General features: G+C 30.4%; 2 protein-coding genes across 2 annotated transcripts; one reads left to right on the forward strand and one right to left on the reverse strand.

The window, feature by feature from the left end:
* Nucleotides 1-42,520: 42,520 nt before the first annotated feature.
* LOC134690206 (uncharacterized) lies at nt 42,521-44,025 on the forward strand. Its single transcript, XM_063550181.1, has 2 exons — nt 42,521-42,709; nt 43,140-44,025. The coding sequence occupies exons 1-2, from the start codon at nt 42,570-42,572 to the stop codon at nt 44,023-44,025; spliced, it is 1,026 nt and encodes a 341-aa protein (XP_063406251.1). The 5' UTR covers nt 42,521-42,569.
* A 4,748-nt stretch (nt 44,026-48,773) lies between these two features.
* LOC134691366 (two pore potassium channel protein sup-9-like) lies at nt 48,774-52,566 on the reverse strand. Its single transcript, XM_063551872.1, has 3 exons — nt 52,201-52,566; nt 50,584-50,894; nt 48,774-49,956 (listed from the first exon to the last, which is right to left on the reverse strand). Exons 2-3 carry the CDS (start codon nt 50,870-50,872, stop codon nt 49,172-49,174), a joined length of 1,074 nt encoding a protein of 357 aa, XP_063407942.1. The 5' UTR covers nt 50,873-50,894; nt 52,201-52,566; the 3' UTR covers nt 48,774-49,171.
* Nucleotides 52,567-65,010: the final 12,444 nt, after the last annotated feature.

Here is a 65,010-nt window from a genome sequence, read left to right on the forward strand (position 1 = left end):
TATCATCATGATAATTTTGGTTTAACTAGTGCTGCAATACATAATTTAGTAATGATAAATATATAAATATACATATATGCCGAATTCAATTTAAAAGCGATTCAAAAAGTTTGTTACTACGAGATTAATAAGGGCAATGAGCCTGTTCCCTTGATTTTGTTTTAAATTATCAAAATTTAAAATCACAATTATATATTAACTCCGTTCAACAATTCGTGTCAGCACGGTTCTTTTTTCTCGATATTATAAAACATTGGACAAATTATTTCAATCAATATAGATAAACGTTTCCATTATATACTATGATTTTTACTTTTAATGGATAAACTAGCTATGATAATTAGGTATATTCATGTCGATTTATTTCTAATTGACAAAATCGAGTGCACAAAATGCAAATGAAATCGTAAAGTGTGTCCCATATATTTGTTTTAATTTTTTTTTAATTTTTTATAACAATATCACAATAAAATAGGAACTTTCTTCATTTATCGATTTGTGAATTGGCAAATTTAATATGACAAGTTAATAAACCTTTTATTTATATAATTGAAGAATGTATTTCTTGTCTCTGCTGTCATGAATTTGTTTGTATATAATTTTTTAATATAAATGTCATACCGACAAAACCCACTTTATGCTTTTAATAAACCATAATATTATAAAATACGGGATAGGAATATAACTTCCCAACAGCATGATTTTATAATCCTACGAAATCAGTGCATTATTTAAGTGAGATTTTTTTTTATTATATATAACAATCTATTTTTATTACCGTAATAACGCTGTACATTTATTTCATAACTCTTTACTATTGCATGTATTTACATTCTATCAAAATCAATATCGATATATATTTAAAGGAGCATATATTAGAAGTTTAACAAATTTACTTAATTTTAATTGAGTACCCCTACCTTATATACAATGATTGTCAATCTAATTTGATATTCATTTGAACTTAAAATTTGTCTTGTAAGCTTCTAGATGTGTTGTACGTTATAATAGTGTATAAAATATGTCTTTGGGATTTATCAACATATGTTGAACTTATTCATATTACGATGTTATATAGTAATGCAATAATGCAAACATAATATCACTTATATCATGTATATTGAATGTTAAATGTCTTGGATTTTTTTTCCCCAATTGGAACTGTGTAACTGCTTCACACATAAGAGTGACAAATGAAACAACTTTCTTATTAGAGCAACTCAATAATATACCAGATTTATAGTCTGCTATGCACGTTTCGTTTTAATACAACCAGTAGTATTCGAACCTGAAAGCTTGAAAGGTCATATTGTACTAAGTAAAGATCCTGCGCAAAAGTATGGCTTTCATTTATATGTTACAAGAAATACAGAAAGTGCGAATAATGATTTTTGTCGTCACTTTGATTACTATACACGATTGCCACTATCGACAATTTGATGACTGGAAGCTTTTTTAAGATATATTTTTTTTTATTTAAAGATAAACAAACACCGATTTGGAGTCTTCAAAACAATGTGATAGGTTGATCGATAGCATACAGAGAGTTCTTGGACTTGTGAAATAAGAATATTAGCTCAATGTTGAAGGTTATTACTTAGAGATTAATAAGGCCAATTACAGCGCTGTTCTTTTGATTTTGTTGTCGCACTTTGAGCGTTTTAATTTTCGGCAGTGAATTGATACATCATGTAACTATTGTCCATTATGTAAACTTTTTTTTAAATACAATATTATATTATTAATGAATTTTTAATACTGTTTTTCGGTAATGGCCTTGGTTTGTTTTGTATTGGCCCTGTTTTTCTGTAATGGTCCTGTAATAATGCCCAGTTTGCCAGTATTAGACCAAGTTACAGTTTTTAAAAAACATAAACAGTAATTTTTGGCAATAATGTACTAAGTTGGTTAATGAAATTGTACACTACCACTTATATTGAAACATGTTAAAGGCAGATAATTCCATTTCACATTTTTTCCCAGGTGAAATAATTTCCAAATATACTATGATCTCATGTCTAATTTTGATAAACTTTTTTACCTGGAATGTTTCTTTAAAGCTTTCAAACGTTTCCTACGGTATCATAGTGTTTGAAATATCTATTGAATTTTGAACTTATCAATACACTACTTTTATAAAAATTCAGAAATAATATCACTTATATTAAAAGGTTAGCGTACGCGTAGTACAACAGATGTGTTTAATCTTTTCCAATATTATGTTTTGGACTGTGTAGCTGCTTTACACATAAAAGTGACAAATCAAGGAACTTTCCTTTTAAGCAACTCTTTAAATATACCATATTTGTTATTCAGTATGCAGTACTTTTTCGCTTTAATACACAATACCACATTCGAATACAAATTTAAGAATACTTCAGATTCGTTGCGCAAAAGTATTACCAATTGAAAGCTTTAAATGCTGTGGACACAAACAACAAAACTATTGCGCAAAGAAATTTTTGTCGTATTTTTTTTTATACAATATTGCCATAGTCTTCTATAGTGTTTGTCTATTGAACAATGATATTGTTGTCAAACTGATATTAGTAGCTTTGTTTAGATATAACTTGTTATTTCAGGATATAAACACGATTTTGTTATCTTTAAAACAATGTAATATCCTGATGGACTTTTGAAATGAGAATTTACTTATTTGTGTCATCTTTTTCTTTTTCTGATACTATAAGAATTTCGACAGATTATGTTTAATCATTTCAAATAATCATTTTCTTTATAAACTTGGTTTTTAATTTTGATGAAAGCAAATGTTGTGTTAATTTTTTTTTAATAAAATTCAATGCACAGACTAGCTATGATAGTATCATAATTATGTCGGTATGATTGAAATTTACAAATTCTAGTTAACAAAATATGAATTAATTCGTCAAATATGTCTTATATATTTAAATGGTTTTTTTAAATTGTTAAATATTAAAATTACAATAACATAGGACCTCCATTTATTGAATCGTATTTTCCTTGAAAACTCAAATTTCATATGACAACTTAATTAAATCATATATTTATCTCCCCAATAAAAATATTCAACACAATAATAACTAAAATAACTTTTTTTTTTTTTTTTAAATTATATAATTGTGCCTTACACGCACTCAATGCTCACATTCTGTTCTGAATGACGCCTTTAAAATTCTGATTTGATAAAACTGTTATGCCTTGATTTGATAACTCTTTGCACTTGCATGCATTATATTAAAATCATTATCGATAGATCTTTAAAGGAGTGTGGATTTTTTCAAGGTCAATGTTTTCCAAATATACTATAACCTCAAATCTAATTGTGATAAACATTTAAACTACAAATTTTCTTAAAAGCTTTTGAATGTTTTTTTACGTTATCGTAGTGTTTGAAATAGTTCTTATATATGTGGTGAACCTGTTCATAACACGAAGTTTTATGATGATAGATAACTAATATCACATATTTTAAAAGGTAAGTTGATAAAAGTGTTGGATTTTGTATGTATTTCTATTCAGTACTGTGTAGCTGCCTTACGAATAAAATTTAAAAAAACCAAACAACTTTATAATCTTAGCAACTCATTAAATAAACTAGAATTATAATTCAGTATGCGGTACTTGTGTTGTGTTTTAAGATACCAACCAGCGGTATTCAAATCTTAAAAATTGAAAGTTTTGTGATTGACTTATTAAAGACATTTCCTATTCGTTGTGCAAAATTATTATTAAAGCTTTATATACTGTGGGTAAACACCTTACAATAAAAAATGCGCAAAGTAATTTTTGTCGTAATTTCTTTCTTTCAATTTTGCCATAGTAATCTGTTTTGTTTGTTTATTAAACAATTATATTGTTGACCAATTGATATTAGGTAGCTTTTCTTAGATATAACTTTATTTCAAAATATAAACACAATTATGTAATCCTTAAAACACTCTAATAGTTTGATCGACAGCGAACACAGAAGTTCGTTCAGAGCAGTCTTGAACTTGTCAAATGAGAATAAAAGCTCAATGTGAAAATTTACTTCTACTAGGGCAATTAAAAAGCTGTCTTTTTGCATTTGTTTTTTCATAATCAAAATTTAAAATCAAAATAATAATTCGTGTAATGTTTTGAATATAAAACCATGGTCAAATTACTTTCGATCAATATAGATAAACGTTTTCAAAATATACATTGATTTTTATTTATGATGAAGGAACCATTGTGTTATTTAGATTTTTAATAATGATACAATGCAGACGCAAGCTTTGATAATTACACACCACATCTTCCTATATCTATTATGTCGATTTGATTTAAATTAACAAAGTCTTATTAACAAAATGTGAATGAATTCGTAAAGTATGTTCTATATATTCTAATCTTATTTCAATTTTAAATATCAAATCAAAATAAACATAGGAACTTTTTCCATTTACTGATCTGTATTTTGGCAAATTTAATATGACAACTTAATTAAAGCATTCATGTCAATTTATGTATACAATTGTAGGATTGTATTTCTTGTCCATGCTGTCAATGATTGTTTCGTTTAAAAAATAAATTGAGGTGCTTTTTTCAAAAATGATTTGTTTGTATAATGTTTTTTTTTAATATATATGACAAACACACAAAACTCACTTTAAGCTCATAATAAATTATCTTTAATATTATAAAAGTTGGGATTGGATTATAAATACCCAACAGCATGATTTTGTTATTTTAAGAAATCAGTGCAGCTATTTTATATTTGATATTTGTTTGAACTAAACATTTGTGTTTTAAGCTTCTAGATGTGTTGAACGGTATACTTTAGTATACAATAGTGTATCCTTTGTATTTTTCAAAAGGAATATGTTAAACCTGTTTACGATGCAACGTTTTATAGTAATGCAGCAATAATATATCTTAAGTAAACAGGTTAGTGTAATAAAATTTTTTTCAAATTTCAACTCGGGACTGTGTAGCTGCTTTACCAAAAAAAAAAAATCAAGCAACTTTCTTACATGAGGAAGTAATCAAATATACCTGATTTGTAATCTAGTGAGCAGTTTTCAATTTAAAAAATAAACTCATCATAAATACCAGGATTACAATTTTATATATACGCCTGACGCGCGTTTCGTCTGCAAAAGACTCATTAGTGACGCTCAAATAAAAAATAAATAAAAGGGCCAAATAAAGTACGTAGTTGAAGAGCATTGAAGACCGAAAATTCCTTAGAGTTTTGTCAAATACAGCAAAGGTAATCTATTCCGAGGTAGAACAGTCTTAGTATTTCAAAAATTCAAAGTTTTGTTAACAGTTAATTTAAAATTATGAACATGTCAATGATACCTTAAGTAAACACAGAAGTGCAGAAGTGCTTATTTAGTTAAACCACCAGTAGTTTTCGAGTCTGAAAGTTTAAAAGGTTCATATTGGACTAGGTAAAGAATCCTGCGCAAAATTATAACTTTCGTTTGATATGTTGTCAGTACAAAAATCTTACAAGAAATATGTGAGGTGCGATTAATGATATTTGTCGTAACTTTAATTATTAAACATTATGTATTATTAAACAATTATATTGTCGACTAACTGGTGACTGGAAGCTTTTTTAAGATATATATATTTTTAATTTAATGATACAAACCCGATTCTTCTGTTGTCTTCAAAACAATGTGATAAGGTAATCGACAGCAAAAAAATTGTTTCTTGGACTTGTGAAATAAAAATATTAACCCAATGTTGAAAGTTATTACTCAGAGACTGATAGGGGCAATTAGAACGCTGTTTTTTATTTTGTTGTCACCATTTGACCATTTTGATTTTCGGTAGTGAATTGATATATCATCATAATGTCACTATTTTCCATTATATAAACTGTTTTTCAAATAAAAAATCTCTTATATTAAAACATGTAAAAAGGCTAGATATGATTATTAACAAATTTTTTTTTTTTTCAGATGAAATAATTTCCAAATATACTATGACTTCATATCTAATTTTGAAAAAAACATTTGTACTTGTAATTTTCCTTTAAAGCTTTAAGATGTTGTGTAAGGTATCATGATAGTGTTTGAAATATTTCTCTTGGATTTTTAACTTATCATGAAACGACGTCTTTTATAAAAATGCAGAAACAATATCAATTATATTAAAAGGTCAGCGTAGTATAACAAATGTGTTTGATCTTTTATGATTTTAAGTTTGGGACTGTGAAGCTGCTTTACAAATAAAATTGACAAATCAAAGAAGTTTCGTTTTTAAGCTTATTAAATATACCAGATTTGTAATTCAGTATGCAGTCCTTGCGTTTCGTTTTAAGAAACCCAACAGTGGTATTCGAATCTAAAAAAAAAAAGTTTTCTAATTGAAAAAATAGTTTTAAGAATGCCTCCGGTTGCGGGAATTTCTCGCTACATTGAAGACCTATTGGTGACCTTCTGCTGCTGTTTTTTTATTTGTTCGGGTTGTTGTCTCTTTGACACATTCCCCATTTCCATTCTCAATTTCATTCAGATTCTTTGTGCAAAATTATTACCAATTAAAAGCTTTAAATGCTGTGGGTACGAACACAAAGAAATATTGCGCAAAGAAATTTTTGTCGTAACTTTGTTATACAATATTGCCATAGTTTTCTAGTGTTTGCTTTGTTTTTTTGAACAATTATAGTGTCGTCAAACTGGTATTCAGTAGCTGTGTTTATATATCACTTATTATTTAAGATATAGACACGATTAAATTATCTTTAAAACAAAGTAAGTTCGTTTAGCAACGTCATGGACTTTTAAAATGAGAATAACAATACGTTCAATGTTAAAGGCTGATAAGGGCAATGACAACGCTGTTATTTTGCTTTTTTGTCAGCGTCCTTTATTTAAACTATTAAATATCAAAATCACAATAATATATTAAACCTGTTCACTAACTCTTGTCATCGTGTTTTTTCTCTCGATTTTTAAACCTTTGACAGATTATTTTTAATCAATACAAATAAACGTTCTTTAAATATATACTATATAACCAGCTCAATCCAACATTTTTTACATTTAAGAATGCCGGTACCAGGTCAAGAAAATGAAAGTTGTTGTCCATTCATTTGATGTGTTTAATCATTATTTTGCTATTTGATAAGAGACTCTCCTTTTTTAAATTATCTTCGTAGTTCAGTATTTAATTTATTTTTACTTTTACTTTAATGAAGGAAATATTATGTTTATTCGTTTTAATAAAAATGCAATACATCAACTATTGATAAGATTTAAATTGTCAAAATCCTAATAACATTATGTGAATGTATTCGTAAAGTATTTCTGATATATTTAATTCCTTCGTCAATTTTTTGAATATTGAAATCCCATTACTGATTCATTTCTTGTTTGAAGTTTCAAATCTAATTTGACGACTTAAATAAACCATAATTCAATTTTCTAATAGCCTTTGTGGTGCTTTATTAAAATAATGTTTGAAGCACTAATTAAACACTTACATGATATAACGTTTTTTTTCTTCAAATATTTAATATAATTGTACAATATCACTTATATTAAAACATGTGCAACTAACAAATGTGTTTGATCCTTTCTAATTTTTGGGATTGTGAAGCAGCTTTACAACATTTACAAATAAAAGTGAAAAATCAAACATCTTCTTGCATTTCAAAATTATATTTTTAATAATATAAAGCAGAAGATGTGGTATGATTGCTAATGAGATAACTATCCACAAAAGACCAAAATGACACAAACATTAACAACTATAGATCACCGCACGACCTTCAACAATGAGCAAAGCCCATACCGTATAGTTAGCTATAAAAGGCCCCTATAAGACAATGTAAAACAATTCAAACGAGAATACTAACGGCCTTATTTATGTAAAAAAATGAACGAAAAACAAATATGTAACACATAAAAAAACGACAACCACTGATATACAAGCCCCTGACTTGGGACAGGCACATACATAAACAATGTTGCGGGGTTAAACATGTTAGTATACTTCGACATTTTTTTTTGAAAAATGAAAGATTTTTTTTCATCTGTTTTTTAATAATGCTACTATTTAATTATTATCTATATGGCCGATTTGAATTGCATACTAAGGCTATTTACCTCAGAAATAGATAACTTTAACTGAGTCGGCAATACTTTTAGGATTTTTTGGTCATCAATGGTCTTAGACTTCGTACTTTATTTGACTTCCATAACTTTGTTTTTAGAGCGTCATTAGTGGGTCTTTTGTAGACGAAATGCGCGTCTGGGGCAAATGTAAAATATTATTTATATCTTTTTTTAAATTATTAAATATGAAAAACACAATAATATAATAACACCATTCACTGATTCCTGTGGTCTCTGGTTCAAATCTAATAAAAAAAACTTAATTAAACACTTGATGTCAATAACCTCAATGTTTAATAAAATAAATGTTTTCAATGTATAATCAAAACCTTATGTTTCTTGTCACGATTCGTGGCTTTATCTTTTTACCATGATATAGCATTTAAAAAGATTTGTTTCCGGATTTGATAATCTTTGATGTTGGCTTAATGATGCTTAGCATTAATTTGATACAGCTTTACTGTTACATGCATGTACACACTGTCAAAATCAATATTGATAATTAAAAACGAACGTTGATTTGACGTTTTACACATATGTAATTTATGTTATTTTTAAAATTTAAATTTAAATACAATTTATGGTAATGCAGAAACAATATCACTTAAAAAACAGGTTTGTGTAATGTAAGAAATTTGTTCAATTAAAAAACAGTCTCACTTTTAGGCTGTGTAGCTCTTTTCTCACCAACAGGGCGAAATCAAGTCAATATGTTTGTAACTCTTTAAATATACAAGAATTATAATCTAGTACGCAGGTATTGAGTTTCACTCAAATGAATCCAGTCGTTATATTCAAATTTGTTTTGATCTGTATTGAATGATGGAAGTTTAAGAAAATTTATTAAAGCATTATTAATAATTTGGAATGTTAAGCTCTAATTTTGAGATAATTATCAATAATGCATGTACAATTTATAATCTAAGCTTTCATTTTTTTCATGACCCTTTAAAGGGGCCAGCGGACAACAATGGACAAGTTGTCTAAGCATTTCAAAAGCTGAGAACACCAGTCAACATCGATGTTGTGATTTCGAACTTCGCTCGTATGGGTGCATTCGACACATGTATTAATTTACTAGCATGTCAGTTTTACTATGAAAGATCTTAGGTTTCCTCTGGACACAACCCGTTTTTGATAAAAAAAAATATATATATATATATATATATTTTCAGTTTTATTTGACTTCCATTTTTTTTTTAATTAATATTGGTATTTTTTGTTAGACTTTTTTTAACAAACGCTCTTTATTTGTTGATATTAATGTGTGTAATACCTATTAGTATATTCCATATACAAGGTATACCCTACTAGCGATATTCCAAAGTAAGGATAATTAGATTATGAAATACCACCCGATCAATATTAAAGTGTTTTAATTTGAATAACGTCAAACGGTTGACAACCTCAATATATATAATTATATTTAATGAAATATAGGGTGATTTATTCAAAGTATTAATCAAACAATTTTTCAAAGTACACGAGTCATTACCTTTACTTCACATCACACGCAATTTAATCAATTTACCAATCTTTATTTCAATTCACTGTTTTATAGTTTCTCGTTTATTTTTTTAGATGTGTATTTGTAATATCAGACAAAATATATTGACTCATTTGGAGATGTTAAATGTTCAGTGAGTTTGAAAAAAAATAATCTTCTATTGAAAATAAATAGATAATTCCGAGTTTAAATGCGCATAACATTTCGCATTTAAGAAATTGTACTAGTAAACATGTGTCTTGTTGATATTGGTTATACATCTATAAAATACTAGACTGTATGTATTCTCAACTTTAATTCGATTCTAAAACATTTTTAAATGTTTTATTAAAATCCAATATTTTTTTTTCTGGAATTAATGGAATTAATACTTAGGTTAATTCTGCTCAGACAAAAGTAAGGACATATTGTCGATAAATTGATTTTTTTATATAAAAAAAAAATATTTCGCTTAATGAAAAGAAATGTAACACCGAATTGTTTCGTGGTTGTGTTTCTTTACTCGAATACAGTGATAATAATTAATGAAATAATAATTATAATCGTCTAAAATTTAATCTATAAATTATATATACTTATAGTTGACGCATTTATGCTAAATATATAAATGAAGGTAAATCCAGGAAAGCGCTTCAGAGGCATAGAATTATTAAACGTGTTGATTTCATTTTTTTACTTTACTCGGTCGATACCTCTGCTGGTGGACAATCAGTCCCCGAGGGTATCATCAGCTCAGTAGTCAGTATTTTGGTACTGACATGATTTAACAAACTTTATTAAAATTGTCTGAAATTTTGAAATTATAAAGAAACTAAGGTTTCAATTCCCTCAGACAAAGTTCACTTAAGATGAATTTGGCCATTTCTTTTCGGTATTTTTGTCATTTAGCTTTTCACCATTTCGATACTTTTACATTTACATATTCGGATTTGAAATTTATGGCTTTGAGCGTTCCTGATGAAGGTAAATCTAGAAAAGAGCCTCGGACGCAAAGAATTATTTTACGTGTTATTTTCAATTTATTCATTTCTTTTATTGTACCTCGGCTTTTTGACACAGATAATTCAGTATTTTGTTGAGTGAGATGATTTCAGCAATTAATTATACATTTACATTTACATTAATGTATCTACCATTAACACATCCTGTCTTATCCGGATCTATAAGTTTTAATGGGACAAGTTCCATTCTTTCATATTTATTTACAAAAACTAAATTTGTTCGACAAACAATTGTTCAGTCTTTGATTTGTGAAAAAATCAGTGTAACATATACATCTATGAGAGGAGCAAAATATACTAGAGGGACAATAAAACTCATATGGCGAAAATAAACTGACAACGCCATGGCTGAAAAAGAAAAAGACAAAAGACAAATAATGATATACAAGACATAACATAGAAAACTAAAGACTGAGCAACATGAACCCCACCAAAAACTGGGGTTTTAATTTATTTGTTAACGAACTAAGCAAATATGGTATCTATCTTGCTTTTTTATTGAAATATATAGATTTGACAATTCAAGACCAAAAAAAACAGTTACCGATATGTTTATAAAAAAAAGTCGTACTTCAGGGTACTTTTGACTTCTTAACTAATAAAATCGTATACCAAGGTATCTATGCATTATTTTTGAATTTTTAAAAAACTAAATCCTAAAACGATTACAAATGTTACTGCATCGATCTGATTATGTCCGAAGTAAATTTTCGTTTAAAAATTTGCTGCATTTATTGCAGATCTAACAATGACCAGCATCGATATCATTGAATTTGATTCTGAGGCATTTACTTCCGTATTTCTAATACAAAATGCACTTCAAGGTTGCAGTGGATACCCATTCCTAAGCAAACTGATACCCGAATTGAAGAACACATTAGCGAATCCCAGTGTTTTAGTCATGAGGAACAGAAGCCAAATGTCTTTGGTCGATATTATTGGGATTCTAAGTCATAGTACTGATCTGGTAGTGAAAACAATTTCGACAACATTTGGCACAAGGAAGGAACAGCAATGTCCAATAGCAACAGTTGTTATATTGCGTGCTTCTGGGAGACATGGCAACTGTCGACTGAGTGTATCTGTGAGTATTGTAGAACTATACATGCTGATCAAGTGTGTCCTCTTACTCCTGACCATCATATACATAGTACTTATTATCAGCTGCAAACTATTTTTTTACAATTATTAGTCTCAAATTTTCTGTCAGACTCACACTTTTAAAAGGTCACTAGCTGTCAAATGCATGTTCACCAATTTGACTCAAATTCTCATTCGTGTTATTAATAACAACGTAAAACATTTATGGAAACAAACAAAAGTCTAAAATAAATAATTTAAAGGGCATAATCTGAATTATATGTAGCTTCGATTCGTGTGTATTTTAGTATAGTTGGCATCTAATTAACAATCGAGTTGACCTCTGATGACCATATAAGCGATGTAAACATACATATCGATATAAGTAGATTACGCAACTCGCGTGTAATTGAATTTGTATAGGTACGTTTAATCCTATATTATAGATTAAAATATATGTATATCTTTGTTTTACCTTATAAAAATGATTTGTTTGTGGATCTAAGCAGTCTTTCAAATGATTTACCTTTGTTTTACTTTCAATGTTCACATTCTTTGCCTTAAAATTTTGTACACGGTCAATGCATGCGTTATTATATATCTTGCTAAGATCTTAAATTGAAGTTCACATTAATATGGTTTTAATGAGGTCGAATCATACACTTGCAAGTGAATAATTCATTATCAATGTGTCTTAGCTTAATTTGACAAAATTGAACCATTCTAGCCGCTAAAGGCGAATTAATATTTCACTATTTCATGTTCATTAATGATTTAACCAACAAAATCATACTTTAGATTTTTAAAATATCTCCTAGCTAGTGCCCGTTTAAGGGTCCGTTCAATACTAAATAAAACTTTCTCTGTGGATAAAGGGTGGTTTTAGCTTGTACCTGTTAAAGGGTTCCATTCAATACTAAAAAAAACTTTCTCTGTGGATAAAGGGTAATTTTATAGATATAGAAAGATGTGGTGTGAGTTCCAAGGAGACAACTCTCACTCCAAATAACAATTAAAAAAGTAAACCATCATAGGTCAATATAGGGCCTTCAACACGGAGCATTAGCTCACACCGAACAACAAGCTTTAAAAGGCCCCAATAGTACTAGTGTACAACCATTCAAATGGGAAAACCAAAGGTTTAATCTATATAACAGCATAGTCTATAATAATTATTGTAAATTTACCTGATACAAAGTTACTAAATATTTGTTTAAAAAAAATATATTTGAATATTACATATTTATTTTGTAGAATTATGGTCTGTTGGACGATATAAAGAAAAATATGAAATATTTAGAAGATATAATTTATGTAATAGAATCCTCTCGACATTCCCTTAAATATGATGAGGATGATTTAAGCAGTCTGAGTGAACAGATTCAATCAAGAGTATGCGGCTTTAAAAAGCCAAATTACTTGTTTGCTAGAATTTTTATTTTCCCCGACAAACAGATATCTATTCGAGTAGGACTTTGTCTCTTGAGAAGTATTCAAAGACAATTATGTGATGCAAGAAAAATATCACAACATATCATTGATGAAGCAAATATTGAATGCAAAGTTAAAAAAAATTATCAAAATTATCTAACAAAAGTCCTTGCTGAAAAAATTTTGAAAACAGATTTAAAATATTGCTCTCATGTCTCAACAAAAAAAAGGTTTGCACAAAAAAGAGCTCTAACCAATAGAATTTTCAAACTTATTAGAATGACTCTTCACCAAAGAACACTTAATCCTATTCTTGCTATGCCATTCCCCCAATCAAAATTGAAAAAAATTATAAGAACGTTTCTACAAGAAACGAAAGAAGAAATAGCTTGTGGATTTAACAGGGAACAAATCAAGACAAGAAATAAAAAAATAAAATCCTCAACAATATCCCATCCATTGTCGAACCATTCCTGCACAATGGAATGTAGAACGAGGGTGTCTAAGCTGGAAGCTCTGAAACTATCGGAGTTATCATACCAGGAGCAGTCTAAAATATTATTAAGCAATTTTAAGACACATACAGACAATATTGCAACTTTCTGCAGTTGTGTAGATGACGAATGCACAAACGAGCGACTACTATATGTGCACGAAATGAAAACTATAGCCTACAGGTACGTCTTTCATTTATACGATAAATTCGACTATACTCTAAATTTAAATTTTGGAAAAGAATATTAAAGTAACATGTAGCCATTAATTCATAATTAAGATAAAAAAAATGCAGGATGAATTGAAATTTGATTTCCTCTCATACTAAGCAATTACCAATTTGTTTGGTTCCGTTCTTACGATCACAAGAAAAAAAATGAAGTTTGAAACGGTTATGATCTGATAATTCTGATCTGAATTTTTTTTTATCAATTACATTCATCTTCTAAGACATATTTCAGATTTTCCAGTGCGATAAATTCAGTTCTGTTCATGACGTTGTCGTGCAGTTAATTCATACCTGTTATTTAACATTTCAGATAATTTAGTAAGATATTGATGTATACATGTTAATAGAAACTATTGAACGGTCTGAACATTTACTTTACAAATTTTCACTGCAGACGAAAGTTTTAACAGTACTGAATTTTCCTTAGCAGATCAATCTTAAAACATATCTAATGGACTGAAAAAACGAATTTGACGTAATTAGTCATTCTTTTAATAGTTTTCAGGCCAAAATTATCATTTTAGATAAAAATTGAATAATCAGAAATGAATGCAATTTCTTTTTACAGAGCTACGCATAACGAAGCTTTGTTCAAATTATTTTAAACTTTAAAAGTATAACCATTTTCTGATTCCAGACATGAAAAAGTTGTTGGATTCGGCTATATAGATCAAAACATTTGTATTTATATAAACGGTGACCAAGAAGAAGATAAAAAGCGAGTGTTCGACTTCATAAAACATTATGCAGATACTTCGAAGCATAATTTTCGAATTGAATTCCGTAAAAAACGTGAAATTACGTATTTTGCTCAACTGGAAACAGGAAGTCGTGTCAATAAATTTCAAACAACAGGCAAAGATTAAAAAAATATGGAACACTTGGCATGTTCCTTGAAGACAGCAACGGAACTTACTTTTTCACAACATGTGCACATGTTATTGACAAAGATGCAGATGCTTATTTTCCGGATGATAACAGCAAAATCGGTAAAAATGTTTTCGTTCGACATCCATCTACTAAGAACAGTAATAAACGAGCACAAAGAATTGATCTCTCGCTGATTCGGGTATGCTCTGACAATAATGTCGAATGTAAATTAGGTTTAAAAGGCATATCTGGTAACTTTATAAAAAAAGCAGTCATCTTTCATGGCGATATATCCGAAATATTGGGAAGACAACTGTATAAATGGGGTGCCACTGAGCCACTTTTCCAAACGGGGAAATGCATTGGTATCGAAGAAGAAGAATTTGTTTACTTACAAATTGACAAAGAAAACTTCGCTAAACCTGGCGATAGTGGTGCTATCATTTGTGTTGGAGATAACAGAGATACCGGATTAGCAGCATTTGTTTTAGTTGGAGAATGGAACAACCGTGAGGATGAAAGGAAGGCATATGTCGTCTATAAAGTTGTGGATGCGCTTGAAACAGTAGCAGAAATGGAAAAGGAAATGAGTCCTTGCTTGTGCACAAAAACTATAACAATTATGTCGGCTTCAAAATAAACTGATCTACATTGTTAAGGACTTTCAAAACTGTAAACTGTTTTCAATAATTTTTTTAGACTTCTGATATGATTAATAATTTTTCTTCGATTTTTTACTTCTACTTTCATTGTGCATAATAACAGCATATGTGACTAGTCAACATAAAAGTAGTTCTAAATAAGTGTTGTTGTTTTTATATCGTAGTCATTACTTCAAGTTGGAGAGTTAATGTGATCGCTGATCATTATTTTTCACGGGTTTAAATACCTAACCCCTATTTTGGTTTTATAATGATGTAATTGAATTCATATCGACCTTTATGTCTTACTTCAACAAGTTAAATCTAAATGAATATCTTTTTTGAAAATCACATTAATGCGTTCCACTTGATTTAAATGAGTTTCAGGATTAATGCTCGTCATCATTAATGTAACTAAACCACACCCACAACATTGCGTGTTAGTGACTTAATTAAGTAATGAATACTTATAGTGAGGCTGGATATTTCATTTTGTATTAATAACTAAAAATAAATTATGCTTATTAGAAGATGTACATTTTTCTTTGCTTTCAAATCCTCCTGTTTGAACTCGTCGTAAGGCATTTTACAGCCAGGCTGGGAAACCTGGGTAGACAAATGTTCACCAAACAGTGTTTAAAATGTCCTCCTTGACAACAAAACCCAAGTTGGTGCTCCTATAAAAGAAGGAAGCTACAGAAGACAATAACATAATTTTACTACAACAGGAAACTATATGTGACATATGCTTTATATATCGGTACCGGAGTCGACCCGGAATTGGTTATTGTTTTCTTTATGAATAATGTGCAAAATCTGGAATGGTGCATGTACACTATTTATCAAATGTTAACTTGAATCTTTGTACACGTCATAAAGGCTACAAAATTGGACCTCGTAATTTTAGAAGAACAGTAACTTTCGCACGTCTGGTCGTCATAAATAATAAACAGGTAATAAATTATTTGCTTTCCGTTTACACTTGGCTGTAATGTTAATCATGTGTTTGTTGTTTCGTTTCGCAATGTCTTTTTTTGTTTTTTTCTTTCGGTTTTTTTCCTCACCATTGATAGTCCTATTTTTGTCACAAGTCATTAATTTCTGGGTTCCACTGACATATATCTTAAATAATGAAGTTAAAAGATACAAAGGTATACTGATTTTATCTGGCCAATATAAGTTAACACCGATGTACATTTAGATCTTTGAGTTGATTGAACAGAAAATGTGTAAAATAATGAATTATAATTATGTCATTCTGCACATGATCAAACCTTTAATAGATTATGTAACTAGCTGATGACGTTTCAAACAAGAGATAATGTTATTAAACGTTTGCCATGATGAAGTTTAATTTCTTTTCCAGTTTTTAACGTTTTGATTTCGTCATTGCTTAAGAAAATTTACACAAAAACATTTAATTGTCATGAGTACAAGCCCATCCTTTAGTTAATTGAAGAAGATTGGCATACTGGCAAATGAGATTAGTAATCAAAAGTACCAGAATTATAATTGTATACGCCAGACGCGCGTTTCGTCTACATAAGACTCATCAGTGACGCTCAGATCAAAATAGTTTAAAAGCCAAATAAATACAAAGTTGAAGAGCATTGAGGATCAAATAGACCAAATCTCACATAAAAAAGTAGATCAATGTACGGCATGTTATGAAAAATGTAAAACAAGAAAGCAAGAATAATAATTAATGGAAGATATAAGCAAGTACACTCGACGGAAATGTGCAAATGATGATACGAACAAGAAAATAAGCACGAAGTATTATTATCATATATCTGTAAAGAAAAAATGCTGGCCATTAAAAAAAAGTCTAACAGGATGGTCACGGCCTCTTCCTAAAATTTTTTTTTTAGTATGAACACTCGGACATGGATATCACAGAAGCATTCGTTTGCATCATATATGATGTGAACGAGGCACTCCTTGAGTTGTTTGACGGGAATCAGCAGCCTTATTATGCTATTCTGCCTAATAAAGATTCCACTCCGGAGCACTTTAAAAGAAAGGCATTAGAGGTTGACATGTTTGGGCTCAACAGACTTTATGCATTTAACAGGTACATGTACCAACACTGGGGTTTGATAAAAGTAAAATTTCGAAATGCAGATGCAAGAATTCCAGCTGTGTTGGAAACTATAAATAATTTAGTTTTGGCCTTCCTAGTACGGGTTTGTGTATTGGCAACTGTCAGTTATAAAATAAACAGCCTGTCTTTCTTGCCAATGCAAACTAGGCATTTGAAATTTACAAAGTAAGTTCTATCTTTTGTTTAGTTGATGGAAATAATACAAACGGAAGTTTTACACTTTTTTCTTTATTTGTGGAATGGTTCATCTTATTAAGGAAATGAAAATTACATTTCATCAAAACTTACATTTGGTTTTACCTATAACTTTCAAAGGATTTACGAAATGAAGATTATTAGATATGCCATCCTATCCTATCCTTTATTACGCCATTTGCAAAAATGAGCGGCGGCAATCTTGAAAAAAAATAATTTTGTATGGCCAGCAGCTGATTTTTTTTATTGTCATTTAGTCAATCTTCGTACTGAATTACATGTTTTTATCGCGAATTGCACATTTATGTCCATTCTATGTCCCAATAAATGGCCGAAAAACTTTATATACCACAGTAACAAACGACGATCACTAAATGCAGATTCCTGCCTTAGGGCAGCCACATAAATAATCTGGCGGTATAAAACTAGTACTAGTATCAAAGCGCAAACACTCGTCTAACCTGGGATAGAAGTACAACAGTCCAACATGAAAACAAACCAAAAAAGAGGGGCGAAAAATGTCAGAGGAACATTTAAACGCATTAATCGAAAAACAAAATGAAAACGCAATAGCTGAAACGAAAAAGACAAACAGACAAACTAAAATAACAAAAACACAACGTAGAAAATTAAACACTAAGCAACAAAAACAAAACTTGAACTAATAGCAGGTGCACAAGAAGGGTAAGCACATTTTGCTCTACATGAGGCAACAGTCGTGTCGCTCATGTTAGATCAACGCCGGTATTAAGTATTTATTCGGTAGGTCACATTCCTGAAAAGGGGGCGGAATCATATTTGCTACACAAATAATATATCCACTATCATATGTGAATTAAAATTCCATAAAGGGTGATTTCCTCGTGATGGCGTCCGTAAAAGTACGACGTGATGATTTAAAGGCCACCGTTTGTAACTAGAGTTTAATAGCAACGATCTTTAAAGAAAATCGAAAATAGGAAATACAACCCCGAGAACATCGTATTGATTGAGTGAAATAAACAAATCATTTAACTCATCAGATGTTTACAAATAGCTTCAATCAACTCATCAAACCTCAAGGTATTATACCACCATTGATTTTTCCCTATTAGTCTATCTTAAATAAGCATTTTGTTTAAATATTGTTCAGTATTTACCTTTGTTTCAACTAAAGAAATACTTTGCATGAATAAAGTTTAGTCCTTTCCAGTGCTCCAGTGAAAATTTCACACTGCATTCCATTGCATATAAGAAAGTTACAATCCCCGTTAGTAAACAACCCAAAATTTCAAACTATTATTTATTGAGCTTTGGTAACTATGCAACCTTAACTTTCCAAAATATTTTATAAGACCATCAAATAAAAAAGGATGATGCTTTCAGACTCCCAACATACATGTTGATGACTCAGAAAAATTTAAGTGTATTGAAATGCAGGTTTAAAAGAGGGACGAAAGATGCCAAAGGAACAGTCAAACTCATAAATCTTAAACAAACTGACAACGTCATGGCTAAAAATGAAAAAGACAAACACACGAACAATAGAACACATGACACAACATAGAAAACAAAAGAATAAACAATACCAACCCCACCAAAAATTAGGGGTGATCTCAGGTGTTGCGGAAGGGTAAGCAGATCCTGCTCCACATGTGGCATCCGTCGTGTTGCTTATGTGATATCAAATCCGGTGAATAGTTTAATTCGGTAGGTCACATTCATAAAAGGGAAGGGGATTGTAGTTACGACGTGAGGAACATATCCGATATCATTTGTGAAACAGTTATTCCATAACGGTCAACCAACTCGTAATGGCGTCCGTAAAATTACGAAGGGATGATTTCAACTTCACCATTTGAAACACTTGGTTTAATAGCTTCCTTGTGAGCAGCAACCCTCTATCAAGAAAATCATGATAGGAAGTGCAAGCACGGGAATATCGTATCAATTGGGAGATATATACCCCGTATGCTGCTGGAATGTTGCTACTTAGAAATGCAAAGTTCACAATTGGAACTCTGAAATCATCTCTTTTGTCGTAAAGTTTTCTTTTCAACCGACCCTCATGGTTAAATCTAGATGTAAGTCAAGATATCAAGCCGACTTAAGTGTATCTGAAGTATCCTTAATCTCTAGTTCAATGGGATAAATGCGTTCCACATAGTCACCAAATTTTGAATTATTTAGTGAAAGAACGTCATCTATATAGCGGAAAGTAGAGTTAATGGATATTTCTAACTTCTTATCTTTCTTCCTAAGAAGTTCCTGCATGGAGTCAGCCTTATAATAATAAAGAAATAAGTCGACAAGTAGAGAGGCACAGTTTGTTCCCATTGGAATGCCTACAGTTTGTTGAAAAACACGTCCTCCAAAAATAACAAATATGTTGTCAATTTTCTACAACTGTCAAATTCATTCAATGAAAATTTGTATTTAGACCTATTTTCGTATACAACCGGATGTGACGTACCAATATTTGGTAATATTTCACATTAATCAAACATCTAGCATATATATCTTTCTAAAACGAGAAGAAGGCTTTGAATGAATTGCAGCAACTTTTTTTGCCTTCACATTTTTTAAACGACTATTCAATAAGATAGAAAAACTTTTGTATGATAAATATAACTTAATTTGATATTCTTTTTGAACATGTTTAGTTTTTTGAAAGAAGCAAGTTTAAGCTAACATTTATTCTCGTTATTTTACTACCTATGATTATAATAATTCAATGTGATATTGGTTTATAAATCCTACTTTGAAATTGTAGCTATAAAAATGCCGTTTTATAGAACCCACTCGTTTGCTTTTGATGTTTAAATATCAACTTGTTTGTTGGCGTCATGATTTAGTCACTTATGATGTTTATTTACATATTTATATTCTAATTCGCCAGCACAAACGAATATGAATTATTTATTTAATAAAACAACACACAAATCGGATAAGTGTGCCTTCAGGCGTAGCAGCCCTCAATATTAATTACATTAAATTTGATTCTCAAACTAAAGTCCTTCACTATAAATTCAGGCACACTACCAATCCATCATACAACAGCACAGTTGTATACAGTAACACAGTCAAAAACTACCTACAAAAATAGGAAAATTCGTATTAATATACATTTGTTGTAATGTAATATGTGTATGTACCCACATTAACGATAACCATCTCATAAAAGGGTGGATGGTTTGGTAAACATAATAACGAACTGCTGCTACGTTTAACTATAGGCAAACTTTGAATAACTTTATTTTCTCAAACTAACCCCTTAAGTAAGGGTAAATCAAACTAACCCCTTAAGTAGAGGTAAATCCAGAAAAGCGCTTCGGACGCAAGAAATTAATAACGTGTTGTTTTCAATATTTTACATCACTGGGTCGATACCTCTGCTGGTGGACTATCAGTCCCTGAGGGTATCATCAGCTCGGTAGTCAGTATTTCGGTACTGACATGATTTAACAAACTTTACTAAAATTGTCCGTTTATAAATTTATAAATTATTAAGAAACTAAGGTTTCAACTTCCTCAGGCAAAGTTGGCTTTAGATGAATTTGGCTATAATTTAATTATTTTTTGACATACAGCTCTTCAACGGTTTCGGTACTTATACATCTTCGGATTTCAAATGTTTGGCTTTGAGCGTTCCTGATGAAGGTAAATCCAGAAAAGCGCTTCGGACGCAAGAAATTAATAACGTTTTGTTTTCAATATTATATATATATAATACTTAATCATGCTTTTCACCAAAATCATGAGCGCATATACCCGTAAAACCGACATAGCGGGCATATGCCATCCAATCAAATTGAACATAACTCCACACCTTATGCTTGATATAAACACACACACACACGTGTGTATTGAAACAATCACTTAATCGTTACTACGTAATGTCAACTATATCTTTAATACATTTATTTATTTTAAATCCTGGGGTCTCATGGAAGGAATGTATATTTTGTGTATTACATTTGAAAATAATAATATCGATCTATTTTAAATAAAATCGTGACAAATACTAGATCTGAAATTGTTTTTCCAGAACGCGGTTTTTTTTTTTTTTCTTCACAAGAAAAGGACACAAAGTTAATATGCAAAGTAGAGAACACAATACAATAGTATTGAGAACATAATATTTATAAAACGAATACATCTGCATTACAGAACACATAAAATGAATGGTATGTCTCCTACTCGTGTTTCGAAAAGTGCTTAAGGAGGCTCGCGGGTACAACAATTTAAGCTCAAAATCAAACCTTTTTTTTCATCATAATTTTATTGATTACACTATTAGCATTAGTTATAACTTTATGCTATGGTACAAAAATCAACCAAAAAATCGCTTCGGTTTGGCTCCAAATGACTTTTAAAATGTTTATATCATTGAAAAAGCTATAAATTATCACCCATTGGTTCAAAAATGTCGTTTTTTGGCTTTCAATTTTAAATATCTTTTTGAACTCATCGATGACCTACATTTTTTATTATTGTTATCAAATAAGATGTACATAAAATACAAAATAATTGGAAATTTCAGCGATTTCTGTAATTAGGTAATTTTTTATTTCGATATTATTGTATTATGTATTATGTGTCGTCATTCTCTTATATTTAATGCGTTTCCCTCGGTTTTGGTTTGTGACACGGACTTGGGTTTTTTTCTATCGATTTATGAGTTCTGAACATCGGAATACTACTGTTGCCTTTATTTATCTCTATTTCTCCTATTAGTTCAACAGAAGAAAAAAATATTAACAAAAATGTATGCTTCTTCCGGAGGCAGATTGTGGGTTTAAATGAACGGTGACCCAATTTTATTATTTCATATTTCTATTTAGTATAGGATAAAGTTATTTTGTAAAATAATATAGCAAAATCCAATATCAGAAAAAAAGATTTATACCCTGGAGCCCCCTCAAAAGTATAACTTTATATATTTTTTAAAGGAGACAGCTTATTCATTCGGTACGTCGGAATAACTTTTCTTCAATTTGAAACAATTATCTAATATACAGTACATGTACATTTAATAAAAGTGTTTTGTGATTCCGTGAACAGTGTTTGTGTTTATTCTGTTACATAGGTGTGTTTTCCAATATAGTAGTTGATATACACCTATAACATGTATAAGTTGTCATTTAACGCAGTCAAAAAGTTAATTTGTTATTTTTCTGTATTTCTTTTTCTTTTTTAAGTTACCATTAAAAAGTGTAAAAAAACGTTTTATTTTGTATACGATTTATATATTTCAAGTGGTATTTGTATAAGTTGTTGTTGTGTGATCTCGTTTGTCTTACGTCATAAGGCATTGGTGTCTTTCAGCTCTTTTTTCAGCAAAAAGAGCTTCTTCTTTGTCTTTATACATATTAAACAAAGTAAACTTTTATACTTTGAATACGAGAAAACAATTCATCACAAACATCTCTGTTTCTGCACTACTTTTTGCCTGTTAGGTTCTTCATATCTTATCAGTTTTTGCTCACAACATAAAAATAACCTCCTTAATTAATAGTTAAGGACCATAATTACAATAAGGAGTGACAGTCCACTTACAATATTGTTACTGTATAAATTGTCAAGCTAGAATAGAGAACCTTGAAAAGAGAACGAGCATACACAACCGTTTTGTTCCAATTCTTCGTATCATTGAGTAATGAATTGCATTTAAATATCACATTTTATCAATGAACAAATACAAATGCATTTCCATTAGCTTAAAACAAATGTTAACGATTTTATTTAACGGTTTTTACGTTTTCACAATTTCTTAAAATTGAAAAAAAATCCCTTTTAACAAAGAAATATTTTTATCACCAAACCTCTACTTAACATACAAATAAATGTACGTGAAATATTTTGTGCACACAGAGCTGCAAGCACAGACGAAGAAATCAATAAGGATATTTGATATATTCCGAGTTACCAGTACGTCAGTGTTTTTATTGTTGTCTCGTTTTCACTACATATTTCCTCTTCCTGTGTTCATTAATTGTAGAATTAAGGCTTTTCAAACACGGTAAATATTATTAATTAATATATGATCATTTTCTTGCATATTTACAATATGATCAACTTACAAGTAATTGCTGAAACGGTCCAGTTATTACTAGTAATCACTAAATTTAAAATGATGTTTTTTACACCTATTTACTAATTGTTAAACCAATATTTTAATATGGTCAGCTGATCGAAAGTTACGGCAATTCTAGCTATAGAAGATCAGTAAGTACACTTGTGATCAGCCTAAAATGTACCTTTTTGTTATAAAAACATTAGCTACCAGATATGAAATAAATTAAATATGATTTTTATGTTTGTTAAATTATTAAGGAAATTATATTGTGAAAATATAATTAACTTTAAGCAGTAAATCTGGTTCCATTTCAATCAAAAGTAAAATCACAAAAATACTGAACGCAGAGTGAAATCTAATCGGAAAGTCCATAATCACATGGCAAAAACAAATAAGAAAACACATCAAAATCGAATGAACAAGAACTGTCATATTCCTGACTTGGTATAGGCATTTTCAAATGTGGAAAATTTTGGATTAAACCTGGTTTTATAGCGCTAACCCTCTCACTAAAATGACAGTCTCATCAAATTCCGTTATATTTACAATGATGCGTGAACTAAACAGAAATAAAAAATAAAATAGTCAAAATATGGGTACAGCAGTCATCATCGTGTAACAATTTTAAAAGGAACAATTTAACAGTACACAAAAACATCTATCTACAAACACATTCATTGATTGCATTTTTGACGTCAGAAAATTTCAGACGTCACAAATATTTGTCGTTCAATGTATAAACAAACAATTTTAGAAATTCACATGGGAAATAATAGCATCCAGGATTTAAAATCAAAAAGTATGTAAGAATTAACTTCAGAAATAGACCGAGATTTAAAATAGTTCAAAATTTATATAGAATTTATAAGTATCCACAAATAGTTTATTCCACTACGCGATTGAATTATAAATAATTGATACAATAAGCTGAGCAACTTGGTTGATTAGTTGTGTACTTGCCAGTGAATTATTGGACCTCATTGAATACGTATTCATGTGACCTTCAATTCAACCCCTAGCTGGAGATTTGATACCGATGTTTTCAGATTTAAAATTGTGAGCGTTTTGCGGAACCCAGTTTCTGGCATAATTAGCTGTTAATTGCGGGCTCCAGATAAATGTGAAAATAACGATTTATTGTTATTGAAGTCTCTCATATTAGAGTAAAGAGTAAAAATTCTTGATCAATATAAAAACATGGTATATCAACTTTTATTTATCAATATTTGATAAACATGGACTTGATGAGAAAAAAGCAAATTCCCTGACAAAAGGAAACATTGTATCATGTGAAAATGAAGGAGGGCGGTAATACAAACTTTTAAAACTTAAACAATGAACTATGTTATTATTTTTCATCATTATAACGGAAATATATAACCATCCTCAAGCGTTATTTATATTTTAATCCAAATTATGTATTTTAATCAATCTATAAAAACAACATCACTGTAATTTGGCTTGATCATTGGAGCTGGTATTTAGCTATTTCTACATGTGTAGGTAAATCTAATTGCGTGGTCAAATCTATTGTTATAGTGCACTAGTAATTGTACAAGTATAGGACTGATTATATATAATCCAGTCAAAGTTAGAATCACTATCTGAAGCAACTTAGTTAAAAAAAGCTTTGCAGAACTTAAATTGTCAACGCCATGGCTATAAATTAAAAGGACAAACAGACAGACAATAGTACACATGAAACAATATAGAAAACTAAAGAATAAACAACAAGAACCCCATTTAGTCTATGCTGATTTGAAAAAAAAATGGCGGCTTACGATAGGTTTTATATAACAAATAACCTCTGAGTTTTTTTCTTTAAAACAATATAATCAAGAAGTCCAATGAAACCAAATAATCTGAAAAAAGTTTTAACTTGTAAGGATTTTTATTATTAAAATATAGCAAAATTGGTTTGGGGAATTCGCTTTGCAGTTGAACTACATAAAATAGATACGGTATTCATCGACATAAAAAAAAACGCGTACATATGTGTGAAGCATTACATTTTAAATTTTTATTTTGAAATGATGTAAATTTCGCTGGAAATATATTTATTGTGTTCTTATACATGCTATATAATTAATTGTACTACTTTCACTCTTTACACTGTTTGATACTATAATGAACAAAAGGGCAATAAGGTTAAAGCAGCCGTACTTTTCTAACACAAATAAGCAAGCAAACAACGCAAGAAAAAATATATGTACAACCCCGATACATGTTTAAAAAAAACATTATCGATATTAAAACAGTACTTCTTCATTTCAAGTGTATAAATACTTTCCATCAAAAAGAAATTGATGAATTTAAAAAAAATCAGATATGAACCTTTTCGAATTTTCAAAATTAACTAGTGTATAGCTAGTTTACATACACGTTAAAATGTAGTGTTTTGTACTTCCTTAATTTGTCTTTGAAACAATCTTCATTCCACCGAAAACGCATTTTTTTAAGAAATTAACCCAATTCTGAAACCGTTATCGACCCGTTTCTTATACACATTTATAATCTTCTTAAGATTTAATTTCAGAAATAGACCGAGATTTAAAATAGTCCAAAAGTTATATAGAATTTATAAGAATCCACAAATAGTTCATTCCACTACGCGATTGAATAATAAATAATTGATACAAAAAGCTGAGCAACATGGTTGATGAGTTGTGTACTTGCAAGTGAATTATTGGACCTCATTGCATACGTATTCATGTGACCTTCAATTCAACCCTAGCTGGAGATTTGATACCGATGTATATAGATTAAAAATTGTATGCGTTTTACGGAACCCAGTTTCTGGTATAATTTAGCTGTTAGTTGCAGGCTCCAGATGAATGGAAAAATAACGAATTATTGTTAGTGAACTCTCTCATATTATGGTGAAAATTATTAACCATATAAAAAAATGGTATATTAACTTTTATTTATCAATATTTCATAAACATGGACTTTATGAGAAAAAAAAAGCAAATTCCCTGAAAAGCGGAATCATTGTACCATGTGAAAATGAAGGAGGGTGGAAATAGACACTTTTAAAACTTAAAATGTGAACTATGTCATTATGTTTCATCATTGCACCTGAAATATATGACCATACTAAAGCCTTATTTATAGTTTAATTCAAATTATATATTTTAATCAATCCATAAAAACAACATCACTGTAATTTGGCTTGATCATTGAAGCTGGTATTTAGTTATTCCTTCATTTGTAGGTAAATCTAATTGCATGGTAAAATCTATATTTATAGTGCACTAGTACTTGTACAAATATAGGACTGATTATACATGATCCAATCATAGTTAGAATCACTATCTGAAGCAACTTAATTAAAAAAGAGCTTTGCAGAACTTAAATTGTCAACGCCATGGCTAAAAATTAAAAGGTCAAACAGACAAACAATAGTACACATGACACAACATAGAAAACCAAAGAAAAAACAACAAGAACCCCATTTAGTCTATGATGATTTGAAAAAAAAATGGCGGCTTACGATAGGTTTTATATAACAAATTACCTCTGAGGTTTTTTTTTAAAACAATATAATCAAGAAGTCCAATGAAACTAAATAATCTGAAACAAACTTTTAACTTGTAAGGATTTTTATTATTAAAATATAGCAAAATAGCTTTGGGGAATTCGCGTTGCAGTTAAACTTCATACAGAAGATAAGGTATTCATCGACATAAAAAAAAACGTACATATGTGTGAAGCGTTAAATTCTAAATATTAATTTTGAAATGATGTAAATTTCGCTGGAAATATATTTATTGTGTTCTTATACATGCTATAAAATTAATTGTACTACTTTCACTCTTTACACTGTTTGATACTATAACGAATAAAAGGGCAATAAGGTTAAAGCAGCCGTACTTTTCTAACATAAATAAGCAAGCAAACAACGCAAGAAAAAATATATGTACAACCCCGATACATGTTTAAAAAAAACCATTATCGATATTAAAACAGTACTTCTTCATTTCAAGTGTATAAATACTTTCCATCAAAAATAAATTGATGAATTTAAAAAACCCCAGATATGAACCTTTTCGAATTTTCAAAATTAACTAGTGTATAGCTAGTTTACATACACGTTAAAATGTAGTGTTTTGTACTTCCTTAATTTGTCTTTGAAACAATCTTCATTCCACCGAAAACGCAATTTTTTAAGAAATTAACCCAATTCTGAAACCGTTATCGACCCGTTTCTTATACACATTTATAATCTTCTTAAGATTTAATTTCAGAAATAGACCGAGATTTAGAATAGTCCAAAAGTTATATAGAATTTATAAGAATCCACAAATAGTGTATTCCACTACGCGATTGAATAATAAATAATTGATACAAAAAGCTGAGCAACATGGTTGATGAGTTGTGTACTTGCAAGTGAATTATTGGACCTCATTGCATACGTATTCATATGACCTTCAATTCAACCCTAGCTGGAGATTTGATACCGATGTATATAGATTTAAAATTGTATGCGTTTTACGGAACCCAGTTTCTGGTATAATTTAGCTGTTAGTTGCAGGCTCCAGATGAATGGAAAAATAACGAATTATTGTTAGTGAACTCTCTCATATTATGGTGAAAATTATTAACCATATAAAAAAATGGTATATTAACTTTTATTTATCAATATTTCATAAACATGGACTTGATGAGAAAAAAAAAAGCAAATTCCCTGAAAAGCGGAAACATTGTACCATGTGAAAATGAAGGAGGATGGAAATAGACACTTTTAAAACTTAAAATGTGAACTATGTCATTATGTTTCATCATTGCACCTGAAATATATGACCATACTAAAGCCTTATTTATAGTTTAATTCAAACTATATATTTTAATCAATCCATAAAAACAACATCACTGTAATTTGGCTTGATCATTGAAGCTGGTATTTAGTTATTCCTTCATTTGTAGGTAAATCTAATTGCATGGTAAAATCTATATTTATAGTGCACTGGTACTTGTACAAATATAGGACTGATTATACATGATCCAATCATAGTTAGAATCACTATCTGAAGCAACTTAATTAAAAAAGAGCGTTGCAGAACTTAAATTGTCAACGCCATGGCTAAAAATTAAAAGGTCAAACAGACAAACAATAGTACACATGACACAACATAGAAAACCAAAGAAAAAACAACAAGAACCCCATTTAGTCTATGATGATTTGAAAAAAAATGGCGACTTACGATAGGTATTATATAACAAATTACCTCTGAGTTTGATTTTTTTAAACAATATAATCAAGAAGTCCAATGAAACTAAATAATCTGAAACAAACTTTTAACTTGTAAGGATTTTTATAATTAAAATATAGCAAAATAGGTTTGGGGAATTCGCGTTGCAGTTAAACTTCATAAAGAAGATAAGGTTTTCATCGACATAAAAAAAAACGTACATATGTGTGAAGCGTTAAATTCTAAATATTAATTTTGAAATGATGTAATTTTCGCTGGAAATATATTTATTGTGTTTTTATACATGCTATATAATTAATTGTACTACTTTCACTCTTTACACTGTTTGATACTATAATGAACAAAAGGGCAATAAGGTTAAAGCAGCCGTACTTTTCTAACATAAATAAGCAAGCAAACAACGCAAGAAAAAATATATGTACAACCCCGATACATGTTTAAAAAAAACCATTATCGATATTAAAACAGTACTTCTTCATTTTAAGTGTATAAATACTTTCCATCAAAAAGAAATTGATGAATTTAAAAAAACCCAGATATGAACCTTTTCGAATTTTCAAAATTAACTAGTGTATAGCTAGTTTACATACACGTTAAAATGTAGTGTTTTGTACTTCCTTAATTTGTCTTTGAAACAATCTTCATTCCACCGAAAACGCATTTTTTTAAGAAATTAACAAAATTCTGAAACCGTTATCGACCCGTTTCTTATACACATTTATAATCTTCTTAAGATTTAATTTCAGAAATAGACCGAGATTTAAAATAGTCCAAAAGTTATATAGAATTTATAAGAATCCACAAATAGTTCATTCCACTACGCGATTGAATAATAAATAATTGATACAAAAAGCTGAGCAACATGGTTGATGAGTTGTGTACTTGCAAGTGAATTATTGGACCTCATTGCATACGTATTCATGTGACCTTCAATTCAACCCTAGCTGGAGATTTGATACCGATGTATATAGATTTAAAATTGTATGCGTTTTACGGAACCCAGTTTCTGGTATAATTTAGCTGTTAGTTGCAGGCTCCAGATGAATGGAAAAATAACGAATTATTGTTAGTGAACTCTCTCATATTATGGTGAAAATTATTAACCATATAAAAAAATGGTATATTAACTTTTATTTATCAATATTTCATAAACATGGACTTGATGAGAAAAAAAAAGCAAATTCCCTGAAAAGCGGAATCATTGTACCATGTGAAAATGAAGGAGGGTGGAAATAGACACTTTTAAAACTTAAAATGTGAACTATGTCATTATGTTTCATCATTGCACCTGAAATATATGACCATACTAAAGCCTTATTTATAGTTTAATTCAAATTATATATTTTAATCAATCCATAAAAACAACATCACTGTAATTTGGCTTGATCATTGAAGCTGGTATTTAGTTATTCCTTCATTTGTAGGTAAATCTAATTGCATGGTAAAATCTATATTTATAGTGCACTAGTACTTGTACAAATATAGGACTGATTATACATGATCCAATCATAGTTAGAATCACTATCTGAAGCAACTTAATTAAAAAAGAGCTTTGCAGAACTTAAATTGTCAACGCCATGGCTAAAAATTAAAAGGTCAAACAGACAAACAATAGTACACATGACACAACATAGAAAACCAAAGAAAAAACAACAAGAACCCCATTTAGTCTATGATGATTTGAAAAAAAAATGGCGGCTTACGATAGGTTTTATATAACAAATTACCTCTGAGGTTTTTTTTTAAAACAATATAATCAAGAAGTCCAATGAAACTAAATAATCTGAAACAAACTTTTAACTTGTAAGGATTTTTATTATTTAAATATAGCAAAATAGCTTTGGGGAATTCGCGTTGCAGTTAAACTTCATACAGAAGATAAGGTATTCATCGACATAAAAAAAAACGTACATATGTGTGAAGCGTTAAATTCTAAATATTAATTTTGAAATGATGTAAATTTCGCTGGAAATATATTTATTGTGTTCTTATACATGCTATATAATTAATTGTACTACTTTCACTCTTTACACTGTTTGATACTATAACGAATAAAAGGGCAATAAGGTTAAAGCAGCCGTACTTTTCTAACATAAATAAGCAAGCAAACAACGCAAGAAAAAATATATGTACAACCCCGATACATGTTTAAAAAAAACCATTATCGATATTAAAACAGTACTTCTTCATTTCAAGTGTATAAATACTTTCCATCAAAAATAAATTGATGAATTTAAAAAAACCCAGATATGAACCTTTTCGAATTTTCAAAATTAACTAGTGTATAGCTAGTTTACATACACGTTAAAATGTAGTGTTTTGTACTTCCTTAATTTGTCTTTGAAACAATCTTCATTCCACCGAAAACGCAATTTTTTAAGAAATTAACCCAATTCTGAAACCGTTATCGACCCGTTTCTTATACACATTTATAATCTTCTTAAGATTTAATTTCAGAAATAGACCGAGATTTAGAATAGTCCAAAAGTTATATAGAATTTATAAGAATCCACAAATAGTGTATTCCACTACGCGATTGAATAATAAATAATTGATACAAAAAGCTGAGCAACATGGTTGATGAGTTGTGTACTTGCAGGTGAATTATTGGACCTCATTGCATACGTATTCATGTGACCTTCAATTCAACCCTAGCTGGAGATTTGATACCGATGTATATAGATTTAAAATTGTATGCGTTTTACGGAACCCAGTTTCTGGTATAATTTAGCTGTTAGTTGCAGGCTCCAGATGAATGGAAAAATAACGAATTATTGTTAGTGAACTCTCTCATATTATGGTGAAAATTATTAACCATATAAAAAAATGGTATATTAACTTTTATTTATCAATATTTCATAAACATGGACTTGATGAGAAAAAAAAAAGCAAATTCCCTGAAAAGCGGAAACATTGTACCATGTGAAAATGAAGGAGGATGGAAATAGACACTTTTAAAACTTAAAATGTGAACTATGTCATTATGTTTCATCATTGCACCTGAAATATATGACCATACTAAAGCCTTATTTATAGTTTAATTCAAACTATATATTTTAATCAATCCATAAAAACAACATCACTGTAATTTGGCTTGATCATTGAAGCTGGTATTTAGTTATTCCTTCATTTGTAGGTAAATCTAATTGCATGGTAAAATCTATATTTATAGTGCACTGGTACTTGTACAAATATAGGACTGATTATACATGATCCAATCATAGTTAGAATCACTATCTGAAGCAACTTAATTAAAAAAGAGCGTTGCAGAACTTAAATTGTCAACGCCATGGCTAAAAATTAAAAGGTCAAACAGACAAACAATAGTACACATGACACAACATAGAAAACCAAAGAAAAAACAACAAGAACCCCATTTAGTCTATGATGATTTGAAAAAAAATGGCGACTTACGATAGGTATTATATAACAAATTACCTCTGAGTTTGATTTTTTTAAACAATATAATCAAGAAGTCCAATGAAACTAAATAATCTGAAACAAACTTTTAACTTGTAAGGATTTTTATAATTAAAATATAGCAAAATAGGTTTGGGGAATTCGCGTTGCAGTTAAACTTCATAAAGAAGATAAGGTTTTCATCGACATAAAAAAAAACGTACATATGTGTGAAGCGTTAAATTCTAAATATTAATTTTGAAATGATGTAATTTTCGCTGGAAATATATTTATTGTGTTTTTATACATGCTATATAATTAATTGTACTACTTTCACTCTTTACACTGTTTGATACTATAATGAACAAAAGGGCAATAAGGTTAAAGCAGCCGTACTTTTCTAACATAAATAAGCAAGCAAACAACGCAAGAAAAAATATATGTACAACCCCGATACATGTTTAAAAAAAACCATTATCGATATTAAAACAGTACTTCTTCATTTTAAGTGTATAAATACTTTCCATCAAAAAGAAATTGATGAATTTAAAAAAACCCAGATATGAACCTTTTCGAATTTTCAAAATTAACTAGTGTATAGCTAGTTTACATACACGTTAAAATGTAGTGTTTTGTACTTCCTTAATTTGTCTTTGAAACAATCTTCATTCCACCGAAAACGCATTTTTTTAAGAAATTAACAAAATTCTGAAACCGTTATCGACCCGTTTCTTATACACATTTATAATCTTCTTAAGATTTAATTTCAGAAATAGACCGAGATTTAAAATAGTCCAAAAGTTATATAGAATTTATAAGAATCCACAAATAGTTCATTCCACTACGCGATTGAATAATAAATAATTGATACAAAAAGCTGAGCAACATGGTTGATGAGTTGTGTACTTGCAAGTGAATTATTGGACCTCATTGCATACGTATTCATGTGACCTTCAATTCAACCCTAGCTGGAGATTTGATACCGATGTATATAGATTTAAAATTGTATGCGTTTTACGGAACCCAGTTTCTGGTATAATTTAGCTGTTAGTTGCAGGCTCCAGATGAATGGAAAAATAACGAATTATTGTTAGTGAACTCTCTCATATTATGGTGAAAATTATTAACCATATAAAAAAATGGTATATTAACTTTTATTTATCAATATTTCATAAACATGGACTTGATGAGAAAAAAAAAGCAAATTCCCTGAAAAGCGGAATCATTGTACCATGTGAAAATGAAGGAGGGTGGAAATAGACACTTTTAAAACTTAAAATGTGAACTATGTCATTATGTTTCATCATTGCACCTGAAATATATGACCATACTAAAGCCTTATTTATAGTTTAATTCAAATTATATATTTTAATCAATCCATAAAAACAACATCACTGTAATTTGGCTTGATCATTGAAGCTGGTATTTAGTTATTCCTTCATTTGTAGGTAAATCTAATTGCATGGTAAAATCTATATTTATAGTGCACTAGTACTTGTACAAATATAGGACTGATTATACATGATCCAATCATAGTTAGAATCACTATCTGAAGCAACTTAATTAAAAAAGAGCTTTGCAGAACTTAAATTGTCAACGCCATGGCTAAAAATTAAAAGGTCAAACAGACAAACAATAGTACACATGACACAACATAGAAAACCAAAGAAAAAACAACAAGAACCCCATTTAGTCTATGATGATTTGAAAAAAAAATGGCGGCTTACGATAGGTTTTATATAACAAATTACCTCTGAGGTTTTTTTTTAAAACAATATAATCAAGAAGTCCAATGAAACTAAATAATCTGAAACAAACTTTTAACTTGTAAGGATTTTTATTATTAAAATATAGCAAAATAGCTTTGGGGAATTCGCGTTGCAGTTAAACTTCATACAGAAGATAAGGTATTCATCGACATAAAAAAAAACGTACATATGTGTGAAGCGTTAAATTCTAAATATTAATTTTGAAATGATGTAAATTTCGCTGGAAATATATTTATTGTGTTCTTATACATGCTATATAATTAATTGTACTACTTTCACTCTTTACACTGTTTGATACTATAACGAATAAAAGGGCAATAAGGTTAAAGCAGCCGTACTTTTCTAACATAAATAAGCAAGCAAACAACGCAAGAAAAAATATATGTACAACCCCGATACATGTTTAAAAAAAACCATTATCGATATTAAAACAGTACTTCTTCATTTCAAGTGTATAAATACTTTCCATCAAAAATAAATTGATGAATTTAAAAAACCCCAGATATGAACCTTTTCGAATTTTCAAAATTAACTAGTGTATAGCTAGTTTACATACACGTTAAAATGTAGTGTTTTGTACTTCCTTAATTTGTCTTTGAAACAATCTTCATTCCACCGAAAACGCAATTTTTTAAGAAATTAACCCAATTCTGAAACCGTTATCGACCCGTTTCTTATACACATTTATAATCTTCTTAAGATTTAATTTCAGAAATAGACCGAGATTTAGAATAGTCCAAAAGTTATATAGAATTTATAAGAATCCACAAATAGTGTATTCCACTACGCGATTGAATAATAAATAATTGATACAAAAAGCTGAGCAACATGGTTGATGAGTTGTGTACTTGCAAGTGAATTATTGGACCTCATTGCATACGTATTCATGTGACCTTCAATTCAACCCTAGCTGGAGATTTGATACCGATGTATATAGATTTAAAATTGTATGCGTTTTACGGAACCCAGTTTCTGGTATAATTTAGCTGTTAGTTGCAGGCTCCAGATGAATGGAAAAATAACGAATTATTGTTAGTGAACTCTCTCATATTATGGTGAAAATTATTAACCATATAAAAAAATGGTATATTAACTTTTATTTATCAATATTTCATAAACATGGACTTGATGAGAAAAAAAAAAGCAAATTCCCTGAAAAGCGGAAACATTGTACCATGTGAAAATGAAGGAGGGTGGAAATAGACACTTTTAAAACTTAAAATGTGAACTATGTCATTATGTTTCATCATTGCACCTGAAATATATGACCATACTAAAGCCTTATTTATAGTTTAATTCAAACTATATATTTTAATCAATCCATAAAAACAACATCACTGTAATTTGGCTTGATCATTGAAGCTGGTATTTAGTTATTCCTTCATTTGTAGGTAAATCTAATTGCATGGTAAAATCTATATTTATAGTGCACTGGTACTTGTACAAATATAGGACTGATTATACATGATCCAATCATAGTTAGAATCACTATCTGAAGCAACTTAATTAAAAAAGAGCGTTGCAGAACTTAAATTGTCAACGCCATGGCTAAAAATTAAAAGGTCAAACAGACAAACAATAGTACACATGACACAACATAGAAAACCAAAGAAAAAACAACAAGAACCCCATTTAGTCTATGATGATTTGAAAAAAAATGGCGACTTACGATAGGTATTATATAACAAATTACCTCTGAGTTTGATTTTTTTAAACAATATAATCAAGAAGTCCAATGAAACTAAATAATCTGAAACAAACTTTTAACTTGTAAGGATTTTTATAATTAAAATATAGCAAAATAGGTTTGGGGAATTCGCGTTGCAGTTAAACTTCATAAAGAAGATAAGGTTTTCATCGACATAAAAAAAAACGTACATATGTGTGAAGCGTTAAATTCTAAATATTAATTTTGAAATGATGTAAATTTCGCTGGAAATATATTTATTGTGTTTTTATACATGCTATATAATTAATTGTACTACTTTCACTCTTTACACTGTTTGATACTATAATGAACAAAAGGGCAATAAGGTTAAAGCAGCCGTACTTTTCTAACATAAATAAGCAAGCAAACAACGCAAGAAAAAATATATGTACAACCCCGATACATGTTTAAAAAAAACCATTATCGATATTAAAACAGTACTTCTTCATTTTAAGTGTATAAATACTTTCCATCAAAAAGAAATTGATGAATTTAAAAAAACCCAGATATGAACCTTTTCGAATTTTCAAAATTAACTAGTGTATAGCTAGTTTACATACACGTTAAAATGTAGTGTTTTGTACTTCCTTAATTTGTCTTTGAAACAATCTTCATTCCACCGAAAACGCAATTTTTTAAGAAATTAACAAAATTCTGAAACCGTTATCGACCCGTTTCTTATACACATTTATAATCTTCTTAAGATTTAATTTCAGAAATAGACCGAGATTTAAAATAGTCCAAAAGTTATATAGAATTTTTAAGAATCCACAAATAGTTCATTCCACTACGCGATTGAATAATAAATAATTGATACAAAAAGCTGAGCAACATGGTTGATGAGTTGTGTACTTGCAAGTGAATTATTGGACCTCATTGCATACGTATTCATGTGACCTTCAATTCAACCCTAGCTGGAGATTTGATACCGATGTATATAGATTTAAAATTGTATGCGTTTTACGGAACCCAGTTTCTGGTATAATTTAGCTGTTAGTTGCAGGCTCCAGATGAATGGAAAAATAACGAATTATTGTTAGTGAACTCTCTCATATTATGGTGAAAATTATTAACCATATAAAAAAATGGTATATTAACTTTTATTTATCAATATTTCATAAACATGGACTTGATGAGAAAAAAAAAGCAAATTCCCTGAAAAGCGGAAACATTGTACCATGTGAAAATGAAGGAGGGTGGAAATAGACACTTTTAAAACTTAAAATGTGAACTATGTCATTATGTTTCATCATTGCACCTGAAATATATGACCATACTAAAGCCTTATTTATAGTTTAATTCAAATTATATATTTTAATCAATCCATAAAAACAACATCACTGTAATTTGGCTTGATCATTGAAGCTGGTATTTAGTTATTCCTTCATTTGTAGGTAAATCTAATTGCATGGTAAAATCTATATTTATAGTGCACTAGTACTTGTACAAATATAGGACTGATTATACATGATCCAATCATAGTTAGAATCACTATCTGAAGCAACTTAATTAAAAAAGAGCTTTGCAGAACTTAAATTGTCAACGCCATGGCTAAAAATTAAAAGGTCAAACAGACAAACAATAGTACACATGACACAACATAGAAAACCAAAGAAAAAACAACAAGATCCCCATTTAGTCTATGATGATTTGAAAAAAATGGCGGCTTACGATAGGTTTTATATAACAAATTACCTCTGAGTTGTTTTTTTTAAAACAATATAATCAAGAAGTCCAATGAAACTAAATAATCTGAAACAAACTTTTAACTTGTAATGATTTTTATTATTAAAATATAGCAAAATGGATTTGGGGAATTCGCGTTGCAGTTAAACTTCATAAAGAAGATAAGGTATTCATCGACATAAAAAAAAAACGTACATATGTGTGAAGCGTTAAATTCTAAATATTAATTTTGAAATGATGTGAATTTCGTTGGAAATATATTTATTGTGTTCTTATATATGCTATATAATTAATTGTACTACGTTTCACTCTTTACACTTTTTGATACTATAATGAACAAAAGGGCAATAAGGTTAAAGCAGCCGTACTTTTCTAACACAAATAAGCAAGCAAACAACGACAGAAAAAATAAATGAACAACTCCGATACATGTTTTTAAAAAAAAGTAATCGATATCAAAATAGTACTTCTTCATTTCAAGTGTTTTAAATACTTTCCCTCAAAAAGAAATTGATCAATTTAAAAAAAAAACAGATATTAACCTTTTCGAATTTTCAAAATTAACTAGTGTTTAGCTAGTTTACATACATTTTATGAACGAATTAACTACGTTCACATTTTTTACACAGCTATCAACAGTCTGTCTACTTGTATGATATTTTCAAATATGATTTATGGAAATGTTCTTACTCGATAAACATTTATAAGAAATTCTCTTCACAAATTGTTGAATATAATGCATTAAACCTTAATGTTTGATAGTGTATAACGCCTTACTACTGGCACTTGACATGGTATAAATTTCAAGACTTAGGCTTAGCTCAATACTTTTTATTAAAATGTCCTGTACCAAGCCAGAAATATGGCAATTGCTATGAAATAGTTTGTTTCTATATATGTTGGCGTTTGTTTTTGTTGCACTTCAGTGTTACTGTTCTTTCTTCTTTTTTCGCTTATGGTTAAGGTGTTTTCCACGATATACTTCTGTTGTGTTCATAGAAAGCCTGTACATGTAATCCCTTGAAACGTTAATAACATTGATAAAAAGAGGAGCTTTTGATTTTAAATACTGTAAAATCAGAAATTATTGCGTGCATTTATTATTGCGATATTATCATTTCTAACTTAAATGCGATTGTACTTTTTACGATTTTGAGAAAAATCCTGTTTAAATCATATTTCAAAATGCGAGTTAAAATTATTGCGTTTTCGCAATAATAAAAACCTCGCAATAATTTCTGAATTTACAGGACTTAATTCCACATCTGCTAATAAACAAACCTGATAAAGCTCTTTTAAATGTTTCAATATAGTCCAGAAAATATCAGAAAACCCATGCACAATGTTTTAAAAGCATGATTTTTCGTATATAAGCTCCTACAAAAATGTAACATTATTCTAATCAAAACAAAATATGGAGCCAACATGTAAAAAATCAACCTCCGTTTTGTCAAAGATGGCGGACAAAATTGCCAAAAATACTAAATATACAAAGTGGTAAAAATTTAAACTGTGTATATTATTTCTTTATACCCTTCTCAACAAATATAGATATGAAAACAATATGAACAGCTTTCAACATCCGATTTATTCCAAGTTAGTGGCCGAAAAAATAAAAATGATTAACGAACTAATAGGACTTTGCAATATGTAAAAAAAAATATATCAGATGAGTACACATGAAAGTAATATATACACATATATAGTTGCTGTTATATATGCAATAAGTCTTCATTCATCCTGTTTGTATCGGTAAACCCTATACTCTGCAGTCCATCAGACACAATCTCCACTACATTTGAATAAAGCTGTAGGGAGGGTGGATTTGAAATACTTCCATTGTCCTATACAACCTTTCTTGTAAATACAGTGAACAAGCTCCTGTAGTGAAGGGGCTGACTCTGACAATATTGTCCATAACGGGATCTAACATGCCGTTGTCTTGCTTCTTACAATCATACATGTCTGAGGAGGGTAGAACAGGCTGTAAAAGCAAACACTATATCAAAATTATTCCATTAAAGTTGTACACACAACGTTAGGCTTGTTGGTAAGGTGCCTCTCGTGTTGGTGGTACAAACTCGATTGAAGTACCTCAATGTGCAAAGAGTACTTTTCTATATAAAAAAGAAGATGTGGTATGATTGCCAACTATTCACAAAAGACTACAACGACAGTCCATTTATACTGTCGATTTTACTTGTCCGATGGTACAAACTAATGGTAGAATTGAATCACGGCATATTGTACTTGGTTGGTCAGTCATCTGTCTAAAAGCAGCTGATACCTCGGGGAAAACATTCCATGTATCACATGATGTTGTCTTTCCTCGTCCTGAAAATGAAGATACAGTGTCGCAACCTGTAAAGGTGTGGAATATTGGTAAAATCATAGATTTAAGAGGACTTAAAGATTGTGCAAAATAAGATTAATTTTGTTTCATATAGATATTAAGTTAGTTTAAAATAATATAAAAGAAAATAAACTTAATAATTGTCCTTTGTGAATCCTAAAAATCTTAAATCTTCTGCACGGGATTAGCAATATGATAACAAGTAACTGATGATATGTTAATAGTATATGAGTATATTAAAGATATAGTTCTTAGTTATACTAATCATATCTGTACTACTCAAGGAGAGACTGATTTCTTGAGCCGCATCTCCTCTGAAACCATACAAATTCGGAAAAATTTGTGATATGACGTATACATGTAGTATTGGTTCTTCCTTAATTTGTCTTTGAAACAATCTTCATTCATCCGAAAACGCAAATTTCTAAAGAATTAACCCAATTCTGAGATTGTATCGAGCCGTTTCTTATACACTTTCATAATCTTCTCCTCTAAAACGACTGGGCTATATTAAACAATACTTGGCCACAACCGTTACTGAGCATCTAGTTGAACAAATTTGTCCGATGGTCCTACCTGCCAATCATCATGCCCTCCATTTTTAATAAAGGGGGTAAACTGCAGTTATTGTTTCATATTCTAAAAACTTTTCTATTTAGAGGTCATCTGAAAGGGACAAAAATATTAAGAATAGTGAGCTTAACAAATTGTCAATATACGCCAAAACTGTCAGATGATTTCTTATAGGAGTTATTGCCTTTTCATGATAAATTTTAACTTTTTTATGTTTGCCTATTATCTCGAAACCCATAAAAGATAGAGAAAAAAATGAGTAGCAAGACAATTTCTACAAATAAGTCTGCAATGTGGAAATTGTCAGTGGACGTTTTCTCAGAGAGATTGCCGTTTGACGACAATGACTTTTGCCATTTTTTGCTTTTAGTATTTAGATAGAAACTTATATCAGAAAACGAAATCAGCAAGTCATGAACTACAATACAGACAGTGTAATGAATATCTTCAAACGACTCCGTATTCGAGTTATTGTCAATGTTCGCTATGTTTTTATGTTCTATTGAGTTGTTAATAGCAAAAACATACACTATTATTTGAAACCTTACTACAGTATAAATCGACCTATTTTTGTTTACAGCTGCGAGAGTATGTGCAACTTAAAATAGATTCAAGATGGTATTAGTTATAGCAGCTGATCCTGAATTATACACATCGATTTCTTTGACACAAAAAACACTGAAAGCCTATCTTCCATATCAATTTCTTAGAGAACACATTAATGAAGTTAATTGCGTTTTACAAAAACCAAGGATCTTGCTGATAAAACATGGAGACAAGGTATCGTCCGATGATTTGACTTACCTTTTGGGCCATGCTTCTGAGCCAGGATGCTACAGTATAACGACAGACCTTGTGGAAAACTGTAAACAATGGACTTGTTCGTACGCCATTGTAGTTTTGCTGAGTGCAACTGGTGGACAAGGATCTTGTCGTTTGAGTGCATTTGTAAGTATCAATGTCTGCAATGCACGTGCCCGTTAACCGTTATCGTGAATAATTTAAAGATTTTTAAAAACCTAGGTGGTACCCAACACTATAACCAACATAGATATGGCTAGTTAAATTTTCATAATTTTTGAGAAATGTTAAAGTTATGTGAGTGAATGTTGAAAACAAAGTTTATCCAATTCTTAAACCAATGCATGTTAATATCATAAGCTTAAAACCTTCTGTGCACGATCTTATAATCGTCAAAAAAGAATCTCTCGGTCTGTAATGATGTAATAATATGGCAGCTAATTAATCGTTGTGTTTTGAAGCAGATTGTCAGGTCTGATGAATATTTACCCCATTTTATCAATAAAAGCAACAGTAGTATACAGCTGTTCAAAACTCATACATCGATAGAAAAAAAACACAAATCAGGGCTACAAACTAAAACTGGAGGAAAGTAACGCATCAAAAGAGGAGAACCACGACAACAGAAACACAATAATATTAAAATTATTTCCACTGCACTATAAAAATCTGTACTATCCTTATTTGTATATTTTAGGATAAAGATATATTAGAGGTAGTAAAAAAGAACTTCGAAGACTTCAGTGATATTACATTTATAATAAAGATTCCAGACATTCTGCTCAATACAGTTCAGAGGATCTGGACCGGCTCAGCAATGAGATCAATCACAATATACGGGACCAATTTCCCAAATAACGTTTATTTCAATATATTTCTTTTTAACGATAGTCAAGTCTCTATTCGAATAGGTCTCCGTATGCACAAAAGTATCAAAGGCTGTTTATTAGATATACAAAAATATTCGCAAAACCTAGTTTACGAGGTAAACAACCAGTACATAATGTTCGACAACGCTAGCAGTAAAATTACAAAATCCTTGAATGAAATTATTCTAAAGGGTTTCCAATGTTATCCACTTGCTTCCAGGAAAAGACAAAACTTTATAAAAGGAGTGAGTGTTTAAATAGAACATTTCATTAGAATGGGACAAGGGAAGCAATTCAATTCATTATTCACAGCCGAAGTAGTGAAAAGACTTAATAACAAACATCTGGGTTCTATTATTGACGCAAAGTTTAAACATGGGCAAAATGGTATCAATACGAAACAAAACAGAGCAAGAAACAGACAACTATCCGTATATCCATCAAGTTCAGCAAATTTCTTCAAAACGACATGCAAACTCTCAAAATTTGAATCTGAAAAGGCTGCAACAATGATTTATACAGACCTTAACAACAAAGCTCAAGAATATCAAGAAACGATTGGAATATTTACTAGTCATTTAGAAGACGAATGTGCAAACAGCAGTCTACATGGTGTTACTATTCATGAGCTAAAGGTTTTAGCCTATAGGTAAAATTGACTCAACATATTTCGTTACACTAATGTAAAGAATAAAACCCAAGTCAAATTAATTTGTTCTCTTTATTATAATAATACAAAATGATAAACCAAAAGTTCAGAGTAATCAACGATTACTTTCTATATTAATGTGCTAATAAAAGTAAATTGAAGTTAATATTTCGTGTGATATCTTTTGAAACATTGATCTACATTTCTCCACGTCTCAAGTCCGCTTGAACATATTCAGTTTAACTAAAATGTAAAGACAATTTGTTTTAATTTCTGCAGCTAGTGTAAGTAGGAATAATTAAAACATTCTCGAACATTATCATTAAGGCTCAATAATTAACTTTTCAGAAGTAGTTTTCTTTGCGTAATCTATGTTTTTAGATAATAAAATTAACTCAAAAACTCTTGGTTTCGGTATTTATTCTTTCAGGCATGAAAACGTTTCTGGATTTGGTTATACTGATGGCACTGTTCGTGTTTATATAAAAGGCTCTACAGAAGAAGATAAAACGGAAGTGCTCACATTCTTTGAAAAATATGTCAATACCACGGAATATAACTTAAAAATTGAATTTCGTAAGAAACGTGAAATTACATATTTTGCCAAGCTTGAAAATGGAAGTAGAATTAACAAACTCAAAACAGCAGGAACAGGTCCAAAGGGATACGGAACGTTGGGTATGTTTCTTGAAGACAACAAGGGAATGTACTTTTTCACAACTTGTGCTCATGTAATTGAGGAACATGAAGATGCATATTTTCCAGATGATAACACTAAAATCGGAGAAAACGTCTTCATTTGCCATCCAAATGCAAACAATGGTATTAAACATGCTAAAAAAATGGACTTGTCGCTTATACGTGTGTGCCCTGACTTTGATATAGAATGCAAACTAGGGTTGAAAAGCGTTCATGGAAATTTCTTAAAAGGCGCAATTTTCAAAGGTGACATTTTTGAAATATTTGGACGCAGACTGTATAAATGGGGCGCCACCGAACCGTATCTACAAACAGGAAAATGCACAGGTATAGAAGAAGACGAATTCATTCACATACAAATAAATACAGACAATTTTGCGAAGCCCGGAGATAGTAGTGCTATAATTTGCGCAGGCAGAGATGATGACACAGCGTTAGCAGTTTTCGTTTTAGTTGGAGAGGAGAGGACTGACCGAAAAGATGGAAAGACGACATACGTAGTTTATAAAGTTGCTGATGCACTAAAAAATAATTGCACACATGACAAGGGCAAAGAAAGTATGTTTATGCACAAAAACTTTAACAGTTTGTTCGGCTTCAAGTTCTGGGTCAACTAATAGGGCTGAAACAAAAAGTTCAAAGAAATAAATTCAATTAACGGTAAAGAATAAAAATTATTAAGAGGGTAAAGCAAACATAGTTAAATTTTATTGTTCTTGTAAACGATGATCTTCTTTCATTTTCCAAAAACCTGTCAACAACGCAGGTCATGGCTTTTATAATTTAGTGATCTGTGATTTAGAAAAAGCCATGCTAGTAATGTTTTGCTATCTCAAATAAAGACTTTAAGACATGAGAAAATAATCAATGAAAAAAGAAAATGCACCAAGATAACAATATTCTTCTTTCAACAACAAAGGATGAATGGGAGAGAACGTATTTTATACTGCAACTAGTTGTGATTCTTTCCTAAATATAGTAACACAGCTATATTTTGTGCAATGTCAATTTTATCATGGCTCACTAGTTTTTCCACAATCAGAGGTTCGTTAAGGGATGAAAATAAGTTTGAAATTTGTGTTACAATTCAGAATGCTGTCAATGTATAAATTTAAGTTGCAGTATAAAAACAATATAAGGTCGATGTAATAAAGATATAAAAGTTTTTGTATTCGGCGCAAAACTGTGGAAGGTCTCGGTAGAACCTCGTCCTTCCCCAGTTTATCAGCCTTATACAAAAAAATTATGTTTTTATGACATTGACCTAATCTTGTATATTTAATGGATTTAACATTTCAGTGATATTTTGTGATCATTAGTGGGTTTTTTTTATATTGAAAAAAAATCCGTTAGTCTATTCCATCATCAAATTGATATTTCAGTGATCATTTGATGTTTTAATTCAACTTTATGAAATACATGAACTTTAGAGCATCGTCGTGCGTCTCTTAAAATCAAATTGAGAATGTATGATATAACATAAAATGTTGTTTTTTTATACATAAATAATACACATCGACCTTTATTCTGAGATGATGACAAACTATAAAATTGAGAATGAAAATGTGGAATGTGTTAAAAAAAAAAACACCCGACAATAGAACAGACAGCAGCAGAAGGTCATCAATAAAAAAAATATATAACAATTCAAATATGTTTCTCCGTACTGCATAAGTTTTACGCATGGTGTACATTTCTTTTGAAAAAACGCCAAACTTTTAAAATCGTGCATGTCATGCTGATCAGTTTTTAATGTCTTTTGAACGATTTTTTGCACCAAACTTAATCTTCGACAAACGATCTTTATTTGCATGGTACTTAAATGGATTCGTATATATATATAATGACATATAAACTTCTCCGATACAATAACTAGAGCCTCTCAAGTGCCTGTATCTCTCACCTGACTCTACTTTGGTTTTTGAAATCTTATTTAAAAACAACATTTGGCTACAAAGATACAAAACTTGGTCAGCACCTCATAAGGAACATTCATGCTATGTTGGGTTTCATTCCATTCGATGGTTCTCTAAAAGAAAACTTTTGTATGCATTTCCCATAGGGTCCTATGTTAAACTAAAACCCCACGGGCGGTCATATTGGATGACAGATCGGCTACAAAGTTACAACACTTGGTCAGCAATTCACAAGGAACATTCCTGCCATATTTGGTGTCATTCCATTGAACATTTCTCTAAAAGAAGTTATTTTTATGCATTTCCCAAAGGGTTCTATATTAAACTAAGTCCTCCGCTGGTGGCTTTCTTGGATGGTGGATCAGCTACAAAATGACAACACTTGATCAGCACCTCATCAGGAAAATTCATGGAATGTTTGGTTTCATTCCGTTGAAAAGTTCTCTAAACGAAGTCATTTGTATACATTTCCCATAGGGTCCTATGTTAATCTAAGTCCCTAGCTGGCGGCTATCTTGGATGATGGATCGGCTACAAAGTAACAACTCTTGGTTAGCACCTCATAAGGAACATTCATTTACGGGTAGACTTTACATAGATAAATTAAGCCGTATAAGAAAAGTAATATGAGTCTGTTAAATTTGATGTATGCCTTTTTGTGCTTCTACGTTACACTTGTTGTTTTTATAGTGATATTAAGATGATAACACAATATTGACTGCTGTACCCCTATTTTTGACATTTTTACTCTTCGAGTATGTTTGTTTTGTTCATGCATCGTTGACAATGTAAAGGAATTTGATGAGACTGTCATACAAGTGAAAGGTTTAGATAGCTATAAAACCAGGTTCAATCCACCATTTTTCTACATTAGAAAATGCCTGTACTAAGTCAGGAATATGACAGATGTTATCCATTCGTTTGATGTGTTTGGACTTTTGATTTTGCCTTTTGATTTTGGACTTTCCTTTTTGAATTTTCCTCGGAGTTCAGTATTTTTGTGTTTTTACTTTTTTCATGCCATGTTTGGTTTAATTCCGTTGAACAGTTGTCTAAAAGAAGTCATTTGTATGCATTTCCAATAGTGTCCTATGTAAATCTAAGGCCCCCTCTGGCGGCCATCTTGGATGATGTTATCTGCTACAAAGTAACGACACTTGGTCAACACCTCATAAGGAACATTCATGCCATGTTTGGTTTCATTCCATTCAGTGGTTCTCTAAAAGAAGTCATTTGCATGCATTTTCCATAGGTTCCAATGTTAAACTAAGTCCCCCGTTGGCGGCCATCTTGGACGATGGATCGGCTACAAAGTAACAAGACTTGGTAAGCACATCATAAGGAACATGCATTAAGTGGTTCTCTAGAAGAAGTTCAAAATGTAAAATGTTAACGACGACGACAACGGACCACGACAGACGACAACGGACCACGACAGACGACAACGGACCACGACGGACGACGACGGACGAAGTACGCCAAGTGATGAACAAAGCTCACTTGGCACTTCGAGCCAGATGAGCTAACAATATGTAAAAAAGAATAAAAAGGAACAACACAATTGATAATCTCATATGTCCAAATTGTATGTCTGTATCCACCAGCATATGGAAAGACAATAGCCTATCACCTAAAGTCTGATACACAGTATATAAACACACGTGTTAAGATAAACAGTAAATTAAAAGTAATTGCTACATCGAGTAATCGCATAGAACCTGTAACTCTCGTCCATCATTGATGTTTTAAGGAATATTCATATCAGAAGTATGTCTATATAATTTTTAATGAACCTTTAGGAAATGAGCAGGAATATCTTGCACCAAACTGGCGTTATTGTATTTTGTTGACACTGACACGGATTACGTTTTACAAACTCTGATTAACTGCTACAAGAATTATAAAATTGCTTATTTAGTTGAGAAATTTTGTTTATTTCATACAAGGATTTAGTTGGTAAAATTACTGCGAGGCGAATTCACAAATTCACAGTCAAATCATCTCATTTGTCATATATCCTGATAGTCGAATTCGGGGTATTTTTTAAATAAGTCTGAAAATGATACTAAGGAAGCTGTATATGTGTAACGTCTGTCATGTCTGTAATCTCTATTTCAGCGCTTTTAATTAGACTAAATCAGAATAGTTTGTATTAAAAAAAAAACATCTCTCAAACACCTGTATGAAGAAGAAAAAATTGACAAAGCTTCTTTGGTCTACCACTTACGAAAACTAAAACGTTAACATTAAGATATTTCCAATGGAACAAAGCCAGAGCCCTCTCGATTCACTCGTTCATGTATGCATTTATTATCATATATATAAACATTTTTACTTTTCAACAATTTACGCCACTGGAGTTCTTATTATCTTGGATGTGTAGAGCTATTTAAACCGTGAAGTCATTATTAGGAAAGGTATACTACCCTCCTTTCGAAGTAGTCTAGTCCCAGGGAGTTTTCTGATCTAATAATGATATCCTGGTTCAACAAGCCAGCAAGCTAGCCTAAGATATTATCTTTCCCCACACACTTAATGCAATTGCATGTACAGTAAAGTTAAACTAAATTGCATTCATAATAAAATTAACGGTACCAATTGTCCTGCACCAGATGCACATTTCGACAATACATGTCTATTCAGTGATGCCCGAAGCGGAAAAAATTTGAAATCCAAAGCTTATATAAAAGATAAAGGACCCGATCTCAATATACTTGATATAAATCCGGAACTGTTAATTAAGGTGAGAGTTCAGCTAGCTATAAACCCATATTTAATCTTCCATTTTCTACATAACAAAATGCCTGCTGCAAGTCAGGCATATGAAAGTTGTTATCTTTTCGGTTGATGTGTTTGAGCTTTTGATTTTGTCGTTTTCATAGGAACTGTCCGTTTGGATTTTTTTTTTGTATTTTTATTTTTAGTTATTTTTTCAAAATCAATGTCCTCGATAATCCGAATGTCAAGTATGTAATATATAAAGTGGTCAGTACACTAACACCAATTAATTGTGGTGTTTTGTTGGTTTTTTTAATTTTTTTATTGTAATTGTTTTTTCAAGATCAATGTCCTCGAATACGATTATCCGAATGTCAAGTATGTAATAAAGTTAAGTTAAAGTGGTCAGTACGTTACCCTTACACCAATGAATGGTTAAATTGTATTGTGGTTTTTTTTGGTATTTTTATGGTAATTGCTTACGAATGTATCTGTACCGATCTGTATGCAATGGTGGTTTTTTTTAAGGATACAGAGGTATAAGGGCTCGCTTGTTCCTTCAAGTTTAGTTGAACTAACTATAAATTTACATCTAATCAGTAATCGAGTTGATGGTAAAATGTCATCTGCTTTATCTGTTTATATTCTTTTGAAATCAAAGTTACAATAATAACATGATAGAAAAATTGTCCAATGGTTCCCATATTTTTTAATAACAATAACAATTTAGTAAGCAACACATAACATTCAAATACAATTTAGTAATATACAAACATGATACGCAAGATAATAAAACAAATAATATCAGGCTTGTAAAGAATTCGAGAAATGTTGGTTTTTTCCCAAATTTTGACCTAAAATTAAAGTAGTAATATATTAATGCATATATTAATTTCAAAAAGCAAATAAAGAAGTTAAGGAAATTATGAAAACCCGATAAAGCCGTCAATTGACCATAAGTACATATATGTAGTATTAATTGCAAGCTGACTAAATACGTTATGCACCTCGTTTAAACAGAACAGTTCAAGTTACAAGCCCACTGACTGTTTGATTTATCTTTCTGAACAGGAAAGTATCTTCAAATGGTTTTATTAGAACATTTTTGATTATATTTTACATTAAAAAATTATAACGAGGCTCTCTTGCTTCGCTGCCAAACTAAAAACGAATCCGTTTCTGAATTGGTATCTTCCTTGGCAAAAGAACTGTTAGGAACAAAAGAAGAAACATGATTAGAGTTCACTGTCGAATTGTATATTTTGTCACGTGGTGACCGCCATTTGTAACAGGAACATGAACACACTGAAACAACTTCCTGAAATTCTGGCTGCTCTTGTGCATTACCAACGACGGTAGAATTACCAGTAATGACGTCACCCTCTAAATGAACAGCGTTTTGTGCAGCGGCAGCGGCTTGAAGTTCGTCTCTTCGTTCATCTTCTGCATTTAATGTTAAAAATCGCAACACCAAAAGGTTCATTGAGGCTGAAATGACAGCTAAGCCAAACAAAATGAATATAACACTAAGTGCGACGTAATGCGGTTTTTCTTGTAACATATTATTCTTTTGAAGTGCCACATAATCACCAAACCCTATTGTAGTCAATGTTATAAAACAGTAATATAATGAATTAATGTATCGCCATCCTTCAAAATGCGAAAACATAAGGGCACCTGCAGTTATAATGACAGTTGATAAATTCGTAGTAATAAATATCAAGTCTGTTTGTGACACTTCGGTGTTTTTCATTCGGAAGCATTTCTTAATTTGTTTTAGTAAGTATGTTACGAATGTATTTAACCGTTCGCCAACGTTCTGAAACATTATCATACATAATGGAATACCAACCAACGCATACGTCATACAAAATAACTTTCCCCATACTGTTTTGGGTGTGCTGTGACCGTAACCTACAATATAAAATAAGGAAAATATCAAATATGAAGGAATATTTCAAAAGTTTAAAATCAATTATAATCTACTAAGGATTGTTGCAATAGAACAGACAAACATATTTTTTTATTAAATATAAACGAAACACGAATAAAATAGTGACAAAAAAGCAATTGTTAATATTAGTAACAAATAGAATTTAATAGAATATCATAATTTATCTAAAACAGAGATAAAGAGAGAACACAGATGTCACTTGTATACTTTTTTCATATGCTTACACCTGATAATATACATGTAGTTGTAGTATTCATGATATATAAATCAAAACATTATACAGTGTTTGCACAAATATTATCAGTCATGGGTTCATAGAAATTATTGGATTATCTCCCGTTGTACGTTTTGCTATCAGAGCTAGAAGTGTAGTTTATATGATGTTTTTATTGTGTCGATAGTGCGGGATATGCTTATCCTTCCTGTTGCAACCTCTTTTTTATTGCTTTGAAGCCGGTATTAATAATCATTTTTTTAAGTTTTAATTACAGTTTTGAGAAAAATGCGACGGTTTTTTTTTATTCTTGCGCGAGACATTAATGCTTTTTTTTTTACTGTAAATTGGTTTCTCATAATTATATACATACCTATTAAAGCAACTACAACTAGAGAAAAATAAAGTGCACCCGGAAATTTCCACTGTGTACCTGCCTGGTACGGTCTGGATTTTATAACATTATATCTTATTTTCTCAAAGTGTTCAGGTGTAATGTTGAATTTATCGATGATCGCTTGGGTTTCGTTTTTTAATTTTCGTCTGTTCTCAACTTCGTATTCTGATTCTAATGCATCGAAAACCGCAGCACCAATTAAGAGGTATGTGAATGTACATACGACTAAAGAAAGAGTCCGGACATTCTGTCTTTTCATCTCCATCTTTTGATTTCTTTAAAAATCACTACAAAAAATAAACATAGCAGTTAATTCGAAATTCATACTGTAAAGTATTATAAATAACATGTAAATGTAACTTATTTGAACCGTTAAATCATATTGTAAAATGACAGATTTCAGTATAAATTGATTTCTTTAAAAATCACTACAAAAAATAAACATAGTAATTAATTCGAAATTCATATTTGTAAAGTATTATATATAACATGTAAATGTAACTTATTTGAACCGTTAAATCATATTGTAAATTCATTGATATGGTTATTTTCAATATAACATTCTGTTTTCGAACCCAGTCAAATATATTGAAAAACAACATTGCTTCTAAAATATCCCGAATTAAATATTTAATAGTTAAATGTTGAACATTTTTATTTTTTTTATAAAAAGCCACAAGTACAACTTGCAACAAAATCAAATAGTTTAAAAAGTGAAACAAATATAAGATAAGATTTTATTCAAATTAAAGGGCCCATGAATAGCAAAGTAATTTATTACAATGATTTTTGTAATTGTTACAATTATGTTGATAATGTTCATAAATATGAATTTAACTATTTCAATTATGCATGATATACATGATTATTAAAGGGACATCCTCCACGTGTCATGACGTGTAATGCATTCGAATAAGCCACTTGTATTCTCCATCTCCAGATTTTAACTGTTGTGCACATAAAATAACACATTCTAAATCAATTACAACAATAATGCACGTAATTGATCACTAGAGCATGTTTAAATTGTTACATTTGCATCAGACATGTTAGATTATGAATCATTTCACATACATATTACTAACAAAATATATGTTAACAGTTTGTATATTTTTCTTTTTTTTTTTTTACTATTATCATGATTATTAAAATGAATAAAATATGTACATCATTTGCAACGGAAATTTTACCGAAATATTATGTAGAAGCTGAGACTACTATAACTGTTATAGTAATCTCAGGTAGAAGCAACAACGATAATAATGTACTTTCTTAGTGCATGCACATGATGCATGTCTAACAGTTTAGTTATTGACTTTTCGAATCACAGAGAACACCGAGAGTAAAGTCAAACCAACTTTCTTGAACATGTTATTAATCTATTTTTACTATAATATCATACACACATGTTTTAACTATATACACACATTTAATAGTAACTTGTTTAGTTTTATTCCAAGTCGTTGATTCTAATTTGCATTCTTGCTAAAAAAAAATATCTACACTACAGCATAATAAAAATATGATTGTTTTTCTTTTAACATATCAAAATATAAACAATGTCGTAAAACTAAAATAAAAATAGAAACTCACCCAACGTGACAAATGAAAGTCACCATTGTTTTCTCATCGTATTGACATCTGTTCTAACTCCATTCAACATCCGGGCAATCGATAATTTGTTGTTATTTACTCTGCTTGAAGCTTAAAAACTTGAATTTAACAATAGCTAACTCATCCGTCAATTGCATTTTAGCTGCTGATGAAAATGGCTGCTACTGTTCTATGGTGTTTAGTTATAAAGGTTGCCGCAAGGAAATCCGATAAGGTTTATTCAACAACTAATAAACTGTAATAAAATCGATGTAAAGATGTTAAGATCGATCAGCCATTTTGTGAATATTAATTGGCTTGTCAGATAAAGGTAAACAATGGCGCCAAAAGGCAAACGACCTTGGGGATAATTGGTTTGTTTTCAATATCATGTACATTAATCCTTAGACAACAAACTACTTTGCATATTTTGAAAGGAAAAAAGAGGTTGCTTTTCTTGGCACGTGGCATAAATTGTTTTGGGTTTTTTTTCTTTTTTGATTTCAGATTGATACCTTTTTGACACTTTTATGCACTTTTTTTCATCATCTTCAATTATTTCTTAATTGACATCGTTAACATTTTCTTCGTTCAAAAATACGGAAGCGTATTAGGGACATAGAAAAAATAAAATTGGCAGTGAACTTTTTTTTCAAAGTCGATATTTTGACATTTCAAATCTCAAAATTTCGACTTTAACTCGAAATTTTAACTTTTCTTATCTTGAAATTTTGACTTTCTAAAATCTTGAAATTTCGACCTTTTTTAAAACTTGAAATTTCGACTTTTTCTAAACTCGAAATTTTGACTTCTTTTCAACTCAAAATTTCGACTTCTTTAAAACTTGAAATTTCGACTTTTTCTAAACTCGAAATTTTGACTTCTTTTAAACTCAAAATTTCGACTTCTTTTAAACTCAAAATTTCGATTTTTTTTTAAACTCGAAATTTCGACTTTTTCTAAACTCGAAATTTCGACCTTTTCTAAACTCGAAATTTCGACTTCTTTTAAACTCAAAATTTCGACTTCTTTTAAACTCAAAATTTCGACTTGTTTTAAACTCAAAATTTCGACTTTTTTAAAACTTAAAATTTCGACTTTTCCTCAGTATTTATACGTTTGCGATTACCACATTCACAGTCATTTATATCAACGAGGCGGAGAGTCATTTACATCATAAACTTCATAATATAAAAAAGAAGATGTGGTATGATTGCCAATGAGACAACTATCTACAAAAGATTCATAAGCATATTTTAATAAACTAAAACATTTTAAAGAGGTTATTTTAGATAGAAAATATTGTTCTTGCCAACGAATAAATAAAATATGTTTCACGTTCAAATACATATTTCAAGTCTGGACTTCAGATATGTGTATCAAGTAACCCCGCTATTCCGACACACCTATATTACGACATACTTTTATTCAACAGTCTAATATATGAAGACAAGGGTTAATAGTTGTGTTATAAGAATGCAAACTTCCAAAACAGGAAAACTGGGGCAGCTCATTGGTCGTTCTAAATATGCATGGCATTTTGGGCTACTTGATTTACCATTGTTTAAACAAGGCAAAGTCAGTGACTTGCTTTTGGTATACCAAACAGGCCTTTGCAACTGTGATGCTAAATGTCCTCAGGTCTGACGATCCTATGACACTGTCGTGGAAACTAAAACATGGAATATGCGGGGGGGGGGGGGGGGGAATTTTGTCAACATGCATGTTCTTTACGAATGGTTTCTTTAATATTAAATGCTAATCCATATCTTAAGAACAAAACCAGTTTCTGAATATAAATTGCCAAAATAAGTAAATGACACTTTAATAATTTGCGTCCATGTCTACTCCTTCTAAAATTGTAATAACTGTTTGAATACTAACATCAAAGTTTTAAGAGTACTTAGAAAAAGTAAAAAATTTCGAGATTTCAACAGTCGAAATTTTGAGATCAAAGTCGAAATTTCGATTTAAAAAAAAAAGTCGAAATTTTGTGTTTATTAAAATAAGTTGAAATTTCGAGTTTAAGATAAGTCGAAATTTCGAGTTTAAAAAAAAGTCGAAATTTTGTGTTTAAAATAAGTTGAAATTTCGAGTTTTAGATAAGTCGAAATTTCGAGTTTAAAGATAGGTCGACATTTCGAGTTTTAAAAAAGTCAAAATTTCGAGTTTAAAGTGGAAATTTTGACTTTTTATAAGTTGAAATTTCGAGTTTGAAAAAAGGCAAAATTTCGACTTTTTTAAAAGTCGAAATTTCAAGATTTTAGAAAGTCAAAATTTCAAGTTTAAGTCAAAATTTCGGGATTTGAAAAGTCAAAATTTCAAGTTTAAGTCAAAATTTCGAGATTTGAAAAGTCAAAATTTCGACTTTGAAAAAAAAGTTCACTGCCAATTTGATTTTTTCTATGTCCCTTATACGCTTCCGTACAAAAACATATGCATCGTTACTTAACTCAAATGTTAAGATTGTTCTATTGGGGAAAAACTGTAGGATGCGGAACATTTGAAGAATCTTGGGACATATATAATTCTGTAAAACAAGACATGACTTAATATGCAACATTTATATAATAACTATCAACTTCCTAACGAATACTAGACATTGGTTTCAAAACTTCTCCATCATCATAGTTGATTAAATAATTTTTAATTTTATAGCAAAAATAAAAATTAATAAATTTCGAACGATCAAATGTTAAATTCAGAAATGTGGTGTAATAGTCATTGATACAACACCCTACGAAAGGCAAATAGTTGAAAATTAACAACTTTAGGTCACCGTCAGTCATTCGACCACAAGCAAAAACCCATACCGCATAACAAGATAAAAAGCTCCGAAATGACAAATGTAAAACTATGCAAAGAAAAAAATAAACGGTACTATAAAAAAACAAAAAACCTGCATGGATATACGTTCATCATGAACGGTGAGTGAAAGATAAACAAATATCGATCCGTTGGGGTTTGGGTTTTTTTTTCTCGTTTGAGTAGTTTCGGAAACTGATCTTTTCTATGCAGTAATGATGGATTTTGCTTACGGCTAAAGGCCTTTCGGTTTGGATGTACAATGTATAAATTGGGAGAAACATTAAAAGTTAAATGACCCACAGACAACTTGAAAGAATTAACAATTTCATCAAAGATCAACTTCTCATGAAGAATTTATCCTCACCTTTTGTCCGGGATCATTTCTTGTGAAAATATTTATAAAAAGAAAATAAAACTGTTAGTTTTCTCGATTGAATTGTTCAACATTGTCTTATCGGGGCCTTTTATAGCTGACTATACGTATGGGCTTTGCTCATTGTTGAAGGCCGTACGGTGACCTATAATTGTTAATGTTTGTGTCATTTTGGTCTTTTGTGGATAGTTGTCTCATTGGCAATCATACCACATTTTCTTTTCTATATATTGCCTACAATACTCCAATTTTTAACTGATGAGCTGTGCCTTATTTCAAGCAAAACTAGTGTTATTTATTAATAAGTCAGACATGTTGTGTACCTCCAAAAATAACTGAATGTATCTGTCCAATCAACATAAATAACAATGCTATTAGTAACAGTTATTACTTTCTTGCTCTGTATACATGCATACTTGTAATGTATATTAATTAGGGAACAACCATTGAACTACCAAAGGGGAGAGGAGGAGGATATGGTTTGTTTTTTTCAAAAAAGTATTCTGGTCAAGCAGAAGACAAAAATAAAATATTCTTAGTGTAGATGTCCTCCATACATTATAGTGTAAAATTTTGGAAGACAATAAAAATAGCATTGATCGCGTCAAAAAAACTAAATAAATGTGTTTTCGCGAAAAAAAATCTGACTAAGAAAAAAAATACCCCCCTTTTTTAAAGTTAAATGGTTGCTTCCTTAGTCATCAAAACAGGTAGAAACAAATAACTACACTGTTTGTACTAACATAGAATTTGGTTCTTTTTTGATCTGCTATTACGTAAGGCTTGATGAACTTAAATTCGTTTGCAAAATTAGCACACACTACTGTTTTTATTACTTCTTGATCTCCGTACGTAATTACCGTTGGGATTTGGGGTTAGATTTAGTGTTAGGATTAGGGTTAATATATTAAAAAAAAAGAAGATGTGGTAAGATTGTCAATGAGACAACTGTCTGCAAGAGACCATCGTAGATGGGGCATAAAAATAACGAAAACAAATATGTAATACATAAACAAACGACAACCACTGAATTACAGGCTCCTGACTTGGGACAGGCACATACATAAATAATGTGGCGGAGTTAAACATGTAAGCGGGATCCCAACCCGCCCCTAACCTGGGACAGTAATATAACAGCACAACATAAAAACGAACTATAAAAATCAGTTGAAAAAGGCTTAACTCATCATCAGATGGACTAAAATACAAGTGGACGTGGCCGGATACTTGTACATCCTGACAACACAAAGACAATAGGAACAGATCTGAGAGTACTCGTAGTTATCTGAAAGCTAGTTCAAAGCCACTAACAACTAATAAAAAAATCATGCATCTAAGACTAATTGGCTAGGGTTAGGGTAATGGTTTGATAAAGAGTTGGAATTTGGTGTAAAATTAAGTGTTAGTATTCAGATTAAAGTGAGGATTATAATAATGATTAAAGTGAGGGTGAGGGTGGGGGTATGATTTAGGGTTAGGGTTAAGGTCAGGTCAGGGTTAGGGTTAGTTTATGGTTAGGGTTAGTGATAGGGTTAGGGTTAGTGTTAGGACTAGGATTAGGGTTCGAGTTCTTCTGGGATAAATAATATATTTATAGTTAGAATTCAGATTAAGATTAGGATAAAAGTAAATCTTAAAGTTAGGGTGAGGGTTATGATTAGGATTAGGATTAGGGTTAGCGTTAGGATCAATATTATATTTTATACACTTCAGATAACCATCGGTAAAATCATCATCGATGTATTTGCTATAGCTGTTTCATATTTTTATCTAATCTTCCAATCATGACGTTTTAATTTCCCTGAAAAAGATTTTTATGAAAGTAAAATAACTGATATTCAAATTAGACATGAACAGTTAGTACAAATGAACTCATCGAAATTCCAAAAAGTTCTCTAAATAAATTATGAAATTTGAATATTTCATCACATTTAAACATGTAGTGTAAAAAAAACAAGCATTTCGTGGATCATTCAAGTGAAATCAAATGTTGAAATAAAAAAAAAAAATTCTATAAAATTGTTTCCATATTTTAGCACCGCCTATGGGTGTCCACTAGATGCAAACAAAATGACTAATACGATGTTACAATTTCAAATAGTCGGGTTTATGCAAATGTAGTTTACTCAATGGATATATGTCTACACCCACATTTTTTTTAAATTTAGAATTATGAAAATTATGTGCTAATTAAATATATTATATATTTATCACCCATTTACATTTACGCGCCAGTAAAAACAATAACCATCGTGAAGCTTCTTCAAAGCTGTCAGTCTGAAGAACCATATCAAAGAGGTTAAAAGGTCATGGACAATTACGTGCGTTCTATAGATATTAAAACGGACATCAAGACATATGTTTATTATTAAATAGATGTTATTTTTACAGAAAACACAATTGAATGGACGAAAATGGCCTCTACGATAGAGTAGATAATATCAATTTATGAAGTTTTGATGAGTTTCTGATGATATTCGCGTGTTTCATTAAACGGTAATTGGATAGACTCTGAATACCATTGCGCCGCCATCTTCTGTCATATCCACGTACAGAATGAACTTGGCTGGAGTAAGATATGAAGATAGATGTTTACTATTATATTGATGTCCAGTCTGATGTGATAATTTGTCTCGACAAACATAATTTGGCCGGAAAATTGTCAGTTTCAATTTTCCACGTGGAGTGTGATCGGTGTGCTATAATAGATTATTTATTTTCATTTCAGTGAACCATGGTATATAAAGCATGTTTTTATAGCATATTACTACTATGACCAGAAAGATTAATGCAATAAACTTGTTATAGACCCATTTCAAATACGACCGAGATAAATAATTTGTGTCGCCTCTTTTGATATACATGTACATGTACGGTAGATTTTATTACATATTTATATAGACATAAGAACATGTGATATGAGCATGTTGAGTGTCAATGAGTTAACTCTCCATATAAATCATGTCTTCTTTTCTTTTAAGTATTTCAAATGTAATAAAAAAAAAAATTAAAAAAAATTATCAAAGAAGTATTCATAACTTATAACTTTTTATCTATTTTTATTTTTAAATTACTTTTGGAGGAGAAATCTTGCAATACAAAAATGAAAAATAGCAAAATACGGATCTAATAAGAAAATCTGAAAATTCAAACGAAATGTCATTTTTAAAAATGGCAAAATCAAAAGCGCAAACACATCAACGAATGGAAATCAAATGTCCTCATATTTAAATGAGCATTGTGTTTTTCCTCTCTTATCTAATTAATTGAAAAGCAGAATACAACATTAAAAATCCTTTATCTTGAAAAAAATCTCTTTTACAAAACTACAATCAGTCTTTATCACAAATGTCTGGCTTTACAAAGAAAGGAATAATCAGTTGAAGAACGACATACAACCCTTCCGGAGCGCATGAGACCATTCCCAAGTTTTCGGTGCAACTTGGTTTATGTTTTTGTAATTTGCTTTGTTTTGTGTCTTTTTGTAGTTTTTTTGTCATGGCATTGTCAGTTCGTTTTTCGATTCATGGGTTTGAACGTTTCCTTGATATCATTCACCTCATTTCTTCATATTTCAATTTATTTATAGAATCAAACAATTATTTGGACTCGAATTATACTAAATAAATCATACGTATTGTTTTAAAATGTTTTCTCTGGATATCAGAAACACCATGAATGAATGTTTTGCAACAACAACATCTGCCGAGCAGGCAATTATGGATTTTTCAGTAATTGTTAAGATTTACACAATGAACACTGAATCATATTTTCATGTTTAATTTTCAAAAGCTTTATTCCTGTTCCAGAATTCTATTCAGATATGTATACTATAATAGTCCTTGTGGATGTTAATCGGTTGTTGCCGCTGTTGGGCTGTCATGATGTCAGTAGGATATTTTGAAATATTAATGTTAGTTTTTTTGTTTCTGTTTTATTTTTTTTAGTTCGTTATCAAGATCTTTATGTGATTGTTTAAATGTATACAATGAACATTGGATCCCTGTGACAATTATTTGCATGTTTAATTAAAAAAAAAATTATTCATGTCCTAAAATTCTATTCAAATATGTATACTTCAAAAGTCCTTGTGGTTGTTAATCGGTCGTTGCCGCTTTTGGGCTGTCGCAATGTCAGCTTGTGGAATATTTTAAAATATTGATGTTAGTTTTTTGTTTCTGTTTTATTTTTTTAGTTCGTTATCAAGATCTTTATGTGATTGTTTAGATTTATACAATGAACACTGAATCATATTTGCATGTTTAATTTTCTTTCTAAAGATTTATTCAAGCTCAAAATTCTATTCAAATATGTATACTATAATAGTCCTGGTTGTTAATCGGTTGTTGCCGCTATTTGGCTGTCACGATGTCAATGGGATATTTTGAAATATTGATGTTACTTTTTCGTTCCTGTTTTTTTTTTAATTCGTTATCAAGATCTTTATGTAATTGTTTAGATTTATACAATGGACATTGAATAATATGTGCATGTTTAATTTTTCAAAAAATTGTATTCCATGTTCTAAAATTCTATTCAAATATGTATACTATAATAGTCCTTGTGGTTGTTAATCGGTCGTTGCCTGCTTTTGGGCTGTCGCGATGTCAGTGGGATATTTTGAAATATTGATATGAGCTTTTTGTTACAGTACTGTTTGTTTTTTTAGTCTTTGTGGTACGTTGAAAACATTAAGCTAATTGTCACGATCTTGACGGGGAATTTAAAAGAATTTTTGAAATATTGATTTTAACTTTGTGTTGCTGTTTTAAATCGCACATGATAAAAACTAATTTAGTCTATTATAACAGAACATGTAATTCTACAAGACAATGCAGTTACTATTCAATGATATACATGTAGTCCATCAAACAAACATGCACGACAATTAAATGTATGCAACGATGCTCTGGATGAGGTTTATTATAATAGAGAAGATTGGACAAAAATGACAGAAACTAATAAATTATAGAGAAAGATATAAAAGGGACGATTTTTCGTTCCCTATTGTTAATTTTCCCTCTTTGGATTGTGAGGTTCCTTTGGCACCATCTTAGTGTCGTTTTGTTGTTGGGATGTACAAGTACCCGGTCATGTCCATTTGTATTTGTAGTATTTGTATTTTTTTTCATCTGATGAGTTAAGCCTATTTTAAATGAATTTTATAGTTCGTTTTTATGTTGTACTGGTACACCACTGTCACAGGTTAGGAGAGGGTTGGGATCCCGCTAACATGTTTAACCCCGCCACATGCTCTATGTATATGCCTGTTCCGAGTCAGGAGCCTGTAACTCAGTGGTTGTCGTTTGTTTATGTGTTATATATTTGTTTTTTGTTCATTTTTTTATAGAAAAAATAGGCCTTTGGATTTCTGGTTTGAATGGTTTGACATAGTCATTTCGGGGCCTTTTATAGCTGACTAAGCGGTATTGGTTTCGCTCATCGTAGAAGGCCGTACGGTGACCTATACATTTGTAGTTGTAATTTTTTTGGTCATTTTGGTCTCTTGTGGAGAGTTGTCTCGTTGGCAATCATATGCATACCACATCTTATGTTTTATATATATAGGCAAAAAAAGTAAAGAATTTAGAAAATTGATCTAGAAAATTATTGAATAAAGAAATGAGAGACCCCCACCTTCTGTCATGCTAACATGCATTTTCTATCAATTCTATCAAATGACTATCAATCAGATAACAGTTTATTGATGCATGACAAGAACATTATACCCAATTGTTTAAACCACATTATCTACGATTGAAACTATTCTAAAAATGAATAATGTATTACAGTTTCTTCATCTCTAGGAAGTAATATTGTGTACTTTTGTATTGAGGAAATGAAAGAATAAAAACTGAAAATTATAACTTGTTAGACAGAAAATGATATTGTTAGAAACACACGTTTGGAAATATATTAAGACCAGACAAGAAAACAGAATATAACTTGCCGTAAATAACTTCACTGTAAACGGTGAAGGTTAAGCAGCCTCATCGTCATATTTGATAGAGGTCTTTAGTAACAGTCAGCCAAACCATGTTTGACAGATTTTTATCAACCACAGCAGATGCCCGGGTTAACATTTATTTATTGAATAAAAATGCACATTTATACCCCAATGGGGTTGAAGGCATATATAAATGAACACAATTCATCATACAAAAATAGCAACAAAAGAACAACGGCATGCAACAAACGGATAAATTATTTCTCAGTAAATCAATTTAAATATATACGTTACAACATAGATGTAATATGGGTAAGAGGTATAAGAGGAGGGTTGAGATCTCACAAACATGTTTAACCCCGCCGCATTTTTGCGCCTGTCCCAAGTCAGGAGCCTCTGGCCTTTGTTAGTCTTGTGTTATTTTATTTTAGTTTCTTGTGTACAATTTGGAAATTAGTATGGCGTTTATTATCACTGGACTAGTATATATTTGTTTAGGGGCCAGCTGAAGGATGCCTCCAGGTGCAGGAATTTCTCGCTACATTGAAGACCTGTTGGTGACCTTCTGCTGTTGTTTTTTATTTGGTCGGGTTGTTGTCTCTTTGACACATTCCCCATTCCATTCTCAATTTTATGTATTACATATAATGGTTACAACGACCTGTATACGTAGTACTAGTATTTGATGATATCCCAGTTTGTTTGTCTTTGATTGGTCAATTATTAAATGTTAAAAATAATTGACCAATCAAAGACTTTTAATGTTTTAAAATTTCTTTTCGTGTTTGTTATGGTTTGTCTTTGATCTCTAGTCATAAAAGATAATATTTAATGTTCAATGGTTTATGTATACTGCCTGTAAAGCTGGGTTCACACTTGCCGATCAGATCAACTCGATGATCCCGGTTATCCAAATTTCCACGACCAAGCTCAACCAAATTCTTGTTTATGACTTCTACCCGACCGCAATCCGACTGTTCACGACCTGAACTTGACTCCTTCGCGACTCCATCCCGACAACACAATGAATACTTATTCGATAATTCCGATCAATTCACGACCTTTACTCGACGAACTAATAAAATGTTATGCAATTTTATCTGTGGTGGTTACACAATCCTTGACGGTTTAGGCTGTCACGATCTTGAAGATCAAAGTGTCTTATGGGTATTTTGAATTAAACTTCCGATTACAGTTAAGATTTATTTCAAATGTGTTTGACAAACATTTCAGTCAAATTTTGTTGCAGGCATTATGGTTCCTATCAAACATGCAGTTTCTATCGATAATCGATCAGAATTATAAAATCTGAATCTCGAGGTGCGACAAGAAAAATAATTATTCATATTTTAAAATTCTATTTGAACAATGATAAATATAAATACAATCATGTATGAATAATTAATAACCAAATTTCTCTTGCAGTTGTTTAATGTTTTAAAAAGAGAATGACTGTAAAATCCATGACTCAAACCAGAAAAAAATACATGATTGAAATAATTATTTTGTGCAGTACTTATATTGTATATTAAACGTGAGGCAACATATACCAAAGAGACATTCGAACTCATAAATAAAAAAAACAACAATGCTATGGCCAGAAAAGAAAACTACCAAAAGAAAAACAACTATGCAACACGCCACATAGAAAACTACAGAGTAAGCAACACGTACCCTACGAAAAATTGGTGTGATTTCAGGTGCTCTGGAAGGGTCAAAAGATCATGTTCTAAGTATATCTATACTATTAAACGAGAAGACCTCATTTTGGGTGTCGCTTCTCTTCTTTCCACAATTAATTGATCAACACGCCTCTGTGTCCTATAGGTACAGTGCATAGTGCCATTTGTCATCCATTCATATGATTATTCAGATTGAGTTATTTTTGGAGAAAAACGAGAAAAAAGGCATCCGGAATTTGTCCCGTTATTGGACGAAATTTTAAGTCAGATTAGACTTCCGGTTTGCGTTTTTCCGTATACTTTGAACATACATATATACAAAGAATAAAGTGTATTTTCAGAATTCTATCTGCTATCATTTTCAAGTTTACTGTCCACGGCAGTCACAGAGTTTATTTAATAGAGAGGGTCTGTAAACTATATCAATGACCACTATGGATCGATTAGTAAACTTAGAATTGAAAGTAAATACACTAGTAATGAATGTTCATAATATACAGATAAGCGCTAAAAATATGCATGTGAACTTTTGATACCTTTTCTGAAATTCTCCAGTCATTAAATCTTCAACAAAATTCATTGATTACAACAAAAAAAGAAGATGTGGTATGATTGCCATGTTGTCTCCACAAGAGACCAATTTGACACAGATATTTATGGCACGCCGTTTTTATATTTATTCAAATTTTAAGATATCTTATTTATTTAACAAGATAGTATTAAGATATCTTTAATTTTTATAAGATATCTTATGTAATTTGAAAGTAAATAAGATATCTCTATTAATTAATAAGATATCTCTTTTAATTAATAAGATATCTCTTTTAATTAATAAGATATCTTATAAAGTATATAAGATATCTTACTTCTTTATAAAGATATCTTTTAAATACATACTTTATAAGATATCTTATTAATTAATATTGATATCTTATAAACTAATAGAGATATCTTATAAACTTATGGAGATATCTTATATATTAAATAAGATATCTTTATAACCAATTAAATAAGATATCTTTATAACCAATTAAATAAGATATCTCTATAAGTTAAAAAGATATCTCTAAAAGTTTATAATATATCTCTATCAGTTTATAAGATATCTCTATAAGTTAATAAGATATCTCTTTTAATTAATAAGATATCTTATAAAGTATATAAGATATCTTACTTCTTTATAAAGATATCTTTTAAATACATACTTTATAAGATATCTTATTATTTATGAACAAAAAAATGAACGGAAAATAAATATGTAACACATAAACAAACAACCACTGAATTACAGGCTCCTTACTTGAATGTTCATAACATACTAAATGTATGTTCATATTGAAATTGATAGAAAACCAAAAAATGGGAATATTGGAAATAAAGGAGGAGGGATAAAAAAAAAAAGGCATTTTCCTGTCCCCAATAACCTATGACTTATGATACTTTTGTTGAAATTTTCCAGTCATTCAATATTTTACAAAATTCTTCCAACAACAGCATACTTTAAACTACGCTCTGAATGCCCGCGATTTCGCGGGTGTGTTCTAGTATTACTTATACGAGGGGAGCAATAGGTCCTTTAACATGTTAACAAAGGGGTCTCATTGGGGGGTTCTGATCACGGATCCCGCTTATTGTTTTGTCAGATTCCAGTATCCCGCTTGTGATTAATTCTCATTTTTTGTACTTTCCCGTGTCCCGTTATACTTCATTCCCAATTTTCACGGCACAATAATTTGGTTTTCACGTGTCACGCTTACAAAATATCGGTAATCCCGCGTCACGCTTAGACCCCAATGACACCCACTAACAACACCTTGATGTTTGAAAAAACTGTTAACAACAAATGCAAAAAGCTGATAACAGTTAACATACATGTAGTTGGTTGAAAATTTATCTCAGATAACAGTTAATATAGTGAGTTGAAAACAGTTGACAGCTCAAATTTATCTCAGTTAACAGTTAACATAGTTGGTTGAAAACAGTCAACCGCTTAAATTTAT

The sequence above is a fragment of the Mytilus trossulus genome, chromosome 11, assembly GCF_036588685.1.
Source record: "Mytilus trossulus isolate FHL-02 chromosome 11, PNRI_Mtr1.1.1.hap1, whole genome shotgun sequence".
NCBI lineage: Eukaryota > Metazoa > Mollusca > Bivalvia > Mytilida > Mytilidae > Mytilus > Mytilus trossulus.

Excerpts from the sequence above, each read along its gene's own strand:
- LOC134690206 (XM_063550181.1), top strand. The coding sequence starts at position 42,570 with ATGATTTATACAGACCTTAACAACAAAGCTCAAGAATATCAAGAAACG. Across the intron at positions 42,710-43,139 it reads CTAAAGGTTTTAGCCTATAG|GCATGAAAACGTTTCTGGAT; the intron begins GTAAAATTGACT and ends TTATTCTTTCAG.
- LOC134691366 (XM_063551872.1), bottom strand. The coding sequence starts at position 50,872 with ATGGAGATGAAAAGACAGAATGTCCGGACTCTTTCTTTAGTCGTATGT. Across the intron at positions 49,957-50,583 it reads AGTTGTAGTTGCTTTAATAG|GTTACGGTCACAGCACACCC; the intron begins GTATGTATATAA and ends TTTATATTGTAG.